Genomic DNA, 69,359 nt, shown 5'->3' on the forward strand with positions numbered 1-69,359 from the left:
GACAGAGCAAGACTCCATCTCAAAAAATAAAAAATAAAAACACTTCACAATGAAGATGTGAAATGGGGTCTTTTGTACCGTCTCATCTGAGTTAGGTACAGGACAGTAAAGGACACAGTTAATCTATGACGAAGATCAGTGACTAGAAGGGGAGGCCTGGTCTCTGGTTTCTCCTGGTCATTTACAGAACATGAACAGTGAGGAAGAGAGAATGTATGATCTGAGACGCTGAAGTTGCAGCTACCCGCTTACATGGCTCAGATCAGTCACATCTCTCTCAAGGCTCAAAGTGTCTGGGGGGTCCCAGCAGCTTTTACATTTTATCTGCTTTCACAACAGGTATGCTATATAGCAGTATAATGTGTCTCAGGTCTGTGTCCCTAGTTTTGACTATTTGTGATGCCACGTGTCACAGAGTGTCATAATTGAGCCTGGCTCCTGTGTGTGATTTGTTAGTCCTGAAAACAGGCAATAACAAAGGCTTTACTTGGTGGGGCTGACGGGAGAAACCCCCTCCCACACCAGGCTTGCTGCACAGCCAGTGCACGGCAGGCCCGGGCCGAGCACAAAGGCCACACGCACGGCCTGTTGGATGGTTTCTAGGCTTGTTGGCTGAATTGCCACGCAAAAGTGGCTGCCTTTTAAAAGATCTTGGCCGGGCGCGGTGGCTCACGCCTGTAATCCCAGCACTTTGGGAGGCCGAGAGGGGTGGATCACGAGGTCAGGAGATCGAGACCATCCTGGCTAACCCAGTGAAACCCCGTCTGTACTAAAAAATACAAAAAACTAGCCGGGCGAGGTGGCAGGCGCCTATAGTCCCAGCTACTCGGGAGGCTGAGGCAGGAGAATGGCGGGAACCTGGGAGGCGGAGCTTGCAGTGAGCTGAGATCCGGCCACTGTACTCCAGCCTGGGTGACAGAGCGAGACTCTGTCTCAAAAAAAAAATAAAAAAATAAAAAATAAAAAAAATAAAAAATAAAAATAAAAGATCTTACATAATGAGCTGAGCAAGGTCTCCGGGTGAGGTGTGAGCTGCCGCCAATACTTGAGCAAGCAAATCAGAATCGGAGTATCAGTGCCTCCTCTTTGTTCACTGGAGGTTTCTCTCCAGTGAGCTCAGAGATCGTTCATCAGCTCCCATGGTCCTGCGATGGTTGATTTTATGTTGACCATCCTGGCTGGGCCATGGTGTGACCGGACTGCACACTGTTCCACGTGTGTCCGTGAGGGCATTGCCAGGTGCACTTAGCACGTGAGCCAGTGGGTAAAGCAGACGGCCCTCCCCAGTGTGACAGGCATCACCCAATCCACTGAGGGCCTGAGTGGAACAAAGGCTGGGGAAGGAGAATTCACTTCCCTTTTCCCTCCGTCACTGCTGGAGCTGGACATCTCATCTCATTTTCTCCTGCCCTCAGACTGACATTTCCACATCTGCTCCCCTGGTTCCCAGGCCTGGGGAGGGAGGTGTGAAGGTGTTGGATGGACAGACACCAGTCAGAGCAGCACAGGCCTCAGGAGGGGTCTAGGACTCCAGGCCTCTGATTGTGCCCAGAAAACAGCAAGGGAGACAGGGATCTTTATTTTTATTTATTTACTTTTTTTTTTTTTTTTTTTGACGGAGTTTAATTCTTATCATCCAGGCTGGAGTGCAATGGCATGATCTCAGCTCACTGCAACCTCTGCCTCCTGGGTTCAAGCAATTCTCCTGCCTCAGCCTCCCAAGTAGCTGGGATTACAGGCACCCTGCCACCACACCAGGCTAATTTTTGTACTTTTGGTAGAGACAGGACTTCACCATGTTGGCCACGTTGGTCTCAAACTCCTAACCTCAGGGGATCCACCCATCTTGGCCTCCCAAAGTGCTGGGATTACAGGCATGAGCTGCCGCACCTGGCCGAGATGGGGATCTTTAAACGTGTGCTCCTTCTGTGGCCTGGGAGGGAGAGAACCTCCCTTGTGGGCAGATCACCGATCTCTTTGGGAATACCCTGGTGTCACAGCCAGGCCCACAGGGTCCTCCAGCCTAGTCTGGATCTTCCATTGTGGTCCTTTTCTCTGCCTTACACAGAAGGGCATTTCCCTTGGCCTGGGTCTAGTCTTCCACTCCAGGAGCTTGTTGCCAGGAACTGAAGAGTTTCCCAAAGGCTGACTATGGGACCAAGAGAAGATTGCGTGTTCCCCAAAGCCTGGAGGTGCTGATGGAACAAACTCATCAATCTCACCCTCGTGACTGTGATGAGTTCAATTTCATCTCCCCTTCCAATTCATATATTGAAGTCCTGACCTCCAATTATCTCAGGAGGTGGCTGTATTTGGAGATAGGCTCTTTACCGAAGTAATTAAGTTAAATGACCACATGGTCATTGGGGCAAACCCTAATCCCACTCTATAACTAGTGTCTTTATCAGAATAAACTTGGAAACAGACTGTTAAATCAAATTTAGTCTAAAACTACCTCCTTACATATTTTAAGTTCAGCCTAAAGGTTTCTGTGCACTTTGTAAACTATAACCTAAATGGAACTGTAAGCAGATTCTAGCCTGCTTTTGTGCCAATCCCTGAGTTTTGGCCAATTAAATGTGTCTAACTGTCCAAACTGTGTTGAAATAAGGCAAATGCCGAGCCATAACCAATCCGGCTGTTTCTGTCCCTCACTTCTGTTTTCTGTAGGTCACTCTCCTTTTTCTGTCCATAAATCTTTCACTACGTGCCTGCGCTGGAGTCTCTGAGCCTACTCTGGCTTGGGAGGCTGCCAACTCGTGAATTGTTCTTTGCTCAAACTCTTTTAAATGTAATTTGGCTGAAATTTATCTCTTAACAAGACACAGAGGGAAGACATTGTGAAGACACAGGGAGACGTCAGCCATCGACAAACCAAGGAGAGTCCTAGAACAGATCCTTCCCTTACAGCCCTCAGAAGGAACTGTGAGCCCAGAAGTATCTGAGACAGGTCTTAATCCAGTTAGAAAGTCCATTTTGCCAAGGTTAAGGATACAGCTATGACACAGCCTCAGGAGGTCCTGATGACACATGCCCAAGGTGGTCGGGTACAGCTTGCTTTTATACTTTTTAGGGAGACATGAGACATCAGTCAGTACAGATAAGATTTACAATCGGCTGGGTCTGGAAGGGCGGAGCAAATCAAAGCAAGGGGCTTTGGGGTCATACGTAGATTTAAAGGTTTTCTGATTGGCAATTAGTTGAAAGAGTTAAGTTATTATCTAAAGACCTGGAATCAATAGAAAGGAATGTCTGGGTTACAATAATAAAGTATTATGGAGAGCAAAGTTTTATGCAGATGAAGCCTCCAGATAGCAAGCTTCAGAGAAAGTAGATTGTGTATGTTTCTGATCAGACTTAAGGTCTATATTGATGTTAATGCTGGTCAGCTTTTCCTGAATTCCAAACGGAGGAGGGTAAAACGAGACATGTCCAACCTCTGCTTCTCATCACTGCCTCAACTAGCTTTTCAGGCTAACTCTGGAATGTCCTTGGCCAAGAGAGGGGGTCTTAGAATTTTATTTTTGGTTTACGGAACCACCCTACCAACAACTTGATCTCAGCCCTCTGGCCATCAGAACTGTAAGAAAACACATTTCTGTTGTTGGCTTCTGTCTGTGGTCCTTTGTAATGGTAGCCATAGACACACACACGCACAGTGACATCTCGTCATCTGGGCAGGCATGTTTTCCATTCTAAACCGAGGCTGGGGTTATAGTGGCCTGCAAAGATACAGCTGCCCCTCGTATTGTCCATGGCGCTAAGCAGATGAGGAAACAAATCTGGGCAGGTCAGGGTTCCCTTGTGGAGGTGAAGACCCTTTGCACAAGTCCTGGTGGGTCTTTGCAAGTTTTTCCTCATGCTCACATCACTGGCACAGTGGTCATGGCCTGGCCAGCTTGGGACATGGGGGTGGCCATTGGGCACCTGAGTGACATTCACTCCTTCTCATCCTGCATGTGCCAGCCAGAGGACCAGCCCCCTGGAGTCTCACTGGGCTTTTGCCCAAGCCCGTCGGCAACATTCCTGCTCTCATTGGCTCTAAGTGCAGACCTCAGAACGTGCATGTATTACTGATTGCCAGTGGGGTCTAAGGAGAATTCTATCCATGTTCACACCAGCGAGGCAGAAGGAAGCAATCTGACTTTCCCAGTGGCACAGAGGATTAGCAGCAACTGTGGACGGCTTTCCTGAGCTTTCTGGGTCTTCTCTGCATTATCTCTAACTAGCCATCAGTGTGACTCATTGGTGGTCTCTGGCACAGCAAAGACCCCTTGGCCCCTCATCACCAAACACTTCAGCAACCAGGCCCATGCTGCCACCAGGGCTCTGCTTCCTACCTAGCTGGTTGGCCTGCAGGGTCTCACCTGTCGTTTTTCCAAAGAGCACTATGACAGGATCAATCTCCGGGAGAGGAGATGAAAGATCCAACAGCATGGATCCAAGGCATGTGACCTCTTTTCTGCAAAACAAACACACCTACTTTTATAGGAGTTGCCGATTTGGCATGAGGAACCTGAAGTTCTTTTTTTTTTTGAGACGGAGTCTCGCTGTGTCCCCCAGGCTGGAGTACAGTGGCATGATCTCAACTCACTGCAAGCTCTGTCTCCTAGGTTCACGCCATTCCCCTGCCTCAGCCTCCCAAGTAGCTGGGACTACAGGCAGCCACCACCATGCCTATCTAATTTTTTGTATTTTTAGTAGAGATGGGGTTTCATCATGTTAGCCAGGATGGTCTTGCTCTCCTGACCTCATGATCTGCCCGCCTCCGCCTCCCAAAGTGCTGGGATTACAGGCATGAGACACGGCTCCGGGCCTAAAGTTCTTTACTTTGTAATAGACAGAGAAGGCCAGGTGTGGTGGCTTAAGCCTGTAATCCCAGCACTATGCGAGGCTGAGATCACAAGGTCAGGAGTTCAAGACCACCCTGACCAACATGGTGAAACCCCATCTCTACTAAAAATACAAAAAAATTAGCCAGGCGTGGTGGTGTGCACCTATAATCTCAGCTACTTAGGAGGCCAAGGCAGGAGAATTGCTTGAACCCAGGAGGCGGAGGTTGCAGTGAGCTGAGATCACGCCATTGCATCCCAGCCTGGGCAACACAGCGAGCCTCCGTCTCAAAAAAAAAAAAAAGGAAAAAAAAAGACAGAGGTTGCTCTCTGACTGCCTGAGGGATTCAGGGCTGAGTCCACCAACATTGTTTCATGAAACTCTCCTCAGCCAGCCAGCGGAGGCGCCATGTACACGGTCAGCACTCCACAGCTCTTCACTTCCTGAGCATCTACAGCGCAAACCGACACCCACCACACTCACAGAGCACCTGCCGCACACCAACCCGAGCCTCCCTCACAGGTCGCTTTCATCTCTTTTTCTCTCTTCACTGCAAGGTGCATTTGGGCACTTTTTTTTTTTTTTTTTTTTTTTTACAGAAACAGGAACTAAAGAGTTTTAACTAGGCACCACTATAGCAGTGGCTGTTGACCATCGTCTCCTGGCTGGATCCAGGGAATCCTGTTTTTCAGGGAGGAGCAAGGCAGCAGCAGGCATGCCTTCTCAGCCCCAGCTGACTCACTCTGGGGTGGATGGATGGATTTACTTATTTATTTATTATTTGGTTCCTGCTCTGTCGCCCAGGCTGGAGTACAGTGATGCAATCTTGGCTCACTGCAGCCTGGACCTCCTGGGCTCAAGTGGTCCCACCTCAGCCTCCCAAGTAGCTGGGACTTCAGGCACATGCTACTACGCCAGCTAATTTTTTAAATTTTTTGTAGAGACAGGCTCTTGCCCTGTTGCCCAGGCTGGTCTTGAACTCCTGGCCTCAAGCTATCTGCCCACTTTGGCCTCCCAAAGTGCTTGGATTACAGGTGTGAGTCACCATACTCAGCCCACTCGGTTTTCAGTGGCCATTTGCTTTGACTCAGCAAACACTTCTGATGGTAACAAAGCACCAACTGGGTGGCTGGTTTCAATCCTACTCTTGCCACCCAACACCGCAACATTTTATCAACCTGGAGCAAATGCTCTCGGGTCCTGAGGAGCTGGCCACACTGCCCATTTTGCTGGTGGGACAGTGGGAGGCCCTACCCTCCTCCCATCCCACACCACTTAGGCAAGAGCTGTGCCCGGGAAATGTCACCCGTAACTGGTCTGCACAGACCCTGTCTTCCAAAAGGGTGCTGTGCCTCCACCAGACCCCATGGGCAGTACATTGGTCAAGCACATGCAAGACATGCCAAGGCCAAGGCCTGACTGATTTGACAGCAAAGGCACAATGAGCCCCTCTCATTCAGAGCTTATTACTCACAGAGTGAAAATAAGAGAGGCCTGAGGTGGCAGCTCCCTGCCGTCCTGGTGCCACACACTAAAAAGGACAGCACTGAAACAAAAGGGGTCAGAGAGCACGCGCTGCGGGACACCCACTGCGGAGCAGCCCCTGGAGACTGCGCTGGGCGGCATCCTCATCTGCGGCTCTGTTGTGGGGGCCGGGGGCAGGCAGCTTCCCCCTCACCAGGGCCAGCGAGGCAGGCAGTGAGGAGCAGTCTCGGGAGACAGAGGGAGTGAGCGGTGGCTTGGGTGCGGCCTGATGTTCTGGGAGGAGCAGGCTTAGGTCAGCTGCTGTGCGCACCTCTGCGTGGCCTGTGGGGATCCCGCAATGGCTCAGGGCCCCACGCAGAGCTGTCTCTCTGCCCACACAACGGACATACAACCTGACACACGGAAACACAGAGACACAGAGAGGCACATGTGACACTCAAAGACCCACACAAAAGCCACGCAGCAAAGCCTTTTGCCACACGGGCACACACACATACACACAGGTGCCCATCCCTTCAAACCTTGGTGTTTGCCCAGACACACCTGTGTCAGAGACAGGGAACCTGCAGCTCCCCAACACACACCAGTCACCCCACACTAACCCAAGGTGTCACCAGCCAGCCTGGAGGACTTGGGAGGCCAAGTGGAGGTGGACAGTGGCCGCAGAGCAAAGGTCTTTGGTGGATACCACCCGACGTGAAGAGCCATGGCGCCCACCATGTCCACACACACAAGGGGACACGCACGTCTGTGCACCAGCTCCCCCATTCCTACACACGCATCACCCATCCCTGGGGCTCTGGAGGATGAGACCCCTCCTTCCAGACCAGGGCCTCCCTGAAGACCCAGAGGTGGCCCAGGAGTCCCCATGCCTGAGTGACCCACTGCTCATGTCCATGAAAAAGAAAAGGAACTTTTTATATGAGGAATGGGAGCCCCCTTTAATTATGTGGCCCACAGAGGCACTGGAATGAAACAGCAGTCAATCCCATTCCCACTTGAGCTAAAGACCTCTTGAAGCCACACCCTTTGTGGGTTCCAAACTGACGCTAAGTAGACATAAAAAGCCATGCGCTGGACACCATAACTCTTGCCCTGTAGTCCAACAACTTATAGCCAGTCGCTAAGGTTCTCTCTGGAAAGCAATCAGAATTCTTGCTGACTTCGTATCAGCCCACTCCCTGTCCCCTTCAGTCTTTAAAAACTTGCTTGTGATAAGGCTGAATGAAGCACTCCCAGGGCAACTTGGTGTGTCCTGGGCAGCTCTCTCAGCCTTGGCCCAGACAAACTCTCTATATGAACTGTGGTTCAGTTTCTTTCTTTAGGTTGACATCCACATTAGGGTAGCAGTGTTGCGGGGCTGGGGAAGCTGGTTCAGGTCAGATGTTGCACCAAGGGTGGGAGAAGGGGCCTAGGTCCTGCATCAGCAGCCGGACAAGGCAGAGCAGCAGGTGTCCAAACCCAGGCCTGGCTTGCTCCTGCTGTGGCTCACAGCCCCCACCCCACCTGGTAGACCCCGGAGCTGGCAACAGCGTTGCCCAGCTGGCCACAGCATGTATCATTATCACATGGGGCTGCCCTATATCCCCCAGTCTTCACACAGATGCCCTTCATGGACTGGGGGACTGAGGGCAGGAACACTGGTGAAACAGGCAGGCATCTTCACCCAGGTGGTTATCCCACTCCCGACCTCCTGGGGAGGTTAACAGTGACCGACCAGGCCCAGCCCCAGCTGGCTCCTGGCCACTCACTGCAGGCTCAGCTCCCACAATCTCCAGTCCCACCTCCAGCTCCTACCATTCCGAGGGACCTGGAGATCAGGGTGCCCTGTGCATGAGCAGCTCCGGGTTGTGGTCCGCCCCCCATGGCAGTGGCCTAAGCGCTTGTTGTCATTATTCACTTTATTAACTCCTGGCTTCTGGCTGGAAGGGACCACACAGACATGGCATGCAGCGGAGCCAATCCTGCCGGGGACTGAGGAAACAGATCCTGGAGAAAACCAGAGACTTTGCTGGCGCTTCAGGGGGACCCCACTTGGCTCAACGTCCCCCTCTCCCTCATAGCCAATCACTAACCAATGTTCTCTCTGGAAATCAGTCATAATTCCTAACCTAGTCAAAGCAGGGTCATCCCACACAGTCCAGCCACCCCGCAGGCAGCTAAAGAGTGCCTGGTGAAACGCAAGTCTGAGGGTGTCTGTGTCCCCAAGCCTTTCCGTGCCCCCTGCCACTCTTCGGACAAGCCCCCAGCAGCCTCTGTAATGAGCAGCCCCCGCCCTTGTCTCCTGTGCTGGCTTCTGCAGCCTGGCCACACCGGTCCTCTCGCCCCTCCACCTGACCTGATTCTGGCAGGGCCTTTGCAGAAGCCTTTCCTCCACCCCAACCCCTCCTATTAAAGCCTGTTCCTAGCCAGTTCAGCTGCAGCCACTAGAAGACCCCCAACCCCGGCCCAGCAGCTGGCCTGGGAGCCGGGACAGCGCAGTCTCGGCTCACGGGCTGGGGACCGGGCAGCCCCGGGCGACCACGCAGGTCCAGATGGGGACTCTGGCTCCGACTGTCCTGGCCCAGAGGCTCTAGGGTGATCCTGTCTGTCTCACCCCGGGGGCGGGGAGGACGCGGACAGACCCCAGCGCCACTGCTCGGCCGCGGATAGTGCCTTAGACCTAGGTCCTGTAGGCTCTGGCCCGAGCCCCCTCCCTCTGGGGTAAGGCCGGTGACCGGGATAGTCCACCTCGCAGGCGCGCCGGCGCGGAGCCGGGACCGCAGCCCGCACTGACTCAGCGAGGGGTGGGATTCTCCATGGTCCTGCGATATCCAGGCGGCGAAGTCTCGCCTCTAGGGTCGCACGGCAGCAGGCAGGTGCTAGGCTGGGCTGAGCGAAACCCTCCTAGGAGCCTCCGCAGAGGGGCGGGGCCCCTCGCCTTCCGAATGACGGAGGGGGTGGGACGCGGGGCGGGGCAGGAGGCCGAGAGCGCCGCGCTCCAGACTGTCGTAAGAGGGGCGGGGCGCGCTGTGTTCGGGACTGTCGTAAAAGGGGCGGGCGCGCCGCGCTCGGGATGACGTGAAGCTGCGGGTGCTGTAGCTGTTGCCGGTGGCTAGCGGGCGTTCGCGCCATGGAGCGTTATGCGGGCGCCTTGGAGGAGGTGGCGGACGGTGCCCGGCAGCAGGAGCGACACTACCAGCTACTGTCCGCGCTGCAGAGCCTGGTGAAGGAGTTGCCCAGGTACGCGGGCGGGCGGGCGGCGGCCTGCGGAGGCGGTGTCGGGTCCCTCCAGGGCTCACCACGCCCCCCTACCCCGCAGCTCCTTCCAGCAGCGCCTGTCCTACACCACGCTCAGCGACCTGGCCCTGGCGCTTCTCGACGGCACCGTGTTCGAAATCGTGCAGGGGCTACTGGAGATCCAGCACCTCACTGAAAAGAGCCTGTACAACCAGCGCCTGCGCCTACAGAACGAGCACCGAGGTGCGCGGGGCAGCGGGACGAGGTGCCTCCTCCTCGGGGTCCGCGCCTCCCGGCAGCTCTTGTTATCTGTGCAGATCGACTCCTTCCCTGGGAGTGTTCGGAAAAGGTCCCTGAGATTGACAAAACCCATGGGCGCGGAGACTGAGACAGCGCCTTTTTGGTGACCAATGGGTCCAACTAGTTTTATTTTCAGTTGCTGCAGCCCCCACTTCTTAGCAGAAACTCCCCGCTCGGGCTTCCCTGTGCTCCATCCGCTTCCAGGCCGGATGGCCCTAGGCCTTGGTGCCTGGTTGGCCTGCAGGCAGACTCTGGTGGTGGCTCTGACTGGTTGCCCTTCGTAATTGGAGGTCTGTTGACAGCTGTGCAGCGCCCTTCAGGGTCAGTTCTCTCTCAGGCCTCGCAGGGCCTCATTCCAGTTGCACATCAAATTCCTAAGCACTGTCTCCTGTGGCGCCCTCCCAAACCCGAAGAGCTTCCCACTTGAGCCGCATGCTTGGTGGGCTTGGGAGTCCTTTCCTGCAAATTATATAGGCCAGGTCCCCCTGCACCATCAGATTTCAATCTTCGCTATTTTATTTTTCCCAAACTGCTTTTAAAAGTTGAAACATTTAGAAAAGCTGAAAAGAGATTCTACTGCGTATGCTTGTGCTCGCCGCTGAAAGTTCAGTAGTGAACGTTCTGCTCTAGTGCTTGATATCCCAAAATGCATGCATGTGACAGCATAGCGTTTCACCTAGAGTCTTCAGCATTCCTAGAGACCAGGATTTTCAACCCAGCAATGTTGACATTTGTGGCTGGGTAAGTCTTTATGGTGAGATGCTGTCTTGTGCATTGCAGGATGGCAGGGGTACCCTCCCTAGTCTGGAAAACCAAGAATGCCTCCAGACAACCGGGGGGGTGGGGTCAACCTTGGCCTGGGATTGGGAGCAAGTTGTCTAGAACAAGAGCGGTCTCCTACACAGCTGCCGGGGGTAGTCCCCTGAGAAATTAACTGTTCCGGGTGTCTCCTGACTTTCAGTGCACGGCCACATCATGGTACCTAACTTGTGGCAAATTGTTGATTTATAAGTAAGGATCCAGTCCAAGTTCATGTGCTACAATTGGCTACTTTGGTCTCTTTGCTTCTGGAACAGTCCCCAGCATTTATTGTTGCATTGACTTTGTGTAGAGTCCAGGGCAAATGCCCTGCTCTGGATCTATCAGGTTGCTTCCTCGTGCATTTAACCTGCTTCTCCACTCTGTGGGTTTCCTGTACACTGGACTGCTGGTAGAAGCATGATTAGAAGCAGGTTTAATGTGGCAAAAATTCCTCCTAGCGGTGCAAGGCGCCCTTCCCCAGAAGGCAGGCGCTGTCCATCTGCTCCAGGATTCGTGTTTCTATCAAGAATGGATGTCGGATTTTGGTAGACCCCTTTTTGGCAGCTCGTGAGATGATCACATGGTGAATCATTTTCTATGACTACGGTGAATTACAATTACTTGAATTCCATCCTACTTGGTCGTGCTGTAGTATCCTCTTTATGTATGCTGGATTTGATTTGCTAAAATCTTGTTAAGAATTTTTTTGTCTATGTTTATGACAAAATGTGGTCTATAGTTTTCATGTAATATCATCTGGTTTGGGTATCAGGGTTTTTGCCAGCCTTATAGGATGAGTTTGGAAGTGTTCTCTCCTCTTCAGTTTTCCAGAAGAGTTTGTGTATAATTGGCATTACTTCTTCCTCTAAATGTTTGGGCGATTGTCTTTTTAAAATTTTTTATTGAGCTGTAAGATGCATACAGTTTAATCCCAAGTGCATGGCTCACTATTCCTTAATGCTCAGACTGTGCCATGTGTGGCCAGTGGGGGGCGCTCCAGGCTCCTTTAGATGCCTCCCCATCATTCCGTGAGCACTTCCTTGCTTTCTGGTTCAGGTACATGTTCATGCTCATCTTTTCTTGTTTTCTCCCCGTCTCAGTCCTGGAATCTGCCATTTTTCCATAGAGCTGTGCTTCCTTCTAGCAGGATGGGGAGTTTCAGTAACTGCCTGGGCCCAGTGCTGTTTGTGCTTCAGGTTTGGGCCAGGCCCTGGTTCCAGCAGCAGCAGGCATGGCTGCGTTGACTTTCTGCTTCTCCTTTCTGATTTGGCAGGGGTGACTGGCTGCTCCTGCCTCCTTTGTGTTCCCTGGGCATGTCTAAGGCCAGGCCCCTTCTACACAGGCAGGCGGCGTGGCTCTCTTCTTGCCTTTTGGTTGCCTACCTAGTGGAATCTGGTAGTGGGCCTGGCACTTGTAGCAATGTTTGATCAGTAGAGTGAAGGAGGTGACATTTCCCTGCTTCCCTGTGTTATGGAAATGTCTTGAGGGAGCTTTTGGTTTGAAACGTATTTCATGTGATAAATGCCATCACTGAGGTGTGTACAGAATGCCAAGAAACAGGAGATTGGGGAAGGCTGCAGGCACAGCGGAAGCCAGGCTACCTGCAGGGGAGCCTCAGGGACCCTGGAGTTCCCTGGAAACTTGCCACCAGAGAAGAGCTGCAACATCAGGGCTCTTCCCAGGAACAGAGTGTTGGGTTTCGCATTTTCTTGTGACCAGGGACCCCTCCTTCCTGGGGAGCTGTAGCCGTTTCGCACTTACTGCAGTGGCGCCAGCTGCGGGGTGCTGCGTGTTTCATTTTCCCATGATGGTTTATGTCCCATGATTGCTTCCTCTGTACATTCTCTTCAGACTAGACAGTTTGCACACATCTGTGTTTGTGCACAGTTCAGCAGGGACCGTGGAACTTTGATTGGTGGCCGAGGGTGAGCCCCTCAAAGCCACACAGACTCCCTGGCCCAGAGCCGCACAGGCTTATGGTGCCCCAGGTTCATCCCAAATTTGGGCCTCCCAGGTCAGCTCACCCTTCTCTGTCTGGTGCTGTGCGGGGGCTGGGAGCTGCAGATGGGGGAGGGGCTGAGCACACCCCTGGTAGACAGAAGCCCCACACTCAGGCTCAGCGACCCTGCTGCTCCTGCTCCTTTCCCATACCTTTGTCTGAGGTGGTCTCTGACACTTGAGTAGATGTCCAGTGGCCTGTAGCCATGGGGGCCCTGAAGCCCTCAGACTGCAGCCTCCCTCCCACCCGCCTCCTCTAGCTGCCCTGGGTCTGGGGCTGCAGCTTTGGCCCCACCCCACCAGTCTTCCCCACCCCACCCTCTTTCAGTCCCCCGCACCTTCTGAAGTCCCCTGGAGACTTGCCATTGGAGGGCCCGGCCCTGGGTGACAGTGGGGTGGGAGGATGGAGGAGGCCGGTGTCCCCAGTGCAGATACCCCTTTGGCCTGGCTGCTCTGCTGGGCTGGCAAGACAGGTGCCCATGGGTGAGGGCTGCTGCCGAGTCCCACCGCCTGCTGACCGGCTTTCATCCCTCCCAGTGCTCAGGCAGGCGCTGCGGCAGAAGCACCAGGAAGCCCAGCAGGCCTGCCGGCCCCACAACCTGCCTGTGCTTCAGGCAGCTCAGCAGCAAGAACTACAGGTATGGGGGGCACAGGCAGGTGGCCGGCCCAGGTCTCCTGTGGGTACCACCTGGCTCTGCTGACTGGGCTGAGCTGAAGGGGTGTGGGGGCCTCAGGTGTGGGTGGCTACTCTGGGCCTGAGTGGGCCACTGGAGGCCTAGTGAGTCCCACCAGGTGGTTCCTCCCTGAGGGTGCCAGGTGTGCTGGGGCTAGGTGGAGGGTGAGGGCCCACCGGTGCTCCCCTGGATAGCAGCTCCTCGTGGGTTGGGGCCTCCGCAGAGCAGGTGGCCTCGAGGGGGGTACAAGGGCAATGGTGGGGTGATGGGGCCAGCCAGGAAGGGGCCCATCCTTCTCCCAGGGAGCACAGGGACAACCAGAGACTGGCATGTAACCAACAAGCCGTGGGGCAGGGTGTGCCTGCGGAGATGTGTGTGGTCCCAAGGCAGCCCCAAGTTAGGGCATTCGTGGAAGCCCCTTAGGGCCCCCTTCAGGAGTTCACATGGCCGAGGAGAGGCCTGGGTGTGGCGAGGATGCATCGGTGGTGTCAGAGCTGGTGCCGCTGGGGACGGCAGCAGGAGCATGTGTTTGAGCTGCCCTCCCCCTCCTGCCCCACCCCCCACGGCAGGCAGTGGAACACCGGATCTGTGAGGAGCAGCGGGCGATGGATCGGAAGATCGTCCTGGAGCTGGACCGGAAGGTGGCTGACCAGCAGAGCACACTGGAGAAGGCAGGGGTGGCTGGCTTCTACGTGACCACCAACCCACAGGTCAGTGCCTGGGCCTGCTCTGCCCTAGCCCGAGCGCCCACGGGCCCCGCAGACCCCATTCCATCTGGGGTTTCGCCGCTGGTCCCTGGGGAGCCAGGTTCAGGGTATAGGGGGTGAAGTGGAAGGATTGAGACTCTGGAAAGGATTTCTCTGCCATTTCCAGCACGGAGGCCAGGCCCATTCCCTACAGGAGGGTGAGCTAGACAGCCACGGGGCACTGCCCACCCTCCCCAGGCCTGCTGTACCCCACAGGGCCCTCTTCTGCTCCCCTTCTGCTCCCCTCCCACATGCCATTCTGAGTGGCCCTGCTGGGGGCAGAGGCTCAGATTCCACCCCATCCTGGCAGGCCATGACCAGGCTTCACAGGATGGCTGCCCTGTGGGCTCACTGCTTGGCACCCTTGGGCCGGGGTGAAAGGGGCCCGGGGGTCACTCTGGCCTTCACGGTGCCCCTCTGTATCCCAGAAGCTGATGCGGCAGATGAACCTGCTGGAACTCATCCGGAAGCTGCAGCAGAGGGGCTGCCGGGCAGGGAAGGCAGCCCTGGGACTGGGAGGTCCTTGGCAGCCACCTGCTGCCCAGTATGACCAGAAAGGCAGCCCTGTCCCACCATAGCCACAGGCAGCAGAAGTCTGGGCAGTGTTCATCTTCTTGACTTTTGGCCACTGCCTTCCCAGCTGCCCACAGGGGTCCCCTGCTGAGGAGAGGCCCGGTGGAACCCGGCTGCCTGTCCTCCTTCGTCTGAGACTTGCTGCCAAACGCTAGGTTGGTCTCATAAAAGGCAGGCCGGCCCAGCCTGCTGCTCTCTGCTTCAGGGCCCGGCAGAGAGTGAGGCCGGGGGTTCTCACACCTTCTCACTCCACGGGGCACATCCCAGCCTGCACTGAGGGCCACCCGAGTGCTTGTTCTGGTCTCAGCCGCTCCATTGACAGCTACAGCCCCCACGCAGAAGAGGCTCCGAGGCCCAAGCTCTATATGACCCAGAGAAATAAAGATGCCTCAGTGTGGCCCGTGTGTGGCTTGTGTGACAGCTGCAGGTTCTGCCATAACCAGGGCCCCAGTAGGGCCCCTGCCTCTGCCTGGGGTCCCTTCCTGGGCTGTGTGCCCAGCCCACCACCCCTCCCCCTGCACGGAGACTGGAACCCTCCAGCCTTTCCTGCCCCAGCCCTGGTCCCAGGATGCTGTCACTGCCATCTGCACAGGGCCCCCATCCAAGCCCCAGGGCATGAGGACCACATCCAGCCTGCTTTGTGGGGCTGGGGCTAGAGAGCATGGGAGAAGGCCTGGGGTGCAAGTGTGTGCCTGCCGCAGCCTGGTCAGTGTCCTGTGGGAACCACTAGGAGGCGCCTGATGCAGGTCACTGGGGTAGAGGACTCAGGGCGGCAGGTATGGCCTGAGGAGGAGCCCCGGGGGAAGGCATGCCAGGCCCACATAGAGAGCTTGGCCTCTGCATCTGCATGAGTCTCCTCCATGCTGGCCTGGGCCCATGGGCCCTACTGGGTCCTTGTGGAGTCAGGGTTGGGGGTGTCCAGGTCTGTGCAGGGCCCGGCCTCCAGAAACAGATGATGCTGGAAGCCAGAGTCTGCGGTGAGACTTCTCTGACCCTGTCTGAGCCACTCCCTCTTTGCTGCCCAGAGCTGACCCTGTGTGAGGGCAAGGGCTGTCAGCTGCAGGAACAGTGGTTTATTGGCCAGGCAGGGCCTCCCCAGCCCGGCCTCTGCTCCCCTAGGGGCTCGGGCTGTGTGGGCTGGCCCTGGCAGGAGGCGGACAATCCTCTAGGTCCGAGGACATGGGGGTCACAGAGGTGGGGGCCTTGGGCCCACACATCCAGGGAGAGTTCCCAACAGTTCCCAGCGGCTATCCCAGGCAGGTAGCAGGTTCGGCCCACACCCGAGTGCCCAGACCCTGGGCAGGGCTGGGAGGCACCTGACCCCACCTCCAGCAGCTCTGCAAGTGTGGAGTGAAAAAAGGTGACTCTGTGAGGATGGGGTTGGCTGCAGCTGTGGTGACGGCCTGGGGTGGGGGCGAGGGGGCCTGGAGGCCGAGGGTGGGCTGGTGGGTGCTAGGCAGGGCGACGGAAGAGGCTGCCAGTTCGGAGCCGCCGCAAGAGCTCCAGCCACAGCAGCTGCCGCTCCCGACGGGCACCCTTCATGAGGCTGCTGTTCTCCAGGGCGCGGCGGGACAAGTAGGGCAGCACCTCCATCACAGGGCCGTAGGGCACATACTTGTACACAGGGTAGCCAGCCTGGCCTGCAAGGGGGCAGATACACCATGAGGTCCAGACCCAGCACCGCACCCCATCACACCAGGGAGGGCCCCACTCACCCAGCGGGAAGCTGATCTGGTCACACATGCCTAGCAGCTGTCCAAAGTACACCTGGTGGTCAGCGGGATGCAGGCGCAGCTCCTCCATCCTGTGTAGGTAAAGCCAGCAGCTGAGGGCCAGTTCCAGGACACTGTCCCGGTGTGGGGTATAGGGCTCCTGTCCCAGCTCTGAGCCAGTCCTACTACCCCAGATCCCCCATCTACACTCTCCAGACTTCATCCCCTGCAAGGTGGGGCTGGGGTATGGGCTCTGCCCGGCCCTGCCCCAGTGAGGCCTCTTCCCAGTCGGACTCTGCTGGGCTGCCCTACTCTTCTCCCTGGGGAGGCGTCAGCCCTTAGCCAACAAGGTCCCCCGCCTGCTTTTCCCACCCTCCCCTCTGTCACCTCTCCTCTACCTCCCTTCTTGGAGGTGCAGCCCTTCCTGGGGCCCTGACCCACCCAGCAGCCTGCCCCACAGGGCAGGGAAGCTCCTCGGCTCTCCTGCCATCCCTTCCTCAAGCCCCTCCAGGGTTCTGCGGTATGACTGGTCTCCGGCCCTGCCCTCGCCCTCTGTGGGCTGCTCCTCTGCCCCATCCCCACAGCTGCTCTGTCCCACACAGCTGCCACCAGCCCCCGAGTCCTCGGAAGGCGGCTGCTCTGAACCGAGATATGCTGCACGTGTCACATACACATGGGATTTAGGAGACTTTGTAGAAACATAATTCTCAATGGTGCGTTGCTTTTCTAAAAGCAGCTGGGGCTGGGCGCAGTGGCTCAAGCCTGTAATCCCAGCACTTTGGGAGGCCAAGACGGGTGGATCACGAGGTCAGGAGTTTGACACCATCCTGGCTAACACGGTGAAACCCCGTCTCTACTAAAAAATACAAGAAGCTAGCCGGGTGAGGTGGCTGGCGCCTGTAGTCCCAGCTACTCGGGAGGCTGAGGCAGGAGAATGGTGTAAACCCGGGAGGCGGAGCTTGCAGTGAGCTTAGATCGGGCCACTGCACTCCAGCCCGGGCGACAGAGTGAGACTCCGTCTCAAAAAAAAAAAAAAAAAAGGCAGCTGGAATACGATTTGAAGTAATATTTTGTATATTTTGGGTTAATTAAAATGTATTATTGAAATTCATTTTATCTTTTAATGTAGCTACTAAAAATTTTACAGATGTGGTCTGTATTATATATCTATTAGCACTGCTCAGATACTGGGGTGGGGCCCTCAACTCTGTCCTGTCTTCACACCACCCACCCCTGACAGGGTCTTACAAAGATTCTCAGGGTTTGAAATATCCATGCAGTGACAGTTCTCACGTTTCATCTCCAGCTTCCTATATCCAGGTATCCTGACTTAGCCGGTCTGCACAGCACTGGGGCCCCCACCCTGGGCTGAGTTCCGCCCGCTCCTCACACATCGCCTGGGTGACTGGCGGGGCCTGTGCTGTGCTTCCCACTCCCTCCCTGAGGGCCTCACCTCCCCTGTTCTCCACCCGCCCCAGCCCTGGCTCCCATCAGCCAGAGGCCCTTTCCCTCCATCCCTGGGCTGGGCTCCAGTGTCGGGACCACCCAGTCTAAAGCAGGCACCCGCCTCTGCCACATCGCCCTGGTCTCCATCGTGTGTCTCCCTCAACCCCAGGACATGAACCCGAGAGCCGGGCTGCCACTGCTGGCTGCCCCCTCCCCTTCTGGTGTGCACAGCCTCTGCCATGTGACTGCAGCTCCTCCCAGCGCAGGACAGCAGCTCACTCCACCTGGCATCTGGGCTTGGCCTCAGGAGGCATTTTGGCCAACAGGGAGGCACCAAAGGTGACACAAGCAGAGGCTTGCCCTCTCCAGGCCTTCTGGAAGCCCGAGCCCATCACATGCCCAAGCCTGGGCTGGCCTATGGGACACTGGACCCGGGGTACAGCCTCCTTTACTGCCCCAGCCATGAATGAGCTCATTAGGCCCCACCGGCCCCAGATCACAGACGCAGGAGGTACACAAGCACAGCCAGCAGCAGAAGCATCAGCTGAGCCAGCCCGCCCAGGCCTACAAAACATGCCACTGTTTCAGCCTCTAAGTTTGGGGCTGGTTGGTTCCCTGGCCAAAGCCAACTCGGGTTGTTTGAGGGTGGGTGGTGTGGCAGTCTGGGCCCAGCATAGGACAGAGCAGCTGCCATAGTCTAGAAGCACTTACTCAGGGGAGGGGACCCGAGCTCCCCAGCCACCCACAGCAGGGGCACAGAGCTGAAGCCTACAGGGGTCCAGCCTCAGGCAGGGTTGTGAGCATGGTATTGGGGGAACCTGGCACAGGGCCCTTGGGGCCATGAGGAGAGAGCACAGCTGCCACTCAGGGGAGGGGGAAGCTGTGTCCAGTGGGGAAGCCACTGCCACAGCAAGACAGTGGGGACAGACAGGTGCTGGGGGGAAGCTGGAGAGAGGAAGCCCTGCTGAGGGCAGGCTGTCCTTTTGGAGTTGGATGGTGATGTGTCTAGTCAGGCTGTGAGCCCACCAGCATTGAGAGTCCACCCAGGGGCCGGGAGTCCTGATTACAAGCTGAGAGGACCCACCAGCTCCCGAGTGCTGGCTCCTGCTGGCCACCAGGCCTGTGCGTGTGGAGACAGTGAGTCTGTCCCATCACAGACACATCTATGACAATTAGCAGAGGGTCAGGGCACAAAAGCCGGTGTGCTGCGATTTCAGGCCATGAAAAAGCAGCAGCATCGTGAGCAAAGGCCGAATGTGGACATAACTGAATGATTTCAGAGCCGTGAGTCAGCTCCCCGAGCAGCACCAGGATGTGTCCTGTTGGCTGCAGCCCTGGCCCCAAGCCTGGCCCTGTGGCTTCACAGCTCTTTGGGGAGCCCCCTCGTGCCACAAGCCCTGGATCTGGAACACCCTGCCCTGCTGTGGAGTGGAGCCCCTGCTCAGCTCCTAGGAAGGTGAGAGCCAGCGAGGCCACTGCCCAGGCCCCCAAGGGTTCTAGGGGTCCCATCCCTGGGAAGGCGGAATCTGGGAGGGGAGGGGGACCTAGGACCCCATTGTGTGCATAGCTTGGGCTAAGGCATGAGATAAGACCAGGGTGACAGTACTGGAATATCCAAGAATTGACTTTACCTAATTTCTGCATTTGACTTGTTAGAATTCTACTAAAGTTGTGCTCCATGGGACACATGTTTAAAGGGGAAAACAGACCGTTACATTCCAGATGTAGTTAAAACGTTAAGGGAACTGCTTATAAATGAGGCGGCGCTGTGGAGGCCTCCTGAGGGACTGGGCTCCAACACTGCGTCTGTACCTTTCAGGAGCCTTCCGAATCCCCTAATGAAACTTAGTTTTTTACTTTGGAAGTTTAATAAGTCACATGTTAATTTTTAAAAGTCTGGGTACAGTGGCTGACGCTTGTAATCCCAGCACTTTGGGAGGCCAAGAAGGGAGGATCACTTGAGGCCAGGAGTTTGAGACCAACATAGTGAAACCCTGTCTCTGCTAAAAATACAAAAAACTAGCCAGGCGTGGTGGTGCACACCTGTAATCCCAGCTACCTGGGAGGCTGAGGCATGAGGAATTGCTTGAACTTGGGAGGCAGAGGTTGCAGTGAGCTGAGACCACGCCACTGCACTCCAGCCAAGGTGACAGAGCGAGATTCTATTTCAAAAAAAGATGTTAATTTTAAAAACCAACATAACTGCAAAGAGCCTTTGTGCTCTCACAGTCCAATGTCCAGAATGCCAGCAAGCCCGGGCCTGCAGGGCACTAAAGCCGCCCTCCAGCTCATTTCACCAACCTTTCCCCACAACTGCCCGCCTGCACCCAGCAGGTTGCTCTGCCCACCCTGAGCTCTGCGCTGCTGCCACCTCTCCCCAACCAGAGGAGCCAACGGCTCGGGTGTGATGACGGTGCAGGGTGGGGCGCACCTACCTGCGCAGCGTGAAGCGCACTGTGTCCTCATTGTGGGAGGCCACCATCACCTTGGCCTTGGCGTTGTGCTTCAGCTCCTCCAGCACGAAGTCCAGGCACCTGTGGAGAGTGCCATGTGAGCCCAGTTCCAGCCTGTGGTCGCCTGCGCCTCTCATTACCAGCTGCACAGAGAGGAGGCCGAGGGCAGGCCCAGGGCCATCCAGTGAGCTGGCTCTTTCCAAGGGTGTCCACAGGATCCCACAGGATCAGGAGGAACAGGAGCAGCATCTGCCCCTCCCAGCACCTCATGAAAAAGAAAGACCAGCAACCAAGAAGAAGTGAGGGATGTCTGGGACCAGACAATTCACGCAGAACCAGCTGGGGTGCAGCGTCCCTGCATCAAATGTGCCATGATGCTGGGGACCAGCCCAAACATGGCCATGAGCCTCGTGACAGACACAGCTTTGCTTCTGGGGAGGGATCCTACAGTGCCCCCCTGGCCCTGCAAGGAAATAAAAGGGAAGCAGGTCCCTGCAGGGCACAGTGGGGGTGGGCATCCCGGTGCACCAGGAAGCCCGAGCGGTACCACCCTCCTGCAGCGAGGACACTCAGCAGGCTTGACCACGCGCACATTCTCTCTGACCCAGCAATTCCATTTCCAGGAACCTAGGACAGCTGCATCCTCAGACACAAAACCCCTGATGGCCCGTGTGTACCACAGAGGGTGACGGTGTGTCCAGCGAGTCCCTGTTACAATAACCAGACTGAAACCAGTAAGATCAAAGATGCTGGACACACAGCCCCGGGCACCCCATGCTGGCTGGTAACAGCGCCACTCTGCAAGCTCACACGAGGGGACCCAGATGGAACGCGAAATGAAAAGCACACTGGGCAGAGAACACACTACAACGCAAACAACAATGGCGGAGATGTGTGCGCTGCGGCACGACGGGCACGGCGGTGGCAGGAGGCGAGCTGCAGCCAACCAGGAGACACCTGGGGTCTCTGAATTTGCAGCACACACGCCTCTAAGAGGAAAAGCCCGTGGTTGGTCAGCCTGTGCTACATGAAAAGATCACCAGGAAACTAGAGCAGTAAAAGCAGGTGCAGAACAGCTGATGGGCGATCCCACTGTGTGAAATGAAAAGCAAACAGGCCGAGCCTGCGGGGCGGGGAGGGCCGGGTGCTCGTGCGCATCTCTGGATCTAAGTGTCTGCAGGAGCCGGCTCAGGGAACTGTGGCCTATTTTGCTTTGTTCAATGGGCTTTTCTATATTTATAAAAGAATAACCTTAATGTTTTTGAAAAAGCAATACATGACACAAAAGCAGAGGAAATACCAGTTCTGACCTGGGGACACATGAGGCTGCCACTCCTGCTGGGGTCTTCTGGCCCTAGCAGGGTGGGACAGGGTCAGTCTCCAAGCCTCTCCCTAAGGCCCAGTTTCTTGGCACCCTGCCCTGGGAAGATGGAGGCACGGGAGAGCTGCGCACCTGTGGTACATGGCGTTGGTGGCCTCGTATGTGGGGTTGATGGGGTCCTCATAGCCGATCTCTGCTGCACGGGCTCGCTCCTGGGCCAGGTATGCGCCCCGCACCAGCTTGGCCCCAAAACACCAGCACTCACGGCGAGCCAGCTCCACGCCCAGGGTCACATTGTCATAGGCATCCTGTGGGGCCAGGGCTAAAAGTCGCAGGGAGCCTGGGCAAGCCCAAGTGATAGCAGGATGGGGCCTCCCTGGGCCCAGGTGCAGTCACCAGGGCTGGGCAGCAGCTGCCTGGAGAGGTGCAGCTCAGGGCACCTGGAGCACGTGTGGGTGAGTATGGGCCTCCAACCTCTGTCCCCAAGGAGCAATGGCAATGGGGATGTCTGCAGCCTCCTGTGTGGCCTGTGGACAGCCCTGTGGGAGCAGCCCAGGCACCAGCAGCCATCATGTGCTCTAGACTCCCAGGCCGACTGCGGGACGGGTGCATACTGCAGGCTCCTGACTGGACCCCTCCCCATGCCACCCTGTGTCCTCCGGGCACCCGGCTCACCCCTGAGAACTCTGAACCTGTTAACATCCCTGAGCAGTTTGGGGCCCACAGGCCAGGGTGGGCTCCCTGAATACATGTGACATCCTGGGTGAGTCTTTCTGGAGAGGGCCCAAAGCTTTCATCTGGTTCTTAGGGGCGCTGAACTGAAAACACGCTGGAGGAAATGGTCATGTGGCGCCTTCCACATTTGGGATGTCAGGCACATCTAGTGGACCCTCATCAAGATCGCTGTCTTCCTCCTGCTCCTTAGACACTCGGCTGGTTCCGAGAACCACAGGAGAGGCTGTGGGCAGCGGGCCTTTCTTCCTACTCTGAGGCAGTCACCCTGGCCTCGGCCTCTTCTGCAGGCCTGGCTGTGGCCACCACCTAAGGGGCTCTTTTCTGTACCCTGGGGCCCACCCTGGGTGAGCTGTGCTGCAGAAGACCCCAACAATCCCTTGGGGGCACGGCCCACTCCCTCCTCCATCCCGTGAGCTCCCTGGCGGGTGCTGAGTGTAGAGCCAGGCAAATGCCAGGGAGCTCAGATGAGAGGAGCCCCTCCTGTGGGGTCTCCAAGCCCCAAGGCAGGCAGGGAGGGGCTGAGCGGGGAGCTTGCCTTGAGGTAGCACTGGTACGTGTTGAAGATGAGCGGCTTCTCCACATTGAACTTGCGCTGCATCTCCAGCGTCAGGCGGCTGATGGCCGGCTGGAAGTAGGTCTGCTCGGCGTCCACCATCAGCCGCACGCCCACCTCCCTGGCTTTCTGAGAGGTGCAGAGGGTGGGGCAGTGGGAGCAACTGTTGCTCAGGTGAGGCAGGTGCCCTCTTCTGCATGAGTCCCAGGACCCCAAGGCCCCAGCCCTCTGCCCGAGCAGGGCAGCTCACCTTGGCCAGGACATCCATCCGCTGTAGCATCCTCGTCATCTGTAGCTCCTCCTCCTCAGTGAACCGGGACAGCAGGGGCTCCAGCTGTCCTGTCTGGGGTGCAGCACACGGTCAGGCCACAAGCGAGGGCTGGAAAGTGCCACCCTGAGGCCCAGGCTAAACTTTTCTCCGTGTTCCCAGCCCACAGGAACCCTCTGACTCGCCCATGCAGGGCCGGGAGGGCCACCTGGACACAGCAACACAGCACCCGGGAACCTCCAACGCAGCCAGTGCACTGCCCTATGTGGGGCCTGGTGGCACCATGGGGGAGCTCATTGGCCATGTCAGTGGGCCCCAAGCTCAGTCCAGGCCTGCACCCCAAAGTGTGTACTCTAACAGCCTCCCCAGTTCCCACAGAGGCCCCACTGTTGTGGGAGGGCCCCCTGCAGCTCCCATGTGACACTGAGGAAGTGAACACTGATCACCCAATCATCAAACAGAAGGGCTCCGCCCAGAGCATGGAGAGGACCCAGGAGGAGGAACCCCTGGCTACAGGCTGACAGGGTGGTCGTGCAGCACATGCTGACACGTGGCTGGGGACCAGGGCAACCTCCAGGATGAGGCCTTCAAGGAGCTGGTGCTCAGAGGCCATGGGGACCCATCCTGCAGGGCCTCCCGCTCACTCCTTTGCTGCCCCAGCAGCCTTGCCTCACTGAGCACAAACAGTACTGCTCTATCCCTTGCTATACCATGCTAAAGTCTCCAACAGCTGGTGGTCCTGGTGCACAGCCGCTCTGTACACACTGTGCCCCGAGGCTCTGGGTCGCGGTCTCTAAGTTTGAGGCTGGGCCCTTAGAGGACTGGGGCTAGATGTGTCATGGAAAGCTGCCTCTGCAGGATGTTTTCTGAAGGTGCTTCTGTTCTTTCTTCGAATCCCAGCTTAGGTTGTGGTTTCAAGCATTCTGCCAGGTCCCGGGCCCCCCTCCCACAGGCAGATGAGCCTCATTCCTCTCCCCGCTGTACACAGGCTGGCCTGGTGACATGCTTCTAACACACAGAACTCGGCAGAAAAGACACCGTGTGACTTTTGAGGCGAGGCAGGAAAAGGTCATCCAGCTTCTGCCTGGCTCTCACGTCTCAGGGGACACTTAGAGCCCAGCTGCCGCGTTGGGAAAAAGCCCAAGCCACAGCCAGCACCAACTTCCAGACATGCGAGTGGGCGCCTCCTCCAGGTCCCAGCCCACCACTGTGAGTACAGCTACCCAGGAGACCCCGAGGGAGGACTGCCCAGCTGAGCCCTGTTAACCCCAGGACCATGAGGGAGAAGCAGAGTGACTGCTGCGTTTCAGGCCTCTGAAGTTTGGGGTGACCTGATGCACAAGACAGATGACTTGGGGAAGGCCCAGACCCCCTCTCCTTGTGGTGTCTTAAGGCTCTTTGTGGGTCTCTGTCCCACCAAGCACTCTGTGGACATGTGTGGGTTTGTCTCCTTCCCCCTGGACCATAGGGGGTCTGTGGGGCCATCGTGTGCAGTGATCTTGGTCATGTTAAGTTCCCAGGGTGGGCAACAAGAGACACGCGTGGCAGGCTGAACTCCCTTCTCAGCCCAGCACCCTGCTGAGCGGGGTCTCACAGAGGAGCGGAGGTGTTACCTGTGCGTTAGGGATGACCAGATGCTTGGAGAGCTTGGTCCTGCTGTCAATGAGGCTGCCCCAGTCCAGCAGGTCCACGGTCCTGAGGGAGGAGGCGCATCAGCAGAGGGGGCGACCCCACCTGTGGGTGCTAGGGTCGGGTGGGGGATCCAGGCCCAAACCTGTCCGTTCACCAACCACCACAAAACCCACCTCGGTGTGCAGTTTTAAAGGACAGAGAAGGCTGAGGCAGGAGAATGGCATGAACCCTGGAGGCAGAGCTTGCAGTGAGCAGAGTTCGCACCACTGCACTCCAGCCTGGGCAACAGCGAGACTCCGTCTCGGGGAAAAAAAAAAAAAAGACAGAAAAAATGTAAATACTGTTCTCTGTTTAAAAATTTGAAACCAGTGGTGTGCAGTGGCTCAAACTTATAATCCCAGCACTTTGGGAGGCTACGGTGGGCAGGTCACTTGAGCCCAGGGGTTTGAAACCAGCCTGGGCAACATGGTGAGACCTGGTCTCTATAAACATAAATTAATTAAAATAATTTAAAACCAAAACACAAACAGTCCTGTATCTAGGCGGCTCTGAAAACACTGAGTACCCTAGGGCTGTCTTGGGCTTGTGGAGGGGCTGAGCATAGGCAGCCAGGCAGGAGGTGGACACAGCTCCGGGGGCCAGGGAGGACACAGTGGGCAAAGCTGACAGTGTGTGAGGGGACGGCTCACTACTGCACCACCCCAGTCACCTCCCCACTTCAACTGGGGGCTCCTGGTGACCTCGGTCCCAGCCCCTGGCCCCAAGGATGGGGCGTGGGGCTCTGATCCTTCACCTGCCAGCGTGGGCTCCAGGGGGGCTGAGAGTGCCACCTTTGCTCTGGACTCAGATAATTCTATAATGAGCCCTCTATGGGGGCCTCAGGGACCTGAGGCCATCAAGTCCTGCTGTGTGAAAAGCAGCTCCTTCAGCACTGTCATCCCAAGGCCCACCCTCTCAGGCAGGGCAGCCAGGACTGGGAGACGCCGCTGGGGCTTGGCTGGAACCATGGCTGATGCTCGTGTCCTCTCAGCCTGGGGGCTGCTCTCACCCAGACACTCCCAGGGTCTCCGCCGTGAACCAGTCCTCAATCTCAGCCCTGGATGCGATGCCCATCTTTGCAACACTTTGCTTGAGAAGTGAGAAGGCCTGGATCAGCCCCATTTACTCACATTTTATGCTTCCCCCACCCAATGGCCTCTGGTGCCGTTTCTGGCTTTATTATATCGTTAGCGAGAACGGGATCCATTTCTGGTTTGTTTCCACTGCATAGACAGGTCTATTCCCACCCGACTGCTGATGCTTGCCCACAGCCTGCAGGGCTGGGTCCCCAGCCCTCCCACCAGCATCTCCCCGCTCTGTTCAGAGTCCCTCCAACCTCCTCCTCCCCCCTCAGGCCAACCCCAGCAGCTGCAGAGTGAGCCACATGCCCTCGATGAGTTCCCAAAACCACCTCAGACCACTGCTCACCATGCCCCCTGTGCGCCCCCACGGTGCCCACCCCCTCACAAGCCCCGGGAGTGGGGAAGGGGAGAGCTGCCCCACCTGCAGCGCCGCCACCTCCAGCTTGGTGTCCATGGCAGCCAGACCCGCCTGCCCTTGCTCCGCAGCCATTTGGTGGAAGAAGCGTCTCCACTTGGTCAGCACCTCTGAGAACTGCAGCTGCAAACACAGGCCTGAATGCCATCTGCACACACCCCTGCCCGCCCCAGTCCCCCACGCAGCCCCTGTGGCCAGCTCAGGCCTCTAAGGCACAGGCACCTGTGCTTTCAGTGGATGCCTACAGCTGCCCTGAGGACTCGCACAGCACCAGACTCTGCAGGTGGAAGGTTCTAGCACTTACCAGAAACTGGGGTCTCCCCAGTGCCGTGAGCTTAATGGCTATGAAGCCGTCATCGCTGACTCTACCTGTCAGAAGCCACAGGAAAAGCCGTGACGGCCCTGAGAGGTGCATGGAGGCAGTGCAGGGTAGGAGAGGGAGGGCTGGGACCTCACCAGCCTACAGCAGGCTCCTGGCCCCACCCCACCCCACCCATGAAGTCCCCACACATGGCGCTCTGGAGGTCCTGTAGAGATGGAAGGGGGCTCCGTGGCAGGGTCTGTGTTTGCCATGCAGGTGCGGGACAGCAGTGGGCACAGGAGCTGCCTGTCCCCTGCCGAGCAGCCCCCACAGGCTCTCTGCCTCGGTTTCCTTCCCTGTGCCACCAGCACCACAGGCTGCTCACCCGTGGGTCACAGGACCCAGAAACACCAAGCGTGGCTAAGACAGAGACACCCCAGCGAGGCCCCCTTGCTCAGGCCTCTGCCCCAGAGCCAGGGTCTCCCAGGCACCTCTGATGTTCCTGCCCCCACACAGCCAGCCCGCAGTCCCACCCGGTCCTCCAGGCTGACCCTCCTGCAGCATTCTTCCCCCTGACATTTCTTTCCAAGCAGCAACCAGAAATGTTCCTTTAAAGTGAAAGCAGATCTTACCATCTCATCTTGTTTAATGTCACCCCAATGCAGGGTCTTCCCCTTCCATCTGCCCCAGGAGAACAGGCAATGGGCGAGAAGACACCCCTCACCCTGATGGCCCAGCATTCAGCTGGCCACTCTGACCCCCAGCCCCAGTCAGGAGGCGACTTACAAGCACTGCTCAGAAGGGCCAGGTGCAGTGGTATGCACCTGTAATCCCAGCACTTTGGGAGGCCATAGTGGAAGGTTCGCTTGAGCCCAGGAGTTTGAGACCACCCTGGGCAACATGGTGAAACACCATCTCTACAAAAAAATACGAAAAGTAGCTGGGTGTGGTAGTGTGCGCCTGTAATCCCAGCACTTTGGGAGGCCAAGGTAGGAGGATCACTTGAGCCCAGGAGGAGTTCCAGGCTAGCCAGGGCAACATAGTGAGACCTTTTTTTTTTTTTTCTTTTTGAGATGGTGTCACTCTGTCGCCCAGGCTGGAGTGCAGTGGCACAATCTCGGCTCACTGCAACCTCTGCCTCCTGGATTCAAGTGATTCTCCTGTCTCAGCCTCCCAAGTAGCTGGGATTACAGGCACCTGCTGCCATTCCTGGCTAATGTTTTGTATTTTAGTAGAGACAGGGTTTCACCATGTTGCCCAGGCTGGTCTTTAACTCCTGAGCTCAGGCAATCCACCCGCCTCGGCCTCCCAAAGTGCTGGGATTACAGGCCTGAGCCACTGTGCCTGGGTGTAAGACCTCCTCTTTACAAAAATAGTAACAAAAACAAAAACTTGGCCGGGTGTGGCGGCATGCACCTGTAGACCCAGCTACTCAAGAGGCTGAGGTGGGAGGATGGCTTGCGCTCAGGAGGTGTAGGCTGCAGTGAGCTATGATCACACCACTGCACTCCAGTGTGGGCAACAGAGCAAGACCCAGTCTCATTTGAAACAAACAAACAAACACATAAACAGGCCTGGGACCTGCTGCCCCGACGGAGGGCTGCTGGGGCCAGCATGGGGCTGTGCAGGGTCGGGTGTTTCTAACACTAGAGGACACTGGGCCTTGGTGACCTCTGGCTTCTCTAGCCCTGGAAACACCTGCTTTCCCCACCTCTGGCCCCCAGAGGCTGTGTCAGGGAGGGATTCCCAGGCAGAAGATGTGGCACCAGCTCCCTGAACGGAACCTCCACCCTGAGCTAAGGGTGGCTCGGCAGCTGACATGGACCAACTTCCTGCAGCTCCTGGTCCTAGCCCCGAGCCAGGGAGAAGGGTGGGGAGCATGAGGTGGGATCAGGGAACGGGGGGCTGGGGCGGGGGCAGGAGATGCCTTCTGGGAGGCAGTGGGACCCCTCAGGAAGGGGCCGAACTTGGGTGCCTCACTAGGCACCCAAGTGTGACCAGAACCCAGCCCTCTGGCTCCTGCCCCAGCTTGGCGTTCACCCACCAGCACCTCCATGAGCCCAGGGTCCACTCAGGCTGGGACATGGCGGGGGTATAGCTAGCAAAGAGGGGGCCCCACCTGAGGCTTCGATGCAGCGCAAGAATGTCTCCATGTGGCTGTCGCACTTGGCCTCGTTGGCATAGAAGTAGGTGCGAGCACTGATGACACCATTCCTGCGGTCCCCGAAGGCCCGGTGGGCCTGGTATTGCTTATCTCGCTTATTTGTCCCTGGAATGGCGAATGCATGGCCTGAGCACAGCTCTAAACACCCATTCCCAGCACCCACATGCCAAGGCCCAGGGCCCCTGCCCTCAGGAGGGCTCCAAGCATAGTGGCCATGCCAGCCTGGCCCGGGCACTGTGCTGCCCCATGGCTCCCATCCCCAAACCCACCCTCCTCTCTGCACTGCAGCTCTTCTGCCTGGAGTGCTGCATGCCCCTGGCTAAATCTCCTCATGAGGCCAGGATGGCAGAGCCTCCTCAACAAAAGCCTGGGTCCACCAAGAGGCCATGAAAAAGAAGCAAGGAATCTCTTTCCCCAGACACTTGCGAGCATGTCAGAGCCCAGAGCGACAGAGCAGGTGCCCTGGACACAGGAAGGGCCCTGGACATAGGGAGGATCCTGGACTCCGACATCACCCCCAGGCCCACTTGTGCTCCAGCCTAGACTCTCCTAGAAACCAGGGGGTGCGCGGAGTGGGGAGGGCGTCTGTTCACGTGCGGCGGCCTCTCACTCACCACTGCCATCCCTCTCCACAGCTGAGGTGCAGGACCTGTGGGAAGGAGGGGGCAGGCAAAGGTCATTGTCACACCACCTGAGCCTCAGGTGACAGGCAAGTTCCCACTGAGGCTGCACGGAGGGCCCCACCACAACCCCGGTGGAGGGTAGATTCCAAGGTGCCGCCCCAGCCCCGCCCCAGCCTGGGGAGAACACCTGGGCCTGGGAGGGGCAGCAGTTTATGGGGCTGTTGTGTCCCAAGGGCTCAGGAAGCCCCGGGCTCCTTGTGGGTGGAGAAATCAGAACGATATGCCTGAGTTCTCAGAACAGCCCAGGCCTTGCAGCAAGTTCTTGAATAAAGGTAAGTTACCTGGTTCCAAGTCAGGGCTGAGAGGAACGGAGGCAGGAAGGCACCAGCACATAGAAATCCCTAAATCCCCAACGAGGCCCCCTTACTCAGGCCTCTGTCCCAGAGCCAGGGTCTCCCAGGCACCTCTGATGCAAGTGCAGGCTCCTGCCCCCACGCAGCCAGCCCGCAGTCCCACAGCCAGCCTGCAGTCCCACCCTGTCCTCCAGGCCGGCCCTCCTGCAGCATTCTTGCCCCTGACACTTCTTTTCCAAGCAACAACCAGAAATGGTCCTTTAAAGTGAAAGCAGATCTTACCATCTCATCTTGTTTAATGCCACCCCACCCCAGGTTCCCATCATTTCCCAGTAATACCCAAAATCCCGGGCCCCTGGCATGGGAACCTCAAGACCAGTGAGGCCAGGATGCTGGCTGTCCCCCGCTAGGCTGGCCACACTCTCTGCCCAGCCAAGCCCCTGTCCTTCCTGCAGGTGCCTCTCCAGCCCCGTCTGGCCCACACCCCCATTCCCACTGGCCCCTCCCTCCTCTAGGGTACCTGGCTCCCCTCCCCCACCAGCCCTGCACCCCTGCCAGAGCCACTGTGAACACCCTCCTCTTCCTCCTCCTCACGCCACAATCTGCTTCCTGGCACTTGGTTTCGGTGCTGTGTCATTAGGGCTAGCAGAGCTGCTGTGGCTAAGTCTACTGTGACAAAGTGACCATGGTCTCTCCCTGGCCCCGGGAGCAGCTCTGTGGGTCATCTGACTTTATATTCAAAGCCTGATTAAGTCAGTGACCATGGGGAGAGGTCGGCTGCATGACCAACAGCATCCAGAGCCTTCCTGAAGCTCCCCAGAGGCGCTTGGACCCTCGGGAGCAGCTCTGCCCACACTCACAGGAAAGGACAGGGTCCCCCTCAGGTGCTGGGAAGGGTAAAGGCAGAGCAGTGGTCAGTGAGCCGCATCCCACAGGCCTCCACATCAAGGGGCCTCAGCTGCCTGCTGTCCACCTTCCACCTGCTCAAGGAACAAGCCCTGGGCCAGGAGCCCCCACCAGGAGGCCTTCACTCCCACTCGCTCCTGGGCAGCCCCACATGGGCCAGGGACTCCTCATGTGCCTCCAGGTCCTCTAAGGCTGCAGCCCAGGGATGGGAGCTGGCAGGCAGATATGCGCTGGCTGCCTTGTGCTGACAGAGATGTGACAGAAGAAGGTGGAATGTCATCTTGTGACTAGGGAACAGGCAGGCAGCACATGATCCCCTGCCTTCGACAGGGAGCTCCCGGGTCCCTGGCTTGGGAACCTTAAGACCAGTCATGAGGCCAGCCCCACGACCTTCACGCTGAGGCTCGGGTACAACCAGGCAAAAGCCATCTCCAAGGGGGACTCACTCTGCTAAGGCTGGGGCGGCAGCCAGAGCCCCGCCCAGGGTAGAAACCCTCATGGCAAGGAACAGCAGACAGTGGGGACGGGGCCTCAGGGGCCTCCATGACCCTGATGAGAAGGTCCCATCTTGAAACCACACAGCCCACCGTTTGGATAACACAAGACTTAACCAGACAGGTGTCTGCCTGTGAGGCAGCCTGCCTTCATGGAACAGGATCATTATCTGACAGGTCCCCGGGCAGACGAGTTCCTGCTCAGCATTCCCACAGCTGTTGTGTTCATCCTCTGAGGTGGGCCCGGCAGGAGAGGCTGGGGAAGCCAGGGCCGCTCCCTCTCCTGCTCTGACACGCTCAGAGGCAGAACACCGTAGGCTGCCCGTTTCCCTCCGTGAACCTCCAGAGCACAGACCAGACTGACACAGCCAAGCACAGTGGCCAAGATGACCGCATAGCATGTGCAGTGGCCAGAGGGGCAACCAGGTCTCAGAGTGGACAGCTATGTGGCAAGGACAGGGCCACACTCTCCAACAGGCATCATGGGTTAGTCACAAGGAGACACAAATGGTGGTTCCCAGGCAGGTCAGGGTCCTGTTTCCACTAGAGGGGAGGAAGAACGCACCCTGAGAGCAGCTGATTCAGAACTGCCGGTGCCACACGGGAAATCTGACTCTCACCACCTGGGACATTGCCATGTCATGGCTCAAGGCACCACAGGGAAGACGGGGGCACGTGGCACTGGCAGCCGTGGGGTGTTAGAGGAGGAAAGGTGAACTGGTGGATATGAGGCCCTGACCAGGGTGGGGACCACATCCCAATGACTGTTTAAAGCCGGGACCCACCTTGTGCTCCCCCAGCCCCACCCCTCATCATGCTCAGGGCATAGTCTATAGAAGGGCACATGATCACACACATGGGCACGGCCCAGGACACAGAGAAGGGAAGAGCAACAAGGGGACATGGGACAGAGGAGGATAAGCACGAGTCCCCAGGGGGTCTTCAGAGACAGCAGGAAGACCCTGACCACCCCTTCAGCCTCTACCAAACTCAGCTCTGGGTAGCTGTTCCTGGGGACGTGATGCCTGTTTGAAACAAGCAGAGCATGGGGGTCCACGCCCTGCCGTTGCCCAACTCTCCCCTGGAGGGAAGCCTGGCAAGCCCCTTCTACCTGTACCCCCTTCCCCAGCTCCCCCAGCCCCTCGCTCAGGACACACACTGCACACATATCCCAAGTGAGCTGCCCCAGCCTGGAGACCAAGGGCCAGACCCCGCCTCCAGCCAGCCCTTGGCCTGCACAGCCCGACTGATGCCCCCATCCATCCGCTAGGCGTCCCCTCACAGCCCAATCGTCAGGAAGATGCTTGGCCCCTTCCCCATCCCTGAGACCTCAGCCTGCTTGGGGGATCCCTGGGACTTCTCTCCTGGGATCGGGTGGGGCCCTGGCCTCTGGGAAGCATGATCCCACCCCTCCTCTGTGTGGGCACTGCTGTCCTGCACCTCCAGCCTCCCACCTCCTCCTTCGTGCTCCAGAGCACTGCTGGGACTCGCTTCGCCATGCACTCAGACACCTCCATCCTCCCTGGGCCTCTCACGGTTAGGCTAGCACCACCCGCCATGGCCTTCATTTGGGGTGGTGGCCTCAGTGTCTCTCCCCAGAGTAGAGCCCATGGCCCTTGTGACAGGAAGCTAGGTTAGGAATACAGATCTTTCAGCAGTTCCCTGCACTAGGGTCTGCATAACTGGTCATTCCCGGCCAGGCGGGCCATGCTGCAGTGTGGACATCAGACCAGTGCTTGCAGACCCAGCCCTATCCCCATGGCTCAGGCCCCTCTGAAGGCACAGAGCAGCTGAGCTGGGTAGGTGTCCTCACCACACACCCCCGTGAGGACAGGAGGGAACCCTGTTCACTTCCCAGAGCTGGAGCAGGACCCCTGCAGACAGCAGCCACCAGCAGCAAGAGAGGTGCAGCCCTTGCAGGGCAAGGGACTCAGGCTCCTAAGGGCACGGGTGCCCAGCTCCCTGGCAGAGTGCAGGCCAGCCCACCTCCAGACACACAGCCTGCAGGGCAGGGAGGAAGCCAGGCAGGACCACCCTGGGAAAGGAGTCTTTTCATACCAGAGGTGCCTGAGAAGAAAACCCCATTGTGAAACCAAGTCCCCACCCAGACTCCTTCTGAGGACACACAGGCTATTGGTTATTCAACAGGCAGCTCAGCAAAGGTTGCAGCCAAGGGCTCAGGCAGCTGTGAGGCCCACAGGGCCTGCTAGGAACACAGTGGGATGCTGGGGCTGGAGCACCCCGCCTTCAAAACAGCCAATCGCAAGGCAGGGGCTGGGCTTCTCTCTCCGGGCAACTGGCAGCCGGCATGCTAAGGCAAGGCACAGACATTCCGTTCCCAGGGCTGGAGGCCTCATGTGACTGCCTTTCCCTCCCCTTCCCAGGCCAACCACCAGGGAGGGGCATAGCAAACAAGACCTGACAAGGTCCACAGAGGGATTGTCCCAAGCCTCATGTGGGTCAGGCTCAGCTGCTGTCTGGGTACAGGGGACCCAAATACATAAGGAGACATAGGGAGATCCCATCTTTACAAAAAAATTTTTTAAAATTAGCCAGATAGGATGGTGCATGCCTATGGTCCCAGCTACTTAGGGGGCTCAGATGGGAGGATCACTTGAGCCCAGAAGGTTGAGGCTGCAGTGAACCATGGCACCACTGCACTCCAGCCTGGGCAACACAGCAAGACCCTACTTTTAAAAAAATGGTTGAAAGAATTCAAAACAAGAATAATATTTTGTGACACAAGAAAATTATATGAAATTCTAATTACCATGGCTCTACTGAGGCAGAGTGAAGCCGTTGTAGCAGGGAAAGTCTGGCCCAAGACTGAGAGTCTGTGCTACCTGGCTGTTTACACAAACATTTGCTGACCCGATGGGGGAGGCTCTGCTACAGCCTCTCTTCTGCAGGGATTCCTGACCCGCAGGCGGGTCCCACTGCCCGACCCTTGCCTGACCTCAGCCTGCCCTGCAGGTGTGGAACCTCCCAGGCCTGGCCCCTGCCCCAGTATCAGTGGAGAAGGGAATTGAAGCCAGGAGCAGTGTGGCAGGCCGGCCTGGAGTCAGCTCCTGGAGGTCACTAACCTGACACAGAGCCCCTTCTCTGGGCAGTGAGTGTAGAGGGCAGTTGGTACCACCCTGACCCGCCCTCCTGGGCATCAGGACAGAACAAGACCATGTTTCTCTCCACTTCCTGGAGCAGTCCCTGGCTCATGGGAGATCCAGGCAAGACCAACCACTCTTTGCAGAGTGCTTGGTCCATATGCTGGTGCCTGTGCCCCTCCAGGCGGTGGGCTAGATAGGGCCAAGGGCCATTCTGTGCTCGGCTTCCTCAGGCCTCACGCACACCAGGCCTCCCACGAAAACTGAGAGCTCTCATCTACATGAAGCAAAAATGCAAGAACTCCAGGCAGAACCCAGGAGGGTCGTCGGTAGTTGGGCTGACTAAGCTCTCCCAGCCTTGGTCTCCACCCAGCTGAGACTGAAGCCCAGCAGTTGGACATGTCCCACCTGCTCCCACTGGGTGCTCCTGGGTCATGATCAGAATGCCCACAGACACCAGGCAGGCCTTACTCCATCTCCTTGTGCTCTGCCTCCTCGGGGCTCAGGTCCTCCTCCACTCCATAGTCCAGAATGGCACCGACACCGAAGGCCCTGTTGTGCCGAAGCAGGGGCTGGATGGACTCCTGGTCCTCGCCGGCTACAAAATGCCCATAGAAGGTCATCTTCATGAGCTTGTTGAATAGCCTCTGCCCTAGAAGTTTCCTGGAAACATACAGCAGCTGAAAGGCAAAGGGAAGCCGCTGTCCTGGGCTGCCCGAACTCCTTCCCCAAGCAGGGCCCCGCTGCTCATCCCCGACCACAACACTTAACCCCAGCCGTGGGGCCCTGATACGGTCTCTTGGTGACTGGGCTTCCAGTGTCCATTTCATGGTGAAGACCAGCCGAAGCTGCTTGCTTCTCCACTCTGTCCATCACTCCAGTTCCCATCCAGGACAGAAAGACCACAGGAGGTGCCGCCTGCTTGGCCTGGGCACACTGTTCCCACCTGGACTCTGCCCCTTCAGGCCCCCACCCATGAGTCACTCCAGTGGCACACAGTGGGTGCCTGACCACTGCTTGGTGGAGAAAAAGGAGAATGGCCAGCCTCTGTGAGGACAGCAGCGGGCATTTTGAGACCATCCTCTGTATCCACATCTTGGCAGTTCTGCGGGGGAAGAGGATCTAACTTGACTTTCTAATACTTGACTGCCCAGATTTTTCAATGTTTTGTTCCCTCTTATCCCAAGTCCCTAAAACAGTGTGACTGGCACAAGGCCAGCCCCGGAATGGATGCTAAATAACAAACGTGTGAAACTCAGGCTGAGTCTGCGTCCAGCTGGAGGGAAGCATGCCCTGGCGACAAGGACAATAAGCTAGGTGACAGTCCACAGGGGCCTGTGAGATGACTCCCTCCCCATGACCCATGGGCTCTGCAGGGTTATCTGAGGCTGACCAGCCACTCTGACGGACGCTGCCCGGGAGCTGCTCGGCTGTCTCCTGCAATCATATTTCACCACATCGCTCATTCACATGTCCCAAGCTCCCATACACCAAGCACCTTTTACAGACTGGAAACAACCCAAAGGAAATCGACCAGGATCTCACATCCTGGTGGCAAAGGAGCCCCAAAGGGGAAGGAGGGACTCTGCCTATCACTCAGGACAGGGGGATGGGGCAGTGCCTGCAGGGTGGGGCAGGGGTGTTTACTAACCTAGATCCAGGAGTGGGGCTTGCCAAGGCAAGGAGATGGCATGGAGAACTGGGGGAGCTCCAGCACGGGGACGGCCAGGGCAGAAGAGACAGGGACAACAAGAGGCTACTGGGAGAGGAGGGCTGAATGTGATGCTCAGAAGCACACCTCTGCCCCGTGTCTGCCACCCCTGCCGTCTCAGCACCGACACAGGAAGATCCTGGGATTTCTCAAACCCGATGGAAACTAGAACTCCTGTTTTGTGGGGAGCATCTCTTGAAACCATAGTTTCAGGAACAACTTCTAGTCTAAGCAAAAGCATTAGCGAGTCAAACACATATCCAAGCCAGCCCTGAGCACCCACATGCCTGCCCACAGGCAGACACGGCCCCACAGCCTTACCCTGAACATTGGTGCCCCATGGAAATGCCTCCTGACCATCACCCCTGGGCACGCCATGGGGCAGCCCCAAGGACCAGGGTTTCCCAGGCACTCACCCCTGCCTTCCTGCAGCCTCCACACAGAATCTGACTTTACTGCATTTTGTTCTTTTATAAACAGGATTAGAAACTGGAAAATGAACATGCTGACATGTTCTCCGTCTCCCACTGAGCCTGAGCCAGGCCTCATTCCTGCCAGCAGCACCCAGGGATAGCTGGGAGAACAGGATGGGTCTGAAACATATCAAAGAACACCCAAGTGGCAGGCAGGGCAGAACTGGGGACCTGAAAACCATCACTAGGCTCATCCACATCCACTCTGAGAGAACCATCAGAAACCCAACAGGAGGGAGGGTGGGCAACTGTCTGCTGCAGGGGCTGGCACGATTGCCTCACAGGGCCACGCAGTCTCCCTCTACCTAACTGCTCGCCTCTGCACAATCAGCACTAAATGAAGAGGTGGGAGCCAGGCTGCACTGGTTCCAGGGATGCTTCTTCAAAAGATCGGGGTCTGAGGGACTGGGTCCGGGCTGAGGCTGAAAGCTCCCTGCACAGGGCTACAGAAGCACACAGGCAGGGCTGGCAAGTTTGTTTGTTTGTTTGTTTGCTTGTTTGTTTGTTTGTTTATTTATTTATAGAGGCAGGGTCTCACTCCTGGGCTTAAGCGACACTCCTGTCTCAGCCTCCCAAGTAGCAGAGATTACAGGTGCCCACCACCACGCCCAGCTAATTTTTATATTTTTAGTAGAGATGGGGTTTCTCCATGTTGGCCAGGCTGGTCTTGAACTCCTGACTTCAGGTGATCCACCCGTCTTGGCCTCCCAAAGTGCTGGGATTACAAGCGTGAGCCACCGCGCCTGGCCCCAGCTAACTTTTAAAAATATTTTGTAGAGACAGGGTTTCACAATGTTGCTCAGGCTGGTCTTGAACTCCTGGCCTTAAGTGATCCTCCTGCCTTGACCTCCTGAAGTGCTGGAATTACAGGCATGAGCCACTATGCCCAGCCTAGGGCTGGTATGAGCAGAGCAAAGCAACCACTTTAACACGATCCTGGTGTCACTGATGCCCCCACATGGCACTACCTGAGACCAGGGCAGCCCCACATCTTCAGGTGAGGAGAGCCTTCAAGGATTTAGAAACCTGCACCAGTAACACATACACTTGTACCCCCTGTGAAAGACTCGATCAGATGTGTGCAGAGCAACACTGGTAGAGCCGGTTCTCTCCCCTCCCCCCACTCAGGGAACCACTGTCACCACGGGTCCTGTCCCTTCTGTGAGGGCGCACACCCAACCTCAGTGCTGTTGTCACGGAAATCCCGGGACTTTCCTAAACTCTCCTCAAAAAGTCCTGCTTTCAGGCAAGGGTGGGCCCCAACGCTGTCCGCATCCAAGGCAGCAGCTCAAAGATCAATTCCTGCAACCTGACACTCCTGTGGCAGGTGTGATGGCCCTACTGCCCCAGCGCCTCACAGACCTGTGCTGGCTCAGCAGAAGGAATCTCCCCACAGCCCAGAGGGTAAGGGAAGGCCCCCCGCACTGGCCTGCCCACAGGACCAGGTTCTAGTGAGCAGCTCACAAGCCCAGGACCTGGCCTCTGCCTTCTTCCAGTGCTGAGGCTGCCAACACCCATGGGATCACTAACAAGACAACAGCACAGACCCCACCGAGGGGCTTCCCAGAGCACAAGCAGGACCCTAGGGGAGCCTGGGAGAGGTGGCCTCTGGATGCCCTGCCTCTTCCAGGTACCCACAGCACCATCCCTGAGCCCTGGCACTTGCCTTAAGAAGGCATCCAAGGGACGGCGGAGCCGACACGTTCCTCCCACAGTCACGGAACAGCACCTGGCATTCCCCTTGGCGGACTGGGCACCAAACCCCACACCCAGCTCTTCTGGCTTCTCTGTGCAACAACTGATCTAGACAAGAAAGCTTAGGGCTGTGCCTAGAGAAACCTGACCTAGTGCCTTCCTAGCCCTCTCTCCATCTTGGTCACAAGGTGGGCACGGCTTCTGCACAGCTGGCCCCAGCTGCCACCTAGGATGCCCGTCCTTGCCCTGGGCAGGGACCTGTAACTGGCCACTCCCTCCCCTGGCATTCCTGCCCTGCTGTCTCCTCCTCCTACTGCAGCACCACCAGCACCGGCTGCTCTTTCTGGATGCCCCTTAGATGTGGACACTCCCCAAAGCCTCCACATCACCATCCCTCCCCCTGCCAGTTCCTCTACCTGGGATGTCCCTTCTCACCTTCCTGCTCTCCACGGCCACGGCCTGACCTTAAGGCATCTTTATGCACACAAGCACAGAAATGGCCTCTCAGAGGCCACCATCTGTCCAGTTCAGCTCCTTCTTCCTCCACCATCCTCCGCACTCCCGCCACCACTGGTCCTCAGCTGACCGTGGCGCTCCCCGTGGGATTCGGGCCAACAGCATCTGACTCTGATTTCGTGGACCTCTGCCCTCACCTCGCACCCACCGAGGCCTCACCTAAGCTCAAGTATGGCTCGGTGCTTCTCATCTCACACCACCCCCCTGCCTCCCCCGGCCTCCTGGTGAGGCCAGGGGTGCAGCCACTGACCTCTGCACAGTCTCACCTGAGAAATCAACACCACCAGAACCCCGGCGCCAACAAAGGGAACGAACCTTGCAAACTTTTCCCAGGGTCACCTGGAGATAACCCTCATCTCTAATACCCCTAGGCCGATGCGGCTACAACAGTGTTCTGCTTGTTGCCCCCGCCCCCACCCCCACCAAAAGTCCTCACACTTTTTTAAGTTACCATGGGTGAGTTCAAAGCTGGGCGTTTGAGGGGCTTCCTATTTTTCCCCAACAGTGTGCTCAGAGTGGCCGTGTCTGGGAAGCCGCTGGGTCCCAGGTATTGAACCCTGGAGTCCTACACCAGGCTCCCCTTGTGGCAACATGAAGAATACTCTATTTTAAATTCCAAGTGATAACTCTGTATTTCCACAAGTGGTATATATCGTAAATATTAAAACGATCATTGTTTTTAGTTGGTAGACATGGACAAGTAGGAAAATTTGCGAGGTTCGAAAGGCATTGCAGGAAACGCCTCCCTTCCTGGCTTCCCTCGCTCCAGGACATGCTTGGGAGGCACCCCTTTCACGCCAAGAAGCTCCGTAAAGGCTCCAGGGACCGGCAGAAGCCCCGCGCCCCCGCCTGCACCCCGCGCACCTGCTCGTGGCGCGCCAGCAGCGCGGGCCAGGCGCACAAGCGCAGCACCAGCAGGCTGCGCGCCAGCTCCCAGGTTCGCCGGCTGCGGTACGCCTCCTGCGCGTTGCCGAAGTCCACGGCCGGCACTGGTGGCCGCACTGCCTTGGCCGACCCACGTCCCGGCAGGGCTCCTGGGCCCGCGGCGGGCTGCTCGCGGACGGCTGGCGCCGTGGACAGTGGGGCGAAGCGGGGAATGTAGGGGCGCAGCGCGGGCAGGAGGCGCCTCAGAGCCATGGCTGGAGGCCGGTACCGGCCCCGGCCGCTTAAGTATGCGCTATTGGTCCCGCCCCGCCCCGTCCGGTCCCGCCCCGCCCCGCCCCGCCTGGTTCCGGAGGCCTCGCCCGATATTCCTGACAAACACCAAAGGCTTAGACTTCACAAGCACGCTGGCACTTCATTTACATGGTGGGGACCCTCTGCTGGCAGGGCTGAGGCCAAGGCCAAGGCCCACTGGCTTCCCAAAGCCTCTGCTCCTGCCCTCCATGAAGACAACAACAGTGTGAGACCCTGTCTCAAAACAAAACAAAAGAAAAATCATGTATTTTCAGATAGCTAGAAGATTATTGAGTGTTTGTAATGCAAAGAAATGATAAATGTTTGAGATGACAGCTATGCTAGTTACCCTCATCTGATCACTGTACATTGCATGTATAGAAACATCACTACATACCCCACAAATATGTACAATTATTGTGTGTCAACCAAAAAATAAAAATAGCCGAGTGTGGTGGCTCACGCCTGTAATCCCAGCACTTTGGGAGGGCAAGGCAGGAGGATCACTTGAGCCCAGGAGGGCCAGACCAGTCTGGGCAACATAATAAGACCTCATCTCTACAAAAAAATACAAAATTAATCAGGCATGGTGGTGTATGTCTGTAATCCCAGCTACTCAGGAGGCTGAAGTGAGGGGATTGCTTGAGCCCAGGAGGTTGAAGCTACAGTGAGCTGTGATCATGCCACTGCACTCCAGCCTGGGCAATGGAAGGAGACCCTGTCTCAAAAATAAAAGTGATTTTTGTTTTGTTTTGTTTTGAGACAGAGTCTTGCTCTGTCGCCCAGGTTGGAGTGCGGTGGCGAGATCTCGGCTCACTGCAACCTCTGCCTCCCGGATTCACGCCATTCTCCTGTCTCAGCCTCCCCAGTAGTTGGGACTACAGGCACCTGCCACCATGCCTGGCTAATTTTTTACGTTTTTAGTAGAGACAGGGTTTCACTGTGTTAGCCAGGATGGTCTCAAACTCCTGACCTCATGATCCACCCGCCTCAGCCTCCCAAAGTGCTGGGATTACAAGCGTGAGCCACTGCGCCCAGCGAATTTTGTTTTTTTAAAGACAGAGAGATTCCAGACACAAATGGCCACAAGTTGTATGGTTCGGTTTATATGAAGAGTTCAGAATAGACAAACCCATAAAGACAGAGGTCACACGAAGACAAGCCCATAGTGTAGCCTGGTGAGTGCCTGGAGGTGGAGGACTGGAGGAGTGGGAGGGGCTGTCAAGGCCTGCGGAGTTTCTTTGGGGTCTGGAAATACTCTGGGGCTAGAAAGTGGTGATGTTTGTTCAACCTTGTGTATTCACTAAAAAACCATTCAATAGTGCCATTGAAATGGGAAAAATTCCATGGTATAGTGCAAAAGGTAATACATGAATAGTACAATGAATTATATCTCAATAAAGCTGTTATATTTTTTTACAAAGCAAAGTTGTAGCATTTGCTTCAAGGAAACCTGTGGCCCTGCACAGAGGCGAAGGTGGGCAGGAGCTGCCAGGGGCAGGGCTGCAGAGAGGGCAGCGGGAGAGGTGAGGGGTGCAGGGATCACAGAGCTTGCCACTCATGTCCAGACCATAGCAGGGCAGGCCTAGCGCCGGGTGCCCAGGCCCATGGGAGAGCCCACCTGTGAGGGCGCCTGTGGGAACAAGGCTGGCCTGAAAGTCACTGGTTGCGTATGACAATCAGTGAAACAACTGAGATTCACAGGAGCTCTGTAAACCCTAGTGTCAGGCCTCTGAGCCCAAGCTAAGCCATCATATATACCCTGTGACCTGCATGTATACATCCAGGTGGCCTGAAGCAACTGAAGATCCACAAAAGAAGTGAAAATAGCTTAACTGACGACATTCCACCATTGTGATTTGTTTCTGCCCCACCCTAACTGATCAGTGTACTTTGTAATCTCCCCTACCCTTAAGAAGGTTCTTTATAAGCTCCCTCACCCTTAAGAAGGTTCTTTGTAATTCTCCCCACCCTTGAGAATGTACTTTGTGAGATCCACCCCTTGCCCACAAAACATTGCTCCTATCTCCACTGCCTATCCCAAAACCTATAAGAACTAATGATAATCCCACCACCCTTTGCTGACTCTCTTTTCGGACTCAACCAGCCTGCACTCAGGTGAAATAAACAGCCATGTTGCTCACACAAAGCCTGTTTGGTGGTCTCTTCATATGGAGACATGTGACTAGGAAGCAAGTCTTATGCTCAGCTGGGGAATCCTGGCAGGCGGCTACCCTGAGCCAGCTGATGGCTTTTTTTTTTTTTTTTTTTTTTTTTTTAAGAGACAGGGTCTTTCTCTCTGTTGCCCAAGCTGGAGTGCAGTGGTGTGATCACAGCTCACTGTAGCCTTGAACTCCTGGGCTCAAGTGATCCCCCTGCCTCAGCCTCCCAAATAGCTGGGACTATGGGCTGGACTGCACCTAGCTAATTTTTTAAAAATAGTTTTTGTGGAGGCAGGGTCTGGCTGTGTTACCCAGACTGATCTAAACTCCTGGGCTCAAGTAGTCCTCCCACCTTGGCTTCTCGAAGTGCTGGGATTCGGGCGTGAGCCACTGCGCCCAGTCGTGGATTATTTTGAAAGAATGATGCCCCGCCAGGGCCAGAGGATGCAAGTGGGAGTTGGTGGCGGGGGTTCCTCAGGGAGATGGGCTGGATGGGAGGTGAGTGCCAGGGACAGAGGGGTGGGCTCTGTTCTCCAGCTCAGGAGACGGGCAGATCTGAGGGGCCAGACTTGGGCATGTGGTGGGGACCCAGCTGCTGGGCGCCCCTGAGGTTGGGCCGGTCACCAGGGCCTGCCACTCCCAAGGAGAAAGCAGACAAGAAACAGACCTTTGAGGGTAGAGAGGCCGCTGTGCTGCCCATTCGGCCCCCTGGGGACACTGCAGTCAGCCCCGGTCAGGACTCCTTCCGTTTCCCCACTTGCCACTTGCGCTCATTCCCAGCGAGATCATTGTTTCTCCTTAGTCGTGTGCATGACATGGGAGCTCTGGCAAAGTTTTTTCGTTTGTTCGTTTGTTTTTTGTTTTTTGCCATGTGCCTCTTACCTGTACTCCTGAAATATTTGTTTCTCTGCCGGAAATGGGGCTCCCTGCATTCATTCTGATTTGTTGCATTTTTGCTGCTTGCCCTGTAGCCACTTTTACTGATATATTTGCTCTGTCCGTAGGCAAAGGAATTCATTCCCGTTTGTTTACTTTGGGGCTTGTCCTTCCGTTATCTGCTGCACCAAACCTGGGCCGCTGGGTGTATAAATTCCCTCATCAGTACTCTCTCCCCTTAACCACTCCACACTGCCGTCCACAGATCCTACTTGACTTCTATTTAGCTATGTCATTTTACTCATTTTTCTCAAAGCTAGTGAAATGTGATTGCAGTCCCTGAAGTTAAGATTGTCTGCTAGATCCCAGAACACGCCACTATTTATGTGAAAGCAATCACACTTCACCACTTTATATAATCATTTTCAATGCACGTGTGAGGAAAGGTATTTAGACCCCCCCAATCCCTGCCAGATTGTTTCCTGCTGAGACCAGCTCAGTTGGGGAGACTCTAACCCAGTGGTGCTAGAGAAATTAAAGACACACACACGACTGGGCGCAGTGGCTCACGCCTGTAATCCTAGCACTTTGGGAGGCCGAGGCAGGTGGATCACGAGGTCAGGAGATCGAGACTATTCTGGTTAACACGGTGAAACCCCGTCTCTACTAAAAATACAAAAAAATTAGCCAGGCACAGTGGCGGGGGCCTGTAGTCCCAGCCACTTGGGAGGCTGAGACAGGAAAATGGTGTGAACATTGGAGGCAGAGCTTGCAGTGAGCCGAGATCGTGCCACTGCACTCCAGCCTGGGCGACAGAGCGAGACTCCATCTCAAAAAAAAAAAAAAAAGGAAAAAAAAAAAAGACACACACAGAAATATAGAGGTGTGGAGTGGGAAATCAGGGGTCTCACATGCTTCAGAGCTGAAAGCCTCTAACAGGGATTTACCCACATATTTATTGACAGCAAGCCAGTGATAAGCATTATTTCTTTTTCTTTTTTTTTTCTTTTTTGAGACAGAGTCTTGCTCTGTCGCCCAGGCTGGAGTGCAGTGGCATGATCTCCGCTCACTGCAAGCTCTGCCTCCCAGGTTCACACCATTCTCTTGCCTCAGCCTCCTGAGTGGCTGGGACTACAGGCGCCCGCCACCACACCTGGCTAATTTTTTGTATTCTTAGTAGAGATGGGGTTTCACCATGTTAGCCAGGATGGTCTGACCTCATGATCCACCCGCCTCGGTCTCCCGAAGTACTGGGATTACAGGCATGAGCCACCGTGCCTGGCCAGATAAGCATTGTTTCTATAAATTATAGATTATAAAGTATTCCTTATGGAAAACAAAGGGATGGGCCGAAATAAAGGGATGGGTTTGGCTAGTTATCTGTAGCAGGTGCATGTTGTTAAGGCACAGATTCGCTAGTGCTATTGTTTGTGGTTTAAGAAGCCTTTAAACGGTTTTCTGCCCTGGGTGGACCAGGTGTTCCTTGCCCTCATTCTGGTAAACCCACAACCTTCTAGCGTGGGTGTCATGGCCATCACGAACACACCACAGTGTTGCAGAGATTTTGTTTATGGCCAGTTTATGGCCAGATTTTGGGGGACCTGTTCCCAATATGTCCCCCTTCTTTGATTTGCAAAGCAATAAAAGCAAAAGCAGCCTTGTCATGGTGAGCTACTTCTTGCAGGAGTCAGGATCCACATCTGCAGACTAAACAAACAACACAGATTAAAAGCACAATCATCATTGAAATCACAGAGCTTCCAAGTGTTTTCATCCATTTTAATGGGTTGCCAGTTGCTAATCTGTCTGCAGCTCCTTCAAGCACTCTAGTTCCTGGCATTAAAGTCACGTGCGCCTGGGATGCTTTAAATATTTGTTCTTTTAATTTTGCAATATCCAAAGACAAGTTTGTAGAATGTCCTTCTAGATGCTTTTTAAAAATTCTTTGCCAAATTTTGATCTTATCAAGAGCTATTCATAGTTTCCACAAATCCTTACGTTAAGCTCCTAGAGTGGGCCATATCATTTGAGGTTGAGGTGCCACTCTACCACCATGGTTCCAGATAACAGGAACTCTTGCCATACTTCTTGCCATTTCTGCCATCTGGCCATTTTGTTCAGACCAGCTGAACATAGTGTGGCCGTGGCACACAGACTGAGAGGTGCAATTTAAGCTAAACGTCCCCTTAGGGGACCAATCAATAATGATTCCACAGGAATCGTTGTGCAGCACCTCTGCCTGTTCTGCAACGCAATCTTCCCAGACAAGTACATTCATGACTTCTGGCCAGGTTCTGTTTTGTTTACAAAGAGGTTTTTAAGGGCAGTATGCCTCAATTATAGGAGCAGATTCATTATGGTAAATACTGAGATCAGAAAGTATGTGTAACTGTGTCATAGAGTGATTACATCAGGCATTATTGCCGGCCAAGATTGATAAATATGCCCAATAAGTGTAATTGTTCTCTGTGTCAGCCCTTGTTGAAGGAATACTCACACCAGGGTGGTCACCGCTATCATAGCTACCATTAAATTACTCATTGTGACTGGTCGTCCTGCTTTCCTCAGGTTTTCTTCTGCCATCTGTGACAGCTGCTTGATCTGTCCCCAGGTGGGTGGCTGTGTTCAACAGGTGTTGTTCGTGACAGTTGGGGTCCTCCTCAGCGTCAGTCTCCACATGGCTGCAACCGGGGGGTCCTCAGGATCTTCCCGGAATCTCTTCCTCAAGATCTGGCTCGTGATAAGGTTTCAGGTGTCTTGAGGGTATCCAAATCAGGTGTTGACTTGGTCCTGGAGAAACACAAGCATAACCTCTACCCCAAGCCTATTTCCCAACTTTCTGTTATCAGATCTCTCCACCAAACCAGTTGTTCTCCTTCTCTCTCTGCAGCTGGTTTCTGTAGATGCTGTTGAGCTGCTGATAACATCTGGCCTTTGGGCAGGCTCAAAAAATTTACATTTAATAATGCTAGATTCAATTGTATATGGGCTGTCCTGTAATCCCTATTTCTCCCCATTTTTTGTTTTTGTCATCAGTTGTTTATCTGTACAAAATAGTAACTGAGCATTTTTAATTAACTGTGTGGAATGAACCACATATGAAGAATCAGAGTCACATTAATAGGCATATTAAAAGCAGTCAACACCTCAATTATAGCTCCGCTTTTTGAGCTGAAGTATAGGGCATCTGGAAAACTTTACTTTTTGAGCCAGAATAAGAAGCTTTACCATTACTAGACCCATCTGTGAAACAATGAAAACGCTTAGCAGGCTGCAGGTTGTTTAGCGCAGGAATTGTAAATGCAAACCGTTCACAGTCTTGCTAAGGGGATGGTAAAGAAACAGTCTGTTAAGTCTATGGCTATTAAAGGCCAATTTTTTGGAATTATAGCAGGAGAAGGCAACCCTGGCTGTAATGCTCCCATAGGTTGTATAACTGAATTGATGGCTCTTAAGTCAGTTAACACTCTCCATTTACCTGATTTTTTCTTAATTATGAAAAATGGAGAATTCCAAGGGGAAAATGTTGGAGCTATGTGCCCATTTTCTAATTGTTCAGTAACTAATTCCTCTAAAGCCTCCAGTTTCTCTTTACTTAGTGTCCATTGTTCTATCCGAATTGGCTTATCTGTTAACCATTTTAAAGGTACAGGTTCTGGAGGCTTAACAATGGCCACCATCAAAAATGATATCCTAATCTTTGGTGGGACCTTTGTCTTTCCACTTGAAGCAGTTCTTTCTTTTTTTTTCTTTCTTTTTTTTTTTTTTTTTTGAGACGAAGTCTCACTCTGTCACCCAGGTTAGAGTGCAGTGGCATGATCTGGGCTCACTGCCAGCTCCGCCTCCCAGGTTCACGCCATTCTCCTGCCTCAGCCTCCCGAGTAGCTGGGACTACAGGCGCCCGCCACCTCGCCCGACTAATGTTTTGTATTTTTAGTAGAGACGGGGTTTCACCGTGTTAGCCAGGATGGTCTCAATCTCTTGACCTTGTGATCTGCCCGCCTCGGCCTCCCAAAGTGCTGGGATTACAAGCATGAGCCACTGCGCCTGGCCGAAGCAGTTCTTTAAAATCTTGCACATTTTTTTCTAGTCCCATATCAGAGACATACCCCATTTCATGCATCATATGTTGACTTTGAGAGCTACATAATTGTTCTGGAATTAGAACTTTGCTCCCCATTGTTGTAATAAATCTCTCCCCCATAAATTTATAGGTACAGAAGTTATAATTGGTTGAATAGTCCCAGGTTGTCCATTGGGCCCCTCACAATGCAAAATACAACTACTTTGATACACTTCAGGGGCTTTACCAACTCCAACTATGTTAAATTGAGGGGGTTGAATTGGCCACGTGGACGGCCAGTGCTGTAGAGAAATGATTGAAATGTCCGCTCCTGTATCTACCAAACCTTTAAATTTCTTTCCCTGAATAGTTATTTCACAGGTAGGACGTTTGTCAGTAATTTGATTCACCTAATAAGCTGCTTTGCCTTGTTTATTTGTGCTTCCAAATCCTCCTCCTATTGGTTTAATTTCACTTTTCCCCACTCGCACATACATTACGATCAGGAGCTGTACTATGCATTCTCCTGGCTCTGCTTTCCAGGAAACAGAAGTAGATATAAAGGCCGGGCGCGGTGGCTCAAGCCTGTAATCCCAGCACTTTGGGAGGCCGAGACGGGCGGATCACGAGGTCAGGAGATCGAGACCATCCTGGCTAACACGGTGAAACCCCGTCTCTACTAAAAAATACAAAAAACTAGCCGGGCGAGGTGGTGGCGCCTGTAGTCCCAGCTACTCGGGAGGCTGAGGCAGGAGAATGGTGGGAACCCGGGAGGCGGAGCTTGCAGTGAGCGGAGATCCGGCCACTGCACTCCAGCCTGGGTGACAGAGCAAGACTCCGTCTCAAAAAAAAAAAAAAAAAAAAAAAGAAGATATAACAATTTCAATTTCCCCATTATAATCCAAATCAATGACTCCTGTATGTATTTGTACCCCTTTTATTTATTTATTTATTTATTATTTTTTTGAGACGGAGTCTTTCTCTGTCACCCAGGCTGGAGTGCAGTGGTACAATCTCAGCTCACTGCAAGCTCTGCCTCTGCCTCCCAGGTTCATCCCATTCTCCTGCCTCAGCCTCCCAAGCAGCTGGGACTACAGGCACCTGCCACCATGCCTGGCTGATTTTTTTTTGTATTTTTAGTAGAAACGGCGTTTCTCCTTCTTAGCCAGGATGGTCTCAATCTGCTGACCTTGTGATCCGCCCACTTCAGCCTCCCAAAGTGCTGGGATTACAGGTGTGAGCCACCATGCCCAGCTGTATTTGTACCCCTCTTAAATTTAAACTAGACTTTCCTAGAAGTAATCCTATCGTCCCTGCTGGCAAGGGTCCACAGACTCCTGTTGGGACGATTTGCAGGGGTTCCACAAACAGAAGGCTCACAGCTTTTGTGCAGCATAAATCTACTGTGGCACTACTGGCAGTGGCGGGGGACAGACATTGTACGGGGGTGAGGGAACGGCCTGAGCCGGAAATGCCCTGGTTTGGAATGGGCCCCTCATGGCATTTCCTGAAATCAGGTTCCCATCTTTATCAAACTTAGATTGACACTGATTAGCCCAATGTTTTCCTTTTTTACGTTTTGGACATGTTTCAGACTCAGCAGTTTTCTTTTTTCCCCTATCTGGCGGCCTGACTCGCTGATTTTTTCTACATTCTTTTTTAGTATGACCGTGCTTCCCACAGTTAAAACAAGCTCCAGGAAACAGTATTTCCTTTATTCACTCTTAGTCCTGCCATTGCCTGTGCCAACAAAGTAGCTTTATGCAGATTACCTCCGATACCATCATAGGCCTTGATATAATCAACTACATATGCTTTCCCAAATTTAAAAGGAAAAGACTCAAATGTAGCTATAATATTTCCCTGTTGATCTTGGGGGTGTATTCTAACAGGGAACTGCCAAGCCTCTATATCACCCTCTCGTCTAGCTTGCTGAACTCCTGCCTGAATAGAACTGAGAGTGGTTGCTTGAGGCGCTGCTCGAACAGTCATTGGGGCAACTACTTTTCACCCAGTGTCCTCCAGAAAAGAAAGATCTGGAGGGGCAGGCCACTCTTTTTCTTCAAAATAATAATGAGGGGATGCAGAAGGGTAGGGATGAACTTCTCCCTCCTTTGCCACTGTAGCTTTAGCTGGCAAAAAACCTGCTCTGTAACCTCTTCTGTTACTTCGTTATACTCTCCTTCCTCCTCATCACTAGTGTGAAAAGGTTCCAAAGTGGAAGGAACCAGAGCCCACACTTGTCCCATTGTTACCCTGATACTTCCAAACTCCCTTTCTTACTCACCATGGGGATTGCTTTAAGAGTACTTGGGTGTCCTCCAGCTTAGTTCCACTTTCTCCAACCATTGCTCCAGCAACTCTTTGACCTGGATTCCAGCCCCCATGTATGGGCACCGCTTGCCAAGACCAGCTCAGTGGGGGAGACCCTAACCCAGCGGCACTAGAGGAATTAAAGACATACACACAGAAATATAGAGGTGTGAACTGGGAAATCAGGGGTCTCACAGCCTTCAGAGCTGAGAGCCTCAAACAGAGATTTACCCATGCATTTATTGACAGCAAGCCAGTGATAAGCATTGTTTCTATAGATTATAGATTAACTAAAAGTATTCCTAATGGGAAAAGAAGGGAGGGTCAAAATAAAGGGATGAGTTGGGCTAGTTATCTGCAGCAGGAGCATGTCCTTAAGGCACAGATGGCTCATGCTATTGTTTGTGGTTTAAGAAGCCTTTAAGCGGTTTTCCACCCTGGATGGACCAGGTGTTCCTTGCCCTCATTCCGGTAAACCCACAACCTTCCAGCGTGGGCCTCATGGCCATCACGAACATGTCACAGTGCTGCAGAGATTTTGTTTATGGACAGTTTGGGGGCCACTTTATGGCCAGATTTTGGGGGGCCTGTTCCCAACAGTTTCCTTGCAAATTTAGGGTATATTCTGCTGACAAGCATGGTGTTCACAACCTTCCCATGCAGGAGCTATGATCACTGCTTCATTCTATGCAGGGGAGACTTGCCCAAGTCTCCCCTGCATAGGGGAGGAGGAGGGACTTGCCCAAGAGCCCACAGCAATATTTGAAGCTGGGGTCACTGTCCTCAGGGACATTTTTCTTTTCTAAGAGTCATAGGTGTGCTAGGTCCATGGAGCCTGCTGCCCCCCACCCCCACCCCAAGGAGATGCAGGTGGCTGGCACCAGGTGAGCCCAGGCTGGCATTATCCTGAGGGCCTGCGGGTCAGGGATCAGGAGTGTGGGAGCCCAGCTGAAGGGACCTGAGCCCTCCGGCAATTGGAAGGGGAGGTGCCGATGGGGTTGAGGCCGGGTAAACACGTGCATCTTTGTGGTTGATGAAGTGGGATTGTGTGTGTGAAGGAGGAGGCAGGCTTGGGGTGCAAGACCCCTTTGCTGGATGGAGCAGGTGTGAGCCTTGGGAAAGCTGAGTGCCACAGTGACAGCAGCAGCAGCACTGACCCCAGATGTTGTGATGTCCCAGGCATGCCCCACGTGGGAGCACGTGGACTGCAGAGGGAGACTCCAGGCGCTGGCTTTGTGCCAGATGGGGTTTGGGACTTCTTCCTTGGGGAAGTGAGAATAGTAATAATGCCCCCTCAGGTTATTGTCAAGATTCGGGGGGCGCCCAAGTTGTTTAGCACAAACTCCAGCACCCACTAAGCACACAATAACACAGAGCCATGATCTCTCTGCCTGAGCAGGTAGTGGGGAGGGGGACTGAGAGGCTGCAGAAAAGCTTCAGAGCCTCAGACTCCCTGCAGGCTGGGAGAGACCCTGGGGAAGGTTGGCTGCTGACTTGGAGAGGTCGATGCAGAGCTTGAGCTGGGTGGTTTACAGGTAGGGGTGCTCCCTGTGAGATGCCCCAGCTGGCATCAGTCTTGGGGCCCCAGACAAGGCTGAGCCTCCCAGAGCCTTTCTGTAGGGTGGCTAGGTGCCTGTGATGGCCAGCACCAGGGACCTCGTCAGGAGGGCTGACAGGTTCCAGACAGAATCTCAGAGGGCCGCCCCTTTCAGAGGTGGATGGGAGGACAGAGGACAAGCCACAGGGGCTCCTGTGGAGTCAAGATGCTTAATGGAGCCACATGTCTGGTGATGCCAGGCCAACCAACCACCCAGGATGGTTCACCCCATGGCCCGGCCACACCCTCTCTCCAGTCCGTCCAAGGCAGGACATGTGTCTGGAGTGGACCCGGTGACACCCTTGCTCAGATGGAGCTCTCCTCAGGGAGGGGTGCCCGGCCAGCCCCTGAGGTCCCTCCAGCCCAACCTGGCTCTCTTCCCCAGGTGGGCAGTCCCCAGTGTGCAGGGATAAGCTTGTCTACTGTCCCCAGAGACTGACCTGGCCTTGTGTGCACTGCTGGGTGCCAGCAGGGCTTGTAGCCTCAGCACTGACTGTGCCTCCTGGGCACCCACTCGAGGGCTTGGGGACTTCCCAGAGGAGGTGACAACTGAGCTGAGACAAAGAGGACCCAGGCTGGTGAGGGAGAACCAGGGTCTCAGGGGGCACAGAAGGACAGTCCATAAAGTCACAGGGAGACTTTGGCCCAGGAGGGTGAAATCAGCACCCCGGACTCACCCCCAAGCCTGCCTCACTCTAGCCAGGGCAGGGTCGGGGCGGGGGGCTGGCAGCCTCCACTTCTCACTTCTTTGCCATGGACACCCCTGTGCCCCTGTCTTCTTCCAGCAGCATGGGAATCCCCAAGGGCCCCATCGGTCCCAGCTCCTGAAGCAGAGGTCTCAGGCTGCAGGCTCTGCTGGAGGCCCGGGCATGGGGGGATATCGGGGGCTCCCACCGGCCCCCTCCCAGGTGTCAGACTGTCAGCAACCTGTGCCTTCCAGCAGAGTTGCCAAGGTGAGTTCCCTTGAGTGGAGGACAGGGACAGACGGTGCAGTGCGCATCACAGCTGAAGGCTCTGGCTCTCCTCCTGTTTCAGAGCCCTTCATGGGCTTCAGGCCTCATGCAGAGCCTGTCTCCTTGGCTGGTGTGGGAGGCATTTTATCCCCAGGTCTCAGCCAGTAGTTGCCCAGCAGCACAGTCAGAGCTGGGCCTACCTGGCTCCCTGGGCTGGCACTCTGAGTCCAAGGTGGCACCATTGGGCAGTGACCCCTCCCTAAGCCCCCAGCCTCTGACCTCCTAGGCATTGGCCTGAGCCATGGCTCCTGAAAAGGAAAACCTGGGGATTCCTTCAATGTCCACCATAGGTGATGATGGGCTCAGAGCACCATGGGGTGTGCCCAAGATGATGAGCCCTCCCTGCATGTCAGTAACAGGGACACACATCCCTGATGCACGGGGAGGGAAGAGTCTGAGTGTAAGAAGCTGTCTGTCCATGCAGGCCACACATGGACGGGGGGCAGGACATGGAACAGAGGAAGACAGGACTTGGAGGACTCCCGTCTTATGTGGTAATGTTTTTGCATCAACTGCTCTTGTATAAAGACTCACCATCATTTTTCACAAAGTAATAACACCATGAGATAACGCCACAGTTTATCTCGTAATGTGGATCAGTCAGGGCCAATTGGAGACAAGCATCCCCCTGAGGCTGACCCATAACAGGGGCCACTGGAGCTTTGGGGAATTTGAGATTTCTTTAGCCAAGCCTGGGGGTGCACTGTCAGAGAGCACCTCCAGAGCTGTTCAAGGCCTTTGTCTCCCCTCTGGGAAGGGCTCCGAGTGGAGTCAGGTGAGGGGCCTACCAGGGGTCAGCTTGCCTACCAGGTTGTTCCAAACGTAGGCAGCCGGGCTCCCTGGCAAGCTCCCGGGTGCCCTGTGAGCAGCTCTGACGTCGGTGGACAGTGTTCCCAGTGAGTCTGCGGTCAGTCCTTGTGCCCAGCATTGATTTTCCTTCCGCGGTCAAGCTAGGCTGTGTTGTTGGTACTCACTGTACCTCCAGGTGCTGAGCAAGCTGACCTTGGCCTCCCTGGCCCCATGGCCACATGAGGCTAATTTCCCGCTATGCATCCCACCCCTCTGGCCCCGCCAACACCAGGGCACAGAAGAGCTGGCCCGTGGCTTTCTTGAAACCATGCATTTCATTTCTGATTATAAAACTAAGGTGTGCTGGGCTGGGCATGGTGGCTCACACCTGTAATCCCAGCACTTTGGGAGGCCAAGGTGGGTGAATCACGAGGTCAGGAGATCGAGACCATCCTGGCTAACACAGTGAAACCCAATCTCTACTAAAAACACAAAAAAATTAGCCGGGCATGGTGGCGGGCACCTGTAGTCCCAGCTACTCGGGAGGCTAAGGCAGGAGAATGGCATGAACCTGGGAGGCGGAGCTTGCAGTAAGCTGAGATCACTCCACTGCGCTCCAGCCTGGGTGACAGAGCGAGACTCCATCTCAATAAATAAATAAATAAATAAATAAAACTAAGGCGTGCTTTGGTAGACAGTGGTGGATACGGGGAAGGATAAAAAGGACATCAACCTGTTCTGACATCCCAGCACCCAGGGCAGGGACCCAGAGGGGAGATTTGGGTGTATTTCTCTCTGTTGTCTTCTCTGCAAGCGTGACACAGGTGTGCACACACACATCATGTGGACACGTGCAGATGCAGCCCACCCACATGTACACAAGTACGAACACGTGTGGGACATTTGCCCTGCCCCGCAGTGTGTGTGAGGCATGTGCACATCCACTGCCCTTTGTGGAAGGCATGTTCACACCTGTGCACACACCTGAGGCCACTCTATCACTGCAGGCCCCTGTGCATTTCCTGGGAGACACGTTCCCATTTCATTAAGAATTCTCGACTGGGCACGGTGGCTCACACCTGTAATCCCAGCACTTTGGGAGGCCGAGGTGGGGAGATCACAAGGTCAAGAGATTGAGACCATCCTGGCCGACATGGTGAAACCCTGTCTCTACCAAAAATACAAAAATTAGCTGGGCGTGGGGGCCTGTGCCTGTAATCCCAGCTACTCAGGAGGCTAAGGCAGGATAATTGCTTGAACCAGGGAGTTGGAGGTTGCAGTGAGCAGAGATCACACACTCCAGCCTGGTGACAGAGCGAGACTCCGTCTCAAAAAAACAAAAATAGAATTATTCGTGATGGATCTACTCCAGGCCCTGCCTCGCCATCACTAGCCACAAAGCAACTCACAGCCAGTGCTCTCCTCACAGGGGTCTGAATGGCAAGGAGTGAGCCCCAGGATTGCCCAGGACAAGTGGCAGCAACAGGGTGAGTTCCCAGGATGCTGGCAGGCTGTGTGTGACTCCCGACTCTTGGAGGGTGCAGAGATCCCAGGGAAAGCCATGAGATGCCTCCTGCACTTGTCCCACCAGCAACCTGCAGGGGTGGGTGGGATCAAGAGTGGCAGCAACTGCAGACACCCAGACATCTCCCCAAAAGAGCAGGGTGGGGGGTTCTGGGTGATGTTCTGGAGGGACAGGAGCAAGGAGGGAGGCCCAGGGCACCAAGGGCTTCTCATCACACAGGCTCTGTCCCAGCCACGGTGCTGTCTCTCCCTGAGCCCTGCATAGCCTCCTGCCCATAGGTGAAGATCCGGCCTCAGCTCCCTGCATACAGCAGGCCCACCCATCCATCCATCTGTTCACACCAGGAAGCCCAGTCAGGTGGACGGCCCCTGTCCTAGCAGTGCCATGTTGCTGGAGGCATCCTCCAAGAGTCACCCAGCCCCACAGACACTGATGGAGGACAGCAATGGCGCTTCCTGACAGTGACCACCGTTCACCAAGTGCTCAGCAGGGGTGGGCGTCAGGGTCAGCCTCCACCAGGTCACTGTGGGAACAGCGCCCAGGACCCACTGACCCATTTTATACATCAGGAGGAAAGCCAGGGAGCACGGCACACTCTCCAGCTACCATGGGGCCAGCACACTGTCCAGCCACCGTGGGCCAGTGAAATGGAGAATGTTCCCCTGTTGCCCTTGCAGGGTGTGCGACAAGGGGAGTGGCTCGCTTCTTCAGTGCTCCACTGCCCAAACCTCTAGGGGAGCTGACAGATGCGCAGGCTGGGCTCAGACCCCACAGCAGTCTCTAGGGGTCAATGTTTACAGCTGAAGCCCCAGTGGGCGTGTGTTATGGGGGCTCTTTTAGTTTGCCGTCTACAGGGCAGCTTGTGTTAGTCACAGGGCTTTCTGTATCCTGGGGTTCTTGCCTTGGTGCACCAGAAGACTCAGATCACATGTGGACTTGGAGAATGAGTGCAAGGTTTTATTGAGTGGAAGCCAGAAGGGGGTGGAGTGGGAAGGTTTTCCCTGGAATGGGGCCACTGAGCGCCCAGGCTGTCCTCCGACTGCCCAGCCAAACTCCGCGTGGTTCTGCCAGTCGGTGGCCTGCCAGCATGCAGGTGCCTATCAGTGTGTTCATCTTGATGTCCAGCTGCCCGTGTGTGCCTCTGTGACGGGCTCCTCTCCACATCCAGCTGCCTGTGTCTGCCTGCTAAGGTCTCGGGGGGTTTTATAAGCACAGGATGGGGGCGTGGCAGGTCAGGGTGGTCGTGAGAAATGCGACATTTGGGCAGGAAATGGCTGTTCTCACCTATGTCCATGGAGTTGGAGCCCTAGTCAGGGACCACTCCCTCCTCTACCTAGCACTTCCCTTCCCCACTTCCATGTCATTTAAATGGACCACACTTTTCCCTTCCCAGCACTTCCCTTCCATATCAACAGCACATTCTCCAGCCACTGTGGGGCCAGCACACTCTCCAGCTACGTGGGACCAGCAGCGGCTGGGCTCCAATTCAGGTCTGCACCAGTCTCTCATTCTTAAACCCCTGGGTCTCGGCTTACCCATGTCCCAGCTTCTCCAAGTCTTGACTCCCAAAGTCCCAGCCTCCTTGAGGTCTCAGTCTTCCTGTTCCAGGCCTCAGCCTCCCCTGAATCCCTGCCTAGCCCAGTTCCTACCTCCCATATCCCTTCCCCAGGTCTCTGCTACCATGGCTCACCCAGCTGCCTCCCCACCCCACTTATCTCCTGGGACCCAGGAGGCCACTCCTGTGCTAAGCCTGGTATCATCCGCCTGTAAACCTTGCTCTGAGCACACTCCCATGGCTGTGGCTGCCGACTTTCACCGTGCATGTTAAATGTCATTAAGATGGATGGGATTGGTTTTCAGTGTCCAACGGATGGCAGCACATGGAGAAACAGCCGCCCTGAGGGGCCTCTCCCTGAGCCCTGGCGGGTGAGCTTTTGGTGGGAGGGACTGGGGAGCAGGGACCCATTTAGGATGGGGTTGGGGGAGAAGGCAGGAGGCAGGTGGGACCCTCCCTGGAGCCTCTCCTGAGATGCCCTAAGGGCTGGAAATGGAAGCTACTTGGTGGGGGAATCCAGCAGGGGTTTCCTGTCCCCGGGCTGTGGCCATGCCGAGGACCCTCCTGCTGCTGCCTCTCCCAAGGCCACTCGGCCCCTGCTCACTGTGCGACCTCACACAGCAGCTCAGCCTCTCTGAGCCCTTCTGTCGTCTTTAGCCACGACCCACCAGGGTCTCCTGGGAGCCGCTGGCCAAGGCAAGGCTGGGCAGGGGGTTGACATAGGCTCTCACTCCTTCAGATGCCCTCAAATGGGATTCCACCTTGTCTTGGCTCCTGAGACCTCCCAGCCTGGCCTCTGAGGGTCTGTCCACACCTGCAGGTAGATGGCTGGGACTGCAGGGACAGAGGTGGCCGGCAGAGGGCAGCAGAGCGCCACAGAACAGAGCGGCCAGCACTCATCAGGCCGGGACGTGGCCACCCTGCATGTGAGCAGCTCTAGCTCTGCCCTGGGCCTTGTCCCACCCCAGGGCACCCCAGGCCCTGGCTCAGCTGCGACAGAGAGGCCAGGTCTCACCCCTCTCTCTCCTGACACCTGCCCAGCCACTGGCCTGAGCACCGCCCTCCAGGCCTCTCCTGCCATCCACCCAGCAACGGGCCCCTGATGCCTCTGCTTCCCTCCCATGGGTCCCTCCTAGACACCATCCTGGCCCAGCCAAGATGCCAGCACCGGATCTCCCAAAACACTCCGGGCCCTGGAGGACAGGGTGAGGCTCCAGCACCTTCCAGGTGGCACTCACCATGAACAATCCCAGGGCCACACACCCTGGACCCACCTCCCCCAACGCAGAGACCCCCACCGCAGGCCCTCAGCCACGAGCATGGACACACAAGCCTCCCGGGGTGTGGGCAAAGGGTTGACACTGGCCCATAGTATGGGCACCATGTCACAGGGCGAGACGGAGACTCAGCCCCCAGGGTAGCTGACCTCGGGCTGGGCCAGAGCCTGGCCACGCTGAACCAGGTCTGAGCATCCTCAGGGCCCGGCCTCTCCCTGGGGGGTCCCCACAAAGGCAGTCATGGGCTGGGCCCACCTCAAGCCCAGCACCTTGAGGGCCACAGAGCCTCATGGCCTGGGCCACTAGTGGTCCCTTCATGTCCTCCGGTGACAGGAAGCCCCCCTTCCCGTCAGCCCAATCGGTCAGCCCCCTCTGCCCTGAGGTGAGGCCTCTATGGTGAGGCCCATGGTCCTGGCTCCAACCTAGCACTCCTCGGGACCTACTCCCATGCCCAGCTCCCTGCCAGACCCACACACCCAGCTAACACCAGCCCCACCCATCCTGCCCCACAGGGGCGGCACCCTCCACTCTCCTTCACTGTCCCTTCTCTGTCCCCTCTTCCTGCCTCCCCGCCCTATCTGCTGGGCCCTCATTGTCCGCCCTCCTTCCACCACTCCTGAGAACCCTCCCGCACGTGAGCTCCGGTCCCCACACCTGCTCACCAGGCCTGGCTGGGCCTGACCCTCTCCCGAGGTGAGGGCTGCAGCCTGGTCGGCTCCCTCATCGGCACAGACTTGTTTTCTGCCACAACAGCAGGTGAGGAATGAGCAGACCACGGGCTAGCCAGGTCTCCGCGGCCTGCCCCGGGGCCGTGATGCTCCAGGATGGTGCAGTGAGTGAGGAGCTGCAGGTGGCTGACAGCTGGCTGAGGCAGAACGCGCTGATCGGGGCTGCCCAGAGGGGAGGTGGGCCCCTGGGCTGAGGGAGCCCTGAGAAACAGAGCTGAACCTACCTACCACTAAGGAAAGATGGGCCAGAGCCAGCACTCTATGCCACAGCATGCAGAACAAAGGCCTCGTGCCCTGTCCCAGGCTGACTGTGTTTCCTCTCCAGGCCCATCAGTGGGCTTCCTGACCGCCTCATCTCCTTCGTCCCTGGTAGCCACCCTCACTGCACCCTCTTCCATGGTGCCCTCTGAATGAGGCCACCGAGGAGACATGGATGACTCCAGCTGGCATGACCTTGCCCATCCCTTGGGGCTGAGGCACAGTGGCCACCCTCTCCTCACTGCTGGGAATGTTCTGGAGCTGAGTTGGTGCAGGGAGGGTGGAGAAGAGGCCCCGAGCCCTCCGCACACCCACCCCTGGCAGCAGTTAGCAGTGGCTGGGGAGAGAAGGGTGTGAGCTCTTGCAGACCTGGCACCCCAGGGTGTCCTGTGCCAGGGGACACTGGGCATGCAGGGGCTGTCGGGGCACAGCAGGCTCTGGGGGGCATCAAGGGTGCCCCGACAGCACGTGTAGGGGAGCAGGGTCCCAGTCTCAGTACCATCCAGTCAGATGGGCCTGGCCTGAGTTCCAACTGCCTCTCCCAGCTCTTTGACCCCAGACATCATGGTTTTCTGGCCTCTGGAATGGAGTTGGGGAGAGACGAAAGCCTCACCGGGGGTGGAGCAGGACCCACAGAGTCCCGTGGAAGTGCATGGCAGCTGTGAGCCTTTCATTCTGAGTATCTGAGACCCCAGGAGGGGCTGGGCGCTCGTCTGGGCTGAAGTCCCACAGTGAGGGGCGGCGGCCACAGCCAGTATGCACCATTTGTTGCCATTAATGAGGTCTGGAAGAGAGGTGGTTTGGGGGACATTATCTGGGGTCCCTGGGCTGGAGGGTCCTGTCTTTGGAACGGAGGGGCCGAGAGAATGGGCTCTAAGCCAGCTGCCCAGGCCCCTCTTGCTGTGTGCAGCTCTGTGCTGAGTGCATGACCCCCAAACCCCCCACCTGTTTGATGGCTTCTCCCCTCCCCTCTTTGCTGCATGGTCCCCTGGAGCTCTCCGTTCCCCACCATGGGGCTGAGTTAAAGAGAAAACTGATTCCAGCAGACGAGGGGAGGAACAGCCCTGCTGGAGGCAAGGTGGGCATGGGGGGAGTTTGTCTCCCCTGATGCACAGGCAGTGGCTGGGGGAGCATCTTTGGTGGGGAGATGAAAGCTCAGACTCTGGCCTGTAGGTCCCAGCTCTAGGCTTCCCAACCCCCAGGCTCCCCAAAAAACTCTGTAGTGTCCTGGGCACCCAGACCCTGATCTCGGGTGGAGGGGGCATGGTGCCTCCCACAAGCGGCTCTCTGCCCAGCCTCAGGGCTCCTCACACACACCCAGGGCTTCTGGAGTGGGCAACTCCTGCATCCTCCGCTTCCCTCAGCTCAAACCAGGGCAGGTTTGAAACGCGTGTGCAGCTCATCGTAGATGCGGGTTTGGAATTTCCAACGCGGGGCCTCCCATTTCACAGAATATTGCCCCACGTTAGACACTCTCAAGGAAAGGAAATGGGGGCTGGGAGGGACCAGGGCCTGTGGGAGGTGGGGCTGGGGGAAGCAGTCTTGGGATCCTTTCCCCGCTCCTTTCAATCTGGCTCAGATATATTTTAGATGAAATAAAATCTGATTCAATGGTGGTTTCTGCACTGCCCCTAGGGTCTGGGGTCAGAATTCCCCCGCTGGGACACAATAGGTGCCATTTCCCGTGTTTGGGGGCTCAGGGAACAGGATGTGAGTCATGAGGTGAGGGGCTTGGGAAGGTGGGGATGGGCAGCTGGAGGCTGTGGGCCAGCATCCTGGTGTGGCAGCCTCTACCACGGCAAGCGGGTCCCTTGATGCCCAAGGCCCAGGGCCCCCGGTCCAAGGTGAGCAGCTGGGTCTCTGGGGAGGCCAGGCTGCCTGTAGTGGACCAGCTGTACCCTGGAGCCCTGTGCTAATGCCCATCCTCAGATGCTCCCAGCTCCAGCTTGCCTCAGGGCCTTGGCCCTGGGGGCCCCTCCCAGCCTCCTGTCCCATGAGACCTTCAGAGCCTGTGGAAGCAGCCCCACCTGAGTTCCAGCTCTGCAGAGTCTGCTTGGGTCACATTTCCTCACTGCAGGCCCAGCTGGCTCTCAGCATGGTATCTGCCCGGGTGCCTGCACCACAGAGACTGGGGTATGGAGGATGGCAGGCTCCCAGGGACCTTCTGGGGCCGCTCTCCAGGTTGGGTGCATGCTGGACACTCACTCCATTCTGCCCTCCATTTGCCCATGCTCCGCCCACTCAGCCAGGCCTGGAGGGTCAGGGGTGTGGGGTGGGTGCTGCTCAGAAGCCCTGGCTATGGGGCAGGGGGCCCAGCCTCAAGACTGCGGCCTGGCCCTGAGCGTGGGCGCAGCCTGGCTCCCCAACTCTCCCTCCCCCATAAATAAAAGATTCCTTCTTCCTTCCAGCTTGCGCAGCCACCGCCTGCTCGCCGGCCTGGCCCTTTGTGCCCACACGTTGCCATGGAGATAGGCGATTCAAGGCCTGGCACTTCAAGGCTTCCCTCCCTCCTCTCCTGGCGGGCCAGGGCGGGGGTAGCCGGGATGGTTGCCCGAGCTCCAGTGGGTTGCCGCCTCCTCTCTCCGTCCAGCAAAATGCCAGATCCTGCCAGGGCTAGGGCAGCCACCAATGCTCACTCTGGTGTGGGTGGCTGACTCTGGCCCTACCCTGAAAACAGATGCGCTTTTACAGGGACCTTTTTCAAAGTTGATAGAATAAGGGAAACTGAGGCACAGCTGGTCCCTTGGCCACCCTGGGGAACACAGAGCTGACTCCCTGTCTTATGCACCTTTGGCACAGTGGGCTTGCTTCCGGCTGTGGCCAGGGTCACCAGGCTCCAGGATGTGGCCCTGGGGAGAGGCTGCGCTTCCTCCATCCCAGCACGGACGGCCCGGGGCTGGAAGCCGGGATTGGGGTGAGCTGCATCGGGAATGACTAATTTATCCACAAAGCCGTCCCCTCCGCACTCTGCACGCCATGCGGGTTGGAGCTATCTCTGAGTCACCATCGAGACGATGAGAATTGTCGCAGGGTCTTTGAGGCTCTTCCGCTCCCCCCAATCCTGTTCCCACTCACTTTCTATCTCCCCACAATCTCTGCCCTTTAATCATCTCCTGAGACTCATGCAACTAGCAGAATTGACGGCAGCACTTTCTGGTTCAGCCACTGCCTCCCACCTACCCCACTGTGGCAGCCACTTGGCATTTGTTGCCTGCTCGCTGTGGCAGTCAGGCAAGTCTGGGACCCCTTCCAGCCTCGGTTTCCTCTCCTGTGTAATGGAAGCAGTCGTCCACTCTTAACAAATGTCCAGAGATGTCTGGGGGACCAGGTCTCTGTGCTGGGCCTGGGAACAAGACACCTGATTTGGGCAGAGATTCTGTCCCCCTTGCCTCCACCCCATGAACTCTGGTGAGGTGACCGTTCAGAGAGTTACTTCTCGGCCCCAGGTAGCTGGCCCATCAGGGACTTCCCGGGAGTCACAGGTTGCAGGGAAGGAAAGCCAGGGAGAGGTGGCAGAGACGGCTGCACTCCAAGGCTGTCTCCAAGGGGCCCACCCTTGGCCTCCATCCACCCCTCCCTGGCCCGGACCCCTGTCCTGCCTCAGCAGCCCAGCCCATGGCAGCTGTCCCCTCGCAGGCTGCAGAGATGGTGGCCCTGGTCCCGGCCATGGAGCAGGCAAGGCATGTGGACATAAAGAAATATGGTTGTGCTGTGGCCAGGCAATGGAGGAAGCTCGGGGGACCCTCGATGTCTGGCCATTAAGACCTCCTGGGAGTGGGTTGTCCCTTCTGGAAGGTGCTGGGGACAGCTGTGTGGCCCTTTTCGGTGGAAGGATCCCACATCCCCAGGCAATGCCATCACATCCCCTGATAAGCCCTGAAGCCCAGGCATGAGGATGCAACTGGCCCGGTCCCGGTGGGGAAGGAAGAAGTGCAGCTGGGCTCCGGCTCACCAAGCGCTGATCGCCCGTGTCCTGGGTCAGAAAGCAGAAGGCTTTTGTGCACCCGTGGGCCTCGGGAATGGGTCAGGGCTCAGGCTCCCCAGACAGGAGAAAGTGCATGCAGGGCCACCGGCTCCCCAGCTGAGGCCACGTCCTTGCCTTCCGTGCTCGGAGTCCTGTCTTAGGTGCTTGGTGCTCTTCTCTGTGTCCTGGGTTTCCAGCAGGCCTGCCCCGCCCCAGGACTTGGGGAGGCTGGGACTGACCACAATCCCCAGGAACAAGGCAGATGATTGATAGAACTGGGCCCTGCCTGCTCTCCCAGCCCCCAGAGCCCCCAGAGGTGAGCTCCAGGCGTCACCAGGGTTAATTTGGGAGCCCCTCCCCATAGAGGAAACCCCCTGCGCCAGGCAGAGCCCTGCTTGGCCCTCGCTTCAGCCGAGGGCTGTGGCCCACGCTGCCACCTCCCCTGCTCTGCAGCGGAGCTAGATGATGGCCGCTCTGTCAAGGGGGCCACTTGGCCAGGACTAGTTCAGGTGATAGTTCCGGGCTTTGACCCTGGCCTGTCTGACCTGCAGGCTGAGCATCCCCACCACACTGTTTTCTACAGGGTGGACTGGAAAGGAAGCCAGAGACCGGGAGACCCAGCCACAGCCACGCAGGAGAGGGGTGGTCAGGGCTGAGGCTGCTGCCCCTGGCCTGAGAGCAACAGCACCATGTCCCTCCATCTGCCATCTGCACACAGGGTCACCTCCAGCCCACAGGGCAAGGGGGCCAGGGCGGGTCCTGAGTGCAGGGGTGTCCTTGGCAGGGTGAGAGTCAGCCTAACTCAGACTCCACTGCCACACTTGCAGTGAGACTGACAGGTGGAATAAACCCATCAGGCCCCCCACCACCAGGAAGAGCTCTTCAGAGTGGCCCAGGCCCGGTCCTGTCCCTGAGAGAGGGGTGCTGCTGGTGCGCCCTGAGCAGGGGCTGGGCTGGGCCCTACTGCTTGGTTCTGTCTATCTCGGATTTTTGGTAACAAGCCCGTCTTTTTTCTTTTTTTTAATAAACTTTTAACTTTAGAACAGTTTTATTTTGCTGAAAAATTGAGAAGACGGTACAGAGAGATCCCATCTACCACACACCAGTTTCACCGTTGTGAGCATCTCGCATTGGTAGGTTGGAGCTGCTGAGCTCCATCATCCGTGCAGTGCGCATGTTTCCTTCGTCCTTACCCATGTCCTTTTCTCCATACCAGGATCTGACTTTGGTCATCGAAATTGCCAAAAACAAGGGGACACAGGAGTGTGTTTGGCCAGGTGGGCCACCTGCTGCTGCTGCCGCCAGATGTTCATCCCAGCCCCCCACGCACTCTGGGGACTTTTCAAAGGGTCTCACGTGTTGGGTCCCAGAGACACCCTCATGGGCCTCGGATTCCTCCCTGTGATGAAGGCCGGGGCTGCTGGTTCCTCCACACCACGCTCAGCCCCAGCAGGCAGGCAACAGGGCCTTGTCCCACTGTAGCTGTGGTCAGGTGGTCCGGGGCTGGACGGTCCTACAGGGAGCTAAGGCCCCCACCTCGAGGTCTCCCTGCCCAAGACACCAGTGGGGTTGGGGTGGGCCAAAGGCCCATTCCTCCAGGGGCCATAGGAGGGGCTTCTTAATCTGAGGGTGAGAGGGTTTAGGAGGTGACACCCCAACTCCCACCCTGATTCTCACCCTCCACTTCTTGCCCCACAACTATCACCATGACTGTCCACCTCCACTTCTCACCCCACCTCTCATCCTCTCACCCCCACCTCTCACTCCTACCTCTCACCCACACCTCTCACCCCTACCTCTCATTCCCACCTCTCCTACCTCTCATCCCCACCTCTCACCTACCTCTCACCCCACCTCTCACCCCTACCTCTCACCCCCACCTCTCACCTACCTCTCACCTCCACCTCTAACCCCTACCTCTCGCCCCCACCTCTCACTCCTACCTTCACCCACACCCACCTCTACCTCTCACCCCCACCCCACCTACCTCTCACCCCCACCTCTCACCCCACGCGCACCCCACACGCGCACCTCACACCCCAGCGCCCTACCTCTCACCCCCACCTCTCCTACCTCACCCCACTCGCCTACCTCTCACCCCCACCTCGCTCACTCCTACCTCTCACCCCCACCTCTCACCCCTATCTCTACCCTCACCCCTCACCCCTACCTCTCACCCCACCTCTCACCCCTACCTCGCACCCCCACCTCCACTCCTACCTTTCACCCACACCTCTCACCTCTACCTCTCACCCCACCTCTCACTCCTACCTTTCACCGACACCTCTCACTTCTACCTCTCACCCCCACCTCTCACCCTACCCCTCGCCTCCACCTCTCACCCCTACCTCACCTGCAGCTCTCACCCCCCACTCACCCCCACCTCTCACCCCTCTCCCCACACCTCTCACCCTACCCCTCACCTGCAGCTCTCACCCCCACCTCTCACTCCTACCTCTCACCTCCACCTCTTACCCTTACCTCTCACCCACACTTCCACCCCTACCCCTCACCTGCAGCTCACCCAATTCACACCCCTACTCACACCACACCTCTACCCCACCCCTCCACCTCTCAACCCTACCTCACCCACACCTCTCACCCCTACCCCTCACCCCCACCTCTCACCCACACCTCTCCCCCACACCTCTCTCTTACCTGTCACCCCACCCTAACCCACACCTCTCACCCACACCTCTCACCCCTACCTCTCACCCACACTCTCACCCTACCCTACTCACACCTCTCACCCCTATCTCTCACCACACCTCTCACCCACACCTCTCACCCCTACTTCTCCCACCCCTCTCACTTCCAGCTCTCACTCCCTCTATTTTCCTCCGTCAACCTCTTCCTGCCCTGAGCTCAGCCTTCACTGAAAAGGTGGCCTTTTCCCCAGATAGCTGGGCAGAGGCTGGACCAGACAGATTGCTGGCAGGGGAGGCACACTTGCTCTTCTTTGGTGAGAGTGGCTCTTGCCTCCTATGATCCTGGAGCTCAGGCCTGTCCAGCATCCCTCCTGGGAGGCAGCAGGGTGGGTGTGTTCCTGCAGAGGGACAGCACCTTGGCACTCAGGCACCAGCGATCCAGCCCCTCCTCCAGGCAGCCATCCTGGATCACTCCCCACTGCTCTAGCTGACTGGCATCTCAGTACCTCCCCAGTGAATGTCCCCAGGCCCTGCAAACTCAGTCTGTCAGTCCCCAGCCCGCTCTGGGACCCCTCTGGGATGCTCCTTTCCTCGACTCCTCTTCCTCCCACGGTCTCCATTCCCGTGGATTCTCCTGCTGGGAAGTAGATCTCACCCCATTTCACCATCAGGGAGACTGAGGATGGGAAGGTAAAGGGACTGCCCAGAGTCATGCCTGTGGGGGGCCTGGGACTTGTTGGTGGCCTGTGATGGTTGGGTAGGGGGGTGGGGACGACTGGAGTCCCCAGGACCCCAGGACCACCACACCTGGCAGTGGAGGCCTAGGGTGAGGGGGTGGGCCAAGCAGGGCCTTCTGTGCTGCCAGTGAATGTGACGCCTGCTCCCTGCGAAAGCAAGACAAGAGACAGCGGCCTTGCTAACGGGGCGCTAACAAAGGCAAGAAGGGTGAGCAGGCATCAGGAGCGCGTGGACTCGGGTGGAACGGCCATGAGAACTTGGCCCACGGCCATGTCAGTGGTGTCAAGGAGAGGATGGATGCCAGCTGTTTTTTATTTTATTTTATATTTATTATTTTTTTTATTTTATTATTTTTCTAGAGGGTCTTGCTCTGTTGCCCAGGCTGAAGTGCAGTGGCACAATCATGGCTCACTGCAGCCTCGAACTCCTGGGCTAACATGATCCTCCTGCCTCAGCCTCCCAAGTAGCCGAGACTACAGGCCTGTACCACCACAGCCAGATAATTTTGTTTTAATTTTTGTAGAGACTGGGACTATGTCCCCCAGGCTAGTCCCAAACTTCTAGCCTCAAGGGATTCTCCCCACTCCGCCTCCCAAAATGTGGGGATCACAGGTGTGAGTCACTACACTCAGCCTGTTTTATTTTAAATATATATATTCCTGTTTTGAATGGATATCCTCTCCTTCCACCCCATCTCCAGCGACCTGATACTCCCCAGCTGTACCTGCAGGTGGTCCCCTCCTTGCCCCCACTAGGCATATCTGTGAGTACCTCACCCTGGCCCCACCAGACCTGCAGGCATCTCCCTGCCCTCCTAAGCAGCCCCCATAGGGAATCCCCACCCTGATGGGCTGCCGTCCCTGGGGTGAGGGGGCAACATCTCACTGCAGCTTAGATCTGCATGTTTCTCATTCTGAGTGAAGGTCAGCAGGGGGTGATGGGAGGTTCCTTTTGCCTTTGCCCATTTTTCTCTTGGGCTGCTGCTCTTTTTCTTACTGATTTGTGTTGAGAACCAAAAACGGCCCTTTGTGAGCTGAGTTGCCGATATTTTTACACTTTGTTGGTTATCATTTTATGGTGGTTTTTCTCTCCGTGCATCTGCCTTTTATTTTCATGAGGTGAATACACCCATCTTTTACTTTACGGCTTCTGGGTTTTGTATAATTCTTAGAGTGACTCAAGATTGATTTTTTGCATTCCATGCTTTCTTCTAGGAGTTTTATGGTTTCATTTTTACTTTTTAAATCTTAGTTCCACTTGGAACTCGTTTTAGCATCAGGAGTGAGGTAGGAACCCAAATGTTTCCTCCATATGTCAATTCCGTTGTCTGAAGGCCAAGTGTTGATTCTATATGTGGGATTATTTGTTGAATATTCCATCTCTCCTCTTGGATTTGACCTGCTTCTTCTCATATTTGCATTTGAGCCTCTTTCTGGACTCTTTCCCATCATGTGACTGTCCAGGGTCTGTGTTAATTATCATGGTCTTAGAATATAAGGCGTTTCAGGATGTGACATGGCCCGTCTCTCTCCGTATGCTCATTCTTTCATGTGAAATTCAGAATTGCTCTGCATAGGCCTCCTGATTCATTCAAGGAACAAGCAGTCAGGCTTCCACCAGGCCAGAGAATGGGCTGTGGGTCCCCGCACTGGGCTTTCATCTGGGTTTCATCCCCTTGGCCTGTGCCCCGGGCCTGGCTCCTCGGGACTCAGTCAGTCCTGCCGGTGGAATGCACAGGCATGACGCTGAGTTCTGGACTCTGTTTCCACGTGAGGCCTTGGGGTGGAGGGGTGTCCCAAGGGAGTGGCTGAGGCAGAGGACTCACTTTCTGGATGTTCTCACTTGCCCGTGGGAAGGGAAGTGGTCCGGGCTGAGCCACAAGGCCCTGCACACATGCACCTTGGCAGAGCCAGCCAGAGGTCTGATTACCGGAGCACCTAGGTGGCAAGGGCAGGCAGGAGGGTCCAGGAGGGAGCCAAGCTGTGGCCGCTGTGCTGAGCCATCCATTCCAGCAGGCAGCAGGCAGCAGGCAGCGGACTGAGAATGCTCAGCTCAGAACCCTGAGCCTGGGCATGGACCGGAGCCTCCAGAAACCTGCCCCTTAAGCGGGCCGGCTAAGAGTGGCAGCTGGGAGCTGGAGACCCAGGACCCAGGCAGCCCCCAGCAGCCCATGTGGCCTGTTCTCAGCCATACTCCCAGGGCCCCGGGCTCGGCTCCCACCATGGCCAGCCTCCTGGAAGCCCCTCTCCTGGCTGGATGGGCCAGTGGGATGGGGGCACTGAGCAGAGGGTGGGTGGGGCTGGCAGACCCCAGATGTCCAGACACAGGCTGGGAAGCGCCTCCAAGGCTGGCAGCAAACCCCGGCTAGCCTGGACCATCAGCAGGAATCCTGGCTAAAAATACCCCTGTCTCAGAGGCCCGCCGGCTGCTGCAGCCTCCTCAAAGCCCCCTCCTCATGCTGGGCACGCCCATGTGCCCCTCCACCTCCCTTGCAGGAAATAAGGCCTGCGGGACACAGAGAAAACTCAGGCCCTGTGCCAGCGAGTCCCAGCCCCAGGCTCCAGCCTCCAGGACTGTCCACAGAGGCCCCATCTCACTGCAAGGCCAGGGCTGGCTCCCCCTGCTCCACACCCGTGAGCCTGGGAAGCGTTCAGGGCAGGCCACGTCAGGACCAGCTCTGGCAGGGGCCCAGGCTCTGCTGGTCCCACCCTGCAAAGCTCCCTGTCCCATGGCTCTCAGAGGCAGAGCCACTGGCTGGGACCAGAGCCCCAAGGACTTGGTCTGAGTCAGCCTGGCAGAATGTGGCGTGCTAGGTGGCTCTTCCCAGTCACCCCTGTGGACTTCAAGTGACCACATGGCATGGCTATGCCCTCTATCCTGGAATCACTGGCTGGGGGACTCAGGCCAGGGCCCGCCTCCCTGGTGCTCAGTTTCCCCACCTGTACCCAGTGGGGATATGAGGAATGGGGGTCCAGCAGAGGTATGCGGGGTGTTACAGCCTGCCTTCCAGAGTGTTTGTTGAGTGACTAAATGACTGAGGAAGTGAGCAGATGAAGGCAGCGAGGGAGGCTGTGGAGGGTGGGACCACTGAGCTCAGAGTCAGGCTGGCCCTTCTGTGTCCTTGGCAGAGCACCCGGTGGCAAGCCCTCAGCCTCTCCATCTGGGAAACGGAACAAACCTGCATGCTGCATGGATTGTGGTGGCCCAGAGTGGGGCCCAGGGACCCAGCAAGCTCCTGCAAGAGCAAGGCTGGGCACTGGCCAGCCGAGGCATCCCAGGGGCCATCTCACTGTGGCCCCAAGATGGGTCTGGTGGTCCACCCTGCCTTCCACTCCCGTCCACTCCTGCTGAGCTATCGCCACGCCTTCCCTGCCTTCCCTGACCCACTGGGAGTTCGTGGGTGTTTTCAGCGGGTACCCCTCCCCCCCGACCCGGTTTTGACTGCCCGCTGGGCTCCTGGTGTGAACAGCGGCTCCCAATTTAGCTGTCACTGCCAGGTGGGTGGCTCTAGAAGGATCCACTCCCTGCAGGGGGGGAGGGGCGTGAAGCCACAGCGGATGCCTTGGGCACAGCCCAGGGACCCCCGCCTTCTGGAGATTTGGGCCTTCAGGGGCCAGAAGCTTCCTACTCCCCAGCCCCACCCAGCCGGCCTCCCCAGAGAGAGGCCACCAACTCAGTTGTGCCCACTAGAGAAGACCCTGAGCCCATTGCTGGTGAACACAAGTGGCCTGAGCTTATCTCAAGGTCCAGGAGCCCTGGGGACTCACTCACCCCTTCCTCTGGGCACCAGGAAGAGTGGCGGACCAGGGGTCCAGTGCCAGCCCTGCGTGTCTCACTTGGCCGAGTGTCTGTTCATCTCCTTTCAGGCTCCCATCCTGGAGATGGGCCACAACGGATCCAGTCCAGGGCTGGGGGAGGCAGAGGTAAGGGCATCACTGTGCAATGCACACGTCCCATTGATGGTCCCAGCAGCCTCCGGGTGGTGAGAGGTGCGCATGGCCCTCAGGGGCCTGCCCACAATCCAGGATGCCATTCTGTGGGAGGAGGCCCTTGCT

The 69,359-nt window shown here is 56.4% G+C and overlaps 2 protein-coding genes across 3 annotated transcripts; one reads left to right on the top strand and one right to left on the bottom strand.

The window, feature by feature from the left end:
* Positions 1–9,361: 9,361 nt before the first annotated feature.
* On the top strand, positions 9,362–15,863 carry DGCR6 (DiGeorge syndrome critical region gene 6). The gene is made up of 5 exons (XM_030915814.1): positions 9,362–9,540; positions 9,620–9,780; positions 13,174–13,274; positions 13,880–14,020; positions 14,485–15,863. Exons 1-5 carry the CDS (start codon positions 9,431–9,433, stop codon positions 14,632–14,634), a joined length of 663 nt encoding a protein of 220 aa, XP_030771674.1. The 5' UTR covers positions 9,362–9,430; the 3' UTR covers positions 14,635–15,863.
* On the bottom strand, positions 15,683–39,793 carry PRODH (proline dehydrogenase 1). 2 transcript variants are annotated; one of them, XM_030915812.1, is made up of 14 exons: positions 39,487–39,793; positions 34,699–34,907; positions 29,365–29,399; positions 28,706–28,855; positions 26,590–26,654; positions 26,292–26,408; positions 25,798–25,877; positions 24,731–24,812; positions 23,100–23,192; positions 22,832–22,978; positions 21,694–21,869; positions 20,223–20,321; positions 16,345–16,433; positions 15,683–16,269 (listed from the first exon to the last, which is right to left on the bottom strand). In XM_030915812.1, exons 1-14 carry the CDS (start codon positions 39,757–39,759, stop codon positions 16,082–16,084), a joined length of 1,803 nt encoding a protein of 600 aa, XP_030771672.1. In that variant the 5' UTR covers positions 39,760–39,793; the 3' UTR covers positions 15,683–16,081. The 2 variants fall into 2 exon arrangements, with proteins under 2 accessions (XP_030771672.1, XP_030771673.1); XM_030915813.1 differs by lacking the exon at positions 39,487–39,793 and adding an exon at positions 38,078–38,213.
* Between the last annotated feature and the right edge of the window lie 29,566 nt (positions 39,794–69,359).

Source organism: Rhinopithecus roxellana, chromosome 13 (assembly GCF_007565055.1).
Source record: "Rhinopithecus roxellana isolate Shanxi Qingling chromosome 13, ASM756505v1, whole genome shotgun sequence".
Classification (NCBI taxonomy): Eukaryota; Metazoa; Chordata; class Mammalia; order Primates; family Cercopithecidae; genus Rhinopithecus; species Rhinopithecus roxellana.

Excerpts from the sequence above, each read along its gene's own strand:
- DGCR6 (XM_030915814.1), top strand. The coding sequence starts at position 9,431 with ATGGAGCGTTATGCGGGCGCCTTGGAGGAGGTGGCGGACGGTGCCCGG. Across the intron at positions 9,541-9,619 it reads CTGGTGAAGGAGTTGCCCAG|CTCCTTCCAGCAGCGCCTGT; the intron begins GTACGCGGGCGG and ends CCTACCCCGCAG. Across the intron at positions 9,781-13,173 it reads CCTACAGAACGAGCACCGAG|TGCTCAGGCAGGCGCTGCGG; the intron begins GTGCGCGGGGCA and ends CATCCCTCCCAG.
- PRODH (XM_030915812.1), bottom strand. The coding sequence starts at position 39,759 with ATGGCTCTGAGGCGCCTCCTGCCCGCGCTGCGCCCCTACATTCCCCGC. Across the intron at positions 25,878-26,291 it reads TGGAGGTGGCGGCGCTGCAG|CAAAGTGTTGCAAAGATGGG; the intron begins GTGGGGCAGCTC and ends TCACTTCTCAAG. Across the intron at positions 20,322-21,693 it reads ACCAACGCCATGTACCACAG|GTGCCTGGACTTCGTGCTGG; the intron begins GTGCGCAGCTCT and ends CACTCTCCACAG.